This window comes from Narcine bancroftii, chromosome 2 (genome assembly GCF_036971445.1).
Source record: "Narcine bancroftii isolate sNarBan1 chromosome 2, sNarBan1.hap1, whole genome shotgun sequence".
In the NCBI taxonomy this organism is placed as follows: Eukaryota; Metazoa; Chordata; class Chondrichthyes; order Torpediniformes; family Narcinidae; genus Narcine; species Narcine bancroftii.
The window spans coordinates 106,888,727-106,960,815 of NC_091470.1; the positions used below are offsets into that span (position 1 = coordinate 106,888,727).

At 42.5% G+C, this 72,089-nt stretch overlaps 1 protein-coding gene and 1 long non-coding RNA gene across 2 annotated transcripts; one reads left to right on the forward strand and one right to left on the reverse strand.

Annotated features, from left to right (window-relative positions):
* Positions 1 to 8,821: 8,821 nt before the first annotated feature.
* Positions 8,822 to 11,365, reverse strand: LOC138754097 (beta-1 adrenergic receptor-like). The gene has a single exon (XM_069917918.1). It carries the CDS (start codon positions 11,003 to 11,005, stop codon positions 9,806 to 9,808), a length of 1,200 nt encoding a protein of 399 aa, XP_069774019.1. The 5' UTR covers positions 11,006 to 11,365; the 3' UTR covers positions 8,822 to 9,805.
* Positions 11,366 to 14,591: 3,226 nt separating this feature from the next.
* LOC138754098 (uncharacterized) lies at positions 14,592 to 22,164 on the forward strand. Its single transcript, XR_011351564.1, has 2 exons — positions 14,592 to 15,132; positions 21,996 to 22,164. It is a non-coding gene; the product is annotated as an uncharacterized lncRNA (long non-coding RNA).
* The last annotated feature ends 49,925 nt before the right edge of the window (positions 22,165 to 72,089 follow it).

Genomic DNA, 72,089 nt, shown 5'->3' on the forward strand with positions numbered 1-72,089 from the left:
TTTTATTCCATTTTCAGATCAGATACTTAATATTCTAAAATAAGGAAGGGTAATGAAATGATGTAATAATTTTTGTTTTCTTTCCAAAGTTCTCTCTGCTCAAAATGTTACTTCTTTTATTTACAAGATGAAAGTTAAATAAATAGAGAAGGGAATTATTCAGATATTTGCCAGGAAATGAGCTACACGCTACATGATCTCTCCTTATTTCTCCAGAGTTCTGGTCTTTTGAAGGTTATTCAAGGGCAATGCGAAACATCCAGCAAGATAGCGCAGCATGAACCATGAGAGGCTTGGGCATTTGTTTGCACAGTCTTTGGTTTTAAATAAAGTTATATTTATATGTTTACATTATAAAATTTCATATTTAAATGCCACCTGAGTTGTCCTGTACTTCCCTGCAATTGGAGGAAGTCACTATAACAAGGAGTGGTTCAGTTAACTGAGATTCGTTTAAAGAGGGACAAGTTAAGTATTTAAGGAAGAAAGGATCAGTAGTTAATGCTAATTGGGTGAATTGAAGTGAAGTGAGATCAATATGGAAAAGGAGCACTGGCATAAATCAGATTCTTTTGTTGCAGGATATATTATATATAAATGTCTTTAAAAGACATTGTTCAGGTTCAGTGTAGATCACTTCACAAACAGATACTTATAAAACATATCTCATTTGAAATGCAAGAGCTATGCATAAGAAGAGACAGACTCCATGCCACAGTGACTTTACAGAAATTTTGAAGAATGCCTATGGAAGACTTCACAAGTAGGTTAATTGGAATGATGCTGTGGTGCAAATTGATTATTGTCTTGAAAGCACAGCTATCCAAGCTCACAAACTAATTCTGGTGCCAGGAATCTGTCTTCATGCAGTTTGCTGTTCTTGGGTCATGTGATTTTGCAAGCAGAGAGAGCTAGAAAAGAATTTCTCTTTGAGCGAGAGAGAGAGAGAGAGAGAGAGAGTTCAACAGTTCTGCAGTAGCTTTTTGGAGGTTGCAACATGGCAAGCTGTCAGACTTGTTTGAAAGCACCATTTTGAACATGGGTTGGGAGTTCTGAGTTCAGCCTGTTTAAAACTCTTGTAGTCCTCACAAGAGGAAATGGCTGGCTAGAATGTTTCTCTTGAAATAAGGGAAACAACAGTAACTCTGTGGTGACCGGGAAGAAGAGGTTATCATTTGGAAAACCCATGATGGGGCAAGTTTCTTTGGCAAGACATTGGAGTGGATGATTGGGGGAAATCAATTTGTGTATGTGTCCAATGAGCAACAAATCCTCTCTAAAACCAATGAGAACCTTCCTGAGTGGTAACCATTTACCTTACAGCACCAGAGCCAAATGAAAAATTCATAAATGTTAAATTCTGTGCACAGTATAAGAATTGCCTGATGCCAGTGAATTTGGAGAAGTGAGAAGTGAGAATGGATGGTGAATCAAATAACTTTCTTGAACATATACACATTATATACTGTTACACATCCAAAGGACCCCAAAACCCTTCAGCAATAGATATTCACCACGATAAATGGTTACTTAAACAAAAGTTGTTTTCAATTATCTTTAAACATGAAAACAGAATCAAACTTTAACTTATCACTCTTAACTTAACTACCCAACTTAACCCCCTCTAATTCTAAGCACACGTGTATGTGATTGTGTGTAAATTTAAGAAAAGTTCTTTTGTTCACAGTTCAAGCTCATTTCTCATTCTTCTAAGTTCACTGGTTGCAGGCAATTCTTATACTGTGCACAGAATTTAACTTGTATAAAGTTCACCAGGCTTTGGTGCTCAATATTTACCACTCAGGAAGGATCCCGTAGGTCTGCAGAGGAGATATATGTTGTTTCAGGATTTCCACAGCAGAGGTACCACCATTAGTCACCTCAATGTCTTGCTGATGAAACTTGCCCCATCAGGTATCTTCAGATGATAGCCTCTTTCTTTCAGGCTAACACAGAGTTCCTTTCTGTTCCGCTTATTCCAAGAGAAACATCAGACAAATAGCACTTCCAGCCATCTGCCACTCTGGAGCTTCTGTTTCAGTTCCAACAAGCTGACAGTTCCTGGCTGACACTGTTTCAGCTGTGTGTATCTCTCTCCACCTGAGATTCCAACTCCCAGCTACATGTCCTTCACTTGCAAAACCCCCTTCCTTCTCCAGCAAACAATAGGAGTTAGTCTTCTGCTCCCATCTGTTGTTTTAGGTAAACATTAACCTCTCAATAATCTTTCTGTGTATGAGAAGTCAGCCTGTCTCTTGCTGTGGCTTTTAAAAACAACACCCCATCAATTCATGATGTCATTTCAATTAGCACCTACTTGTGAAATGTGCATAGCATTCTGCAGTTTTTGTGATACTGAATATGAATTATTCAGTATTTCAAATAATATCTGTTTTGTGAAATATGGTTGAAGATGATTAAACTAGCACTAAACTCACACCATTCTGTGAAAAGGGATGAAATGCAAAGAATGTAGTTGAGAGCTTGAAAACAGACAATACCAGCTAGTAGGCCTCTTCTTATAAGGAGCCTCAAGGATGCAAGGATCTGGTTCAGACTGGTACAGTGACCTAATGTACTGTATAACTAGTACTGCACTTGCTTAACAGAGACATGAATATTGACTTAGATGCCCCTAAGGAGGAAATGAACTAATTAACATAACATGCAATGTATGAAGAGGAAGGAAATGAGTGATAACTGTATTGACGGAAGGGAAAAGGAAAATGTTGTAATGTATTGGGATTCTGATTAGAAGAAGGTAAATGAAGGTGATGTTGAGTGTGGGACTGTACGAAAGAGTGATGATTCTGAACCTCCAGTGTGTCTCCAGACCAGGGACACCTGACTTCTCTGCAGACTCGAAATAAAGCTGAATCTGTTCTCCAAGACTTTGTCTCTAGAGTAGTGATTGTGAACAGTTTATATTTCACAGTTTTAAAGTGTGGGTATATATATATGTCACCTACTCTCATTTTATCAATTCATCTCCCAAAAACATATCCAAATATTCCATTACAATACACATGTGCTTAGAATTAAAAGGGGGTTAAATTAATAGTAATAAGTTAAAGTTTGATCCTGATTTTTATGTTCAAACAAAATTAAAAGCAACTTTTGTTTAAGAAACCATTTGTCTTGGTGAATTTTTATTGCTGCTGGGTTTTGGGTCCTCTGGATGCATAACACTATGTTTTAAATTCACTGTATTTACATTCACCTACATTTCACTGGATTGCTATAACATTGCAGATTGATAAAAATAATTATATGTCCTCAATAGCAATCAGTCACGACATTAAAATATATATTTATAATGAGGTAATTAAACAAGGGTATAAAATTAAAGTGTTTATTTTTAAAAATAAACTTTCTTGACATATTCTTAGAGGTTTCTCTTTTCATTCATATCTTCCATTCAAAATATTGTTTTGTTCTTCCAATCTCCAGGGTTCATATTTTCTGGCCTTCGGACCTCCTCTGAATTGAATTAGTGACTGTCTATACAGCTGGATCTCAGAGCGTGTCGTAAATCTATGCAATTATTTACCCCCAAACATTATGGGGGTATTTAAAGGAAAAGGAGGGCAATTTTTGAAAGACTGGTGAAATTAGTACATTAGGTAGATGAAATTAGAGAGAACTGGAGAGATCTCGTTCAAATCACTCACGATCATATTAAATTACTCAAGGGTCAGGTGGCTTTATCCATCTCCTAATTTCCTGGGTTTTTTGTGTTGATACCCTAGATTCTTGAGTCCACACAACCTAACTGATCGACTTGTGAGTTTTTGTTTCAAATGGTGATTGATCATGCATGTTTACCATAATCAAAGTTGCTATAAACATGCATATTTTGAACAGCAGAGAGACTGACTTTTTTCATTATTTCTGATTTAAAACACATAATTAAAACAGTCACCAAATTAATGGATCTGGCCCTTAAAATTAGCAATGTCTCTGGTGAATCTTCAGGTATGACGTTCATGGTTCAGAACAAGTTATGGTCTCAGTCTGCAGGGAGTGGGTGGAAATACAAACTAGAATGTTCTTAAAATGGAATTATGCCAAAGGTTATCCACTGGCCAAAAATAAGGGCACGTGGTATTCAGGAAATTGTAAGCCAAGTCTCATTAGCTTGGCAGTTGGTGAAACTCTTTGGGCCAAGTTTTCTTGGATAGAGTCAGCAGTTGGCAGTGCTTAACAGGAAATTGAGTCTGCATTCTTTTAGACATGGAAAAACATGGGCACTACAGATGAAAGGGGGGAATCTTTGGGAAACTACTGATCTGAAACTCAGGATGGTCCATTTAGGGTAATCAACTTGAAAGGATGAATTGCAACTAAATTCTTTGCAGAAAATCACAGAAGGGCAGAAAAAAACAGTTGCAATCATGACTATGCAATAGCCATACCTGAATTGTCACACTCCAGTATCAAAATTGGGAGACTCTGGGTTTAAGGAGGGAGGCAGAAAAAAGGAAATTATAGGCCTATTTGTCTGACTTTGTTAAATGGAAAGATATTGGAATCAATCCTCAAGGACAAGATTATGGAATACTTCAAGGTGCATGGCATGATAGGTCTAATCCAGCATGGATTCATGAAGGGAATTTCCTGCCTGACCAACCCAATGGGATTTTTTGAGGAAATATTAAGCAGGGTGGACAAGGGAGAGGCTGTAGCTGTAGTGTATTTGGATTTTCAATATGGTGCCACATAAGAGGCTGCTTAATAAGATGAGACCACATGGAATTACCAGAAAAATAATAGATTGGGAAGAGCATTGACTGATAGGCAGGAAGCAAAGGGTAGGAATAAAGGGATCCTATTCTGGTTGGTTGCCTGTTACTACTGTTGTTCCGCAAAGGTCGGTGTTGGGGTCATTTCTTTTTACAATGTATGTTCGTGATTCAGATTGTGGATTAAATGGTTTCATTGCAAAGTTTGCAGATGACACCAAGATAGGTGGTAGAGTAAGAAGTGAAAGCTTGCAGAGAGACTGGGACCGCTTTGGAGAATGGGCAAAGTAATGTCAGAAGAGATATAATGTTAAGAAAAATATGGTTGGGCATTTTGATAGAGGAAATAAATGGTTGGATTATTATTTGGAGGGGGAGAAAGAGACTTGAGGGTCCTCGTGCAAGATAACCTGAAAGTTGACCATCGGGTTGGAATGGCAGTTAATAAGGCTAATGCTATGTGGGGATTGTGTCCAAGAGTAAAGAGGTGTTGAGGTCCTGTGTGCAGTTTTGTGCCCCATATCATAGAAAGGACACAGTAAGGTTGGAAAGGGTACAGAGGTTTACCAGAATGATTGCAGGAAAGCGAAGGCTAACATATGAGGAACGTTTAGCAGCTCTTGGATTCTATTCATTAGAATATAGAAGAATGAGAGGGGATCTCATAGAAACATTTTGAACAATGAATGAATTGGGCAGAGTAGATGTAAATAAGATGATATGGGTAATTCCAGGACAAGAGGGCACAGTCATAGAATTTAAAAGTACCAAGTTACAACTGAGATATGGAAAATCTCTTTAGTCAGAGGGTAGTGGACTTTCAGAATTGGTTGTCACATGCAGCTGTGGAAACAAGATCATTGGAGGAATTTAAAGAGGAAATTGAGAGGTATCTAATTAGTCAGGGTATAATGGAATACGGGGACAAGACCGGAACTTGGAACTAGATGCGAGAACAGTTTAGCTCAGGAAGTTTCATGGATTGGATCAATGGGCCAAATAGCCTGCTTCAGTTCCTTTTTCTTGTGATCTTGTGAAGTTATACTGTGGAGATTTAATACCTAATCTAGTGGGGTAAAGGGAGGTTGGCACACTGTTATCTAAACTAAATATTATAATTGATAAGTAATACCAAAGCAAGTTACCTGGTTAATATAATATTTTTGCATGTGTGTCCATGCCATTCACAAAATTGGCTGCCTTGTGTCCCACTCTACAAGGGTGACTGTTTATCAAAGTTATCTCATTGGACTTGAATACTTTGGGATTCAGAACTGAGGTTAATATAAGAAAAGACAAAGAATAAATTGCAGATATTGGAAATTTGAAATTAAAACAGAGAATACTTGAAACAATCAGCAGATCAGGCAACATCAGTGAAAATCAGTTATATTTAAGATCAAAGACTATTGAGTCATGCAGTGCCAATGTGCTCGATGGAAGATGTTCTTTAGGCTTCCATGTGTATCTTTATAAAGGTACAAGGGTCGATAGACAGAAATTTCATTGTGTGAGTGTGGTTGTAAATTAATGTGCCAAGCAACTGCAAGCTCAGAGCCATTCTTGCAGATTGAATGCAGGTACTCTGCCTATCAATCATTATATCTGCATTTGGTTCCACTAGTGTGGAGTTGTGTGAGATTAAAATGGGGTCCAACACAAATTTGAAGTAAAACGTCCTCTTAACTCTGAGTCATTACAGCCTTTTGGGATCAACATTCAATTCTTCACCTTTAAGTAATCTATGCATGCAATACACCAAAGTGCTGAAAAAACACATCAGGGGATGCAGAGTTTATAGAAAGGGTGGATAGCCAATGTATCGGGCCTGAGCACTTATCAAGGTTTTCCTTTGAACTCATGCCTCGACCAAGAGCTCAGGCCTGGAACTTTGGTTGCCCTTTGCTTCCTATAGATACTCTGTGACCTGTTGAGTTTCTTCAGCCCTCTTGTACATTGCACCTGCAGACTTTCCTGTTCAACATTAATATACTGGCCATATCTACTGGTCATCACCTTGGTCATGTCTTCTTTCTGTGTGTTCCCAATAAAGAGTGTTTGGCCCAAAATGTGACTTCCCCTTGCTTTCCACGGGTGCTTGACCCTTTGAGTTCCTCCAGCACTTTGTGTATTCCAACAATAGGACCTTATTGTACAAATCCAAAAACACCTGAAGGTGGCAGCACAGGTAGATAACATGGTAAATGAGGAATTATGGGTTGCTTGCCTTCATTAGCTGAAACCAACTATGAGAGCAGAAATGTCTTGCTACAACGTGATAAAACGTTGGTTAATACATTGCATGCAGTCACCACACTATCAGAGGGACATGATTGGACAGGATAAAATTCAGAGAAAATTCTCCAGGGGACAATTTTTTTTACATTCTGCAGAGAAATTGGATAGGCTGTGCTTATTTTCCTTGGAGAAGAGAAAGCCGAGAGGTAGCCAATAAAGTATTAAAAATGATGGAAAATTGGATAACGTAAGATTTGAAAAAAATCTTTTCTCCACGGCCAAAATGTCTAAGACAAGAATACACAGGATTAAAAGGAAAATAAAATTCACTCATAGAATTATTGTAATTTGGAACTTGCCTCCTGAAAAGATCAGAGAGGCAGATGCTCTCATTATATTTAAAAAGCATCTGGGCGATTAAATGTATTGCCGATGCATATTAGGCTGAAGACAAAATAAATGGTCCGGTGGACTCGAATGGAATTTGAGTCTTGATGGGCTGATGGGCCTATCTCTGACAATTCTAGAATATTTGCAATTTAAGATTAAGACGGGATAAATATAGCATAAGGAAGTAAGACATTGAAGACACAGTTTGTTTGGAGCTTAAAGATTATTTTGGAGTACAGTGCTATTTTTATGGAAATTATTTGGATGTAAACAGGAGAATGATGTTGAAAGTTACTACATTTGCAGTGGGAAGGGTGTTTAAGAAAATATATAAAAGGGCGAGAGAAGACCCCAAAAAAATGTACGGTCGTGGCTACACAGACACACACAGACACACACACACACACACACGCACACACACACATACTGCAGGAATCGAGGGAGACGAGATTCCTGATATCTCAGACAACAAAGGTTTTACAAAGGAGTGTAGGTTTCTTAACAAATGTCATGAAAAATACAAGGACATTGTCGGTGATACTTGTTTTTTACATAAAAACTCTAGATCTGGAAACAGCGAGTCCAAATCGTTTTCGTACTCCGGATCACCCCAAAAATACGGTGAATTCGAAAACCCAAATTTCCCTTCCTCCTTAGACGTTCTGCAGGCGTCAAACGAATTCAAGTAATTCAGCAGATTCTAATCATCAGATCATTGAAAAGTCAACTACAATGAATGAAGGGAATGCACTGAGGCAAACCCGGATACACAAGCGTCCTCCATCGGACCGACTTGCTCCATCCGAGGAATATCTAATTTAATTTTGACACTCAGCACAGTAACGGGCCCTTCCGGCCCAGGTTCAGTTAGGAAAATATGTTGAAACTAAAATCGGCGAGTTTTCGCTGCAGCTGTAAAGGTTAAGCGCTTTTTAGATGAATAAAGATGGAAAAAAATGAAAGATTATTTTTGTTTGTCAGACTAATAAAAAAATAGTTTCAATTATTTCTTGAAAATGAACGTTAGAATGTTTATAGTTTAATCGTGCTACCGCTGAAACCTGGATTAATTGTTTTCACGCAATTATTGGGAATGAGACGATTAATAATTATGTATAATAATTTAGAAATTAAATATAAAATATTTTAAAAATTAAAGGGTGTCAGGTGTCCATTCGGCCACGTCGACCTGGGCTAATAGACTACTGCTCGATCTGTGAACCATGACTTCGCAATGATTTGCTCTGCCACGCTGGTTTGGAGCTCGAGTTATTAAGCATTCGAAAACCCTCTAACGTAGTTGCAGTATAACTTCCTCCTCGATCAAGCCTGGGTTTCCGCCGAAATGAACAATTCAAATGTTCAGAAACTCTATTTTCCTACTCTCCTACAAAAGAATATACTCTAAAAGCGTTTTCAAGATCCGCGGAAGATATACAAGCGGAGCCATATTATAAAAATAAGTTTAATAGCACGTGAATTGTAAGTGTCCCATTCCTGTAAAAAAATTAAATGAATATAATTTCATTTTCCACAATTTATTTTTCAGTTGAAATGTTCCTGTATCCTGTAGAATATTGCAATGACTGTATTTCTTTCCATGACTTAACATTTACATTCAAACTTTGTCACAATATAAAATTGGGACGACAAAAAGCGGACGAGCCTCCGGCTATAAGCCATCGTTAATTTGTTTTAATTGAATCCATCTCAGATTTTCTTCACCACCGCTGCATCCCAAGCACCCACTTCCAACTTAATTGTGGGAAAAGTCCCCTCTAACGGCTCCCCCAAAGGGCATTCTACTTTTTTTTAAAATCTATCCGATAGCTCTCTGATTTCAGCCGAGCTCTTGGAGAGCTCTGGGACAGCAGAATTTCCACGCGGAGAACTGAACAAAAAGTTGATATGTGTGCTTATCTTAACTGCGTACAACTGTGCAAAAATAACGCTCCTGCGTTCCATTTCGTGAGTGCAATCGAGTTGAAAGTTTAGGCTAAATAATGAGGGAACCTCAAAAAACCTCAGTATTGCCACCTTAATCGTTTCAGTTACAGAACTTCGTACAGTACACGCGATAAATGGTCTTCCAATGGCAATCGAGAGCCTACGATTGAACACCCATCCGAGGCTATAATTTGTCTGAAACATCTGCAGTATTTAAAGGAGGAACTCTTCCTTCTTTTCGTGCGCTGTCGTGGGCAATTCAGAAATTGTATAATTCCAAATTATGTAATCACCATCCGATAACTCGCCAAAACGATTGATATGTCTTCCTTCATGGCACTGGGTACATTATGGCTCGGAAATTGAGCAGAAAATAATCTGACCTTGATTATTGTGCTTTGGAAAATAAGATAACACCACGATTTACTGTGCGACATTGAAGACATGGAGGAGTCACTAGTTCCCTTTGATCTCTGGCTCCCATCTGGTCATAGCGCCGATTCTAACGTCCAGCGGGCATCCCCGTTGGCCTGGTAGGGAACGCTGGTCTTGTCACTCCTGGTGCTGGAACGCCTGCTGTTGGAGTTCTCGGGGTGTTCCTGGGCTCCGGGAGGCTGTGGTATGGGGTTCGTACACCTGAAAGCGCAAGGGCACCAAGTGTCAAAACCTTGGAACCTGGGTTCCTCGGCTGACCCGCCGAGGCACAAGATCTCCTTGAAGGCTTTTCTAAAGTCAGAACTCCGGCAGTATATGAAAGGGTTAAAGCCAGAGTTCACATATCCCAGCCAGTTGCAAAAGAGAAACAGTGTCCTCGGAATCCGGTTCCTGAATACCACTTGCACAATATTGGCCAGAAAGAACGGTAACCAACAGAGAGTGAAAGTCCCCATGATGATCCCCAGTGTTTTCAGGGCTTTGTGATCTTTCAACGCCAACAGCTTCGAAGGTCTCCTTTTATTGCTTTTGCTTTGTTGCTGGCCGTCGCCGATCCTTGGCTTGTTCCTCTCCATTTTCTTCATCTGCTTCTTTGCCTCGTTGAAGACCTTGGAGTACAGGAGGATCATGATCAAGAGCGGGATGTAGAAGGAGATGGTGGAGGACAGGATGGCATAAGGCCAGTTCGTCACAAAGTCGCAGCAGGTGGGCTCCCTGTAACACTGCTGGGCCGAGGGATCCGAGTCCTCCCACCAGTGGTTCATAATAGGCAAGAAGGAGATGAGAGCGGAGATGGCCCAAACCAGACATACAATGGCCCTGGCCCGAGTTTTAGTCAACAAACTCATGTACCTCAAGGGCGACGTGATGGCGATGTACCTGTCAATGGCAATTACGCAGAGGGTCTCGATACTGGCCGTTACACACAGCACATCCACAGAGGTCCAAAACTCACAGAAAGGCGAGTCCAAGAGCCATTTATTAGTCACGACGATACTGGCCCCCAGTGGAACCACGAAGACGCCCATGATCAGATCGGCACAGGACAGTGACGTAATAAAGACATTGGTGATGGTTTGGAGCCGCGGGTTCTTGGCGATGGCGAGGATCACCAGCAAGTTGCCGATCAGAATGATAAGGATGATCACGGTGAAGACCGCGGCCAGAGCCCATTGCTTGGACCATGACAACTCTTCATTGGAGCTCTGAGAGTTGACCAGCGCTGTGCCATTCGCGACTCGCAACTCTTCCATGCTGATAAATGCCACCGAGGCCCTTCACATGCAGGTGGCCGCGGCAAGGCTGAGATCATCTTCTCCCGTCGCTGTCTGTGTGTGTATGGCCCCCTCTCTCACACACACAAACATACCCTGGCGGTTTAAACACAGATCATGAATATTCCCACGTCACCACGCGAACAACAAATCATATTCGCCTCCGATGAGAAGCCGGGTGGTGGCCTCCACAATTCTTTTAACGCTTTCGGGTTCTCCCAGCCGAGCCGGTGATATTTCGGATGGGCAGCAGTATTATTTTCATGAGTTGCAACTAACAGGTCATCAGGGAGCACTGCGTGTGGATTGGAAGGGTATGTGTGCGGCCGCTGAGTGACTGACGAGGAAGCGAGTTAGCACCATAAACGCTGCCTGTAAGACATTTAATCGTCACACGACAGCGACTTTTGCCACCTTTAACGGTCTGTGAATGTTAACTTCCCGAAGTGATGTTCTGTGCAGGTCAAAATAATACTGGGGGGGGGGGGGGGGGGGGTTGGGGTGGGGACTGCACTTTCAACATTGCAACGCTCCATCTGTACTGCGCTGATTGAACCCAAGGTCCCGGGCAGAAGCCGGGGCTCGAGTTATACAACTGCTCAGATTGAGATGATTTACCTGGGATGTGTGTGTGTGTGTGTCTTGTCTCTGTGCGTGTGGTAAGATACGTTTTGTGCCTGCGTGTGTAGAGAGAGATATTTGTATGTGTGTGTGTGTGTGTGTGTGTGTGTGTGTATATATATAGAGAGAGAGAGAGAGAGAGAGAAAGAGAGAGAGAGAGAGAGAGAGAGAGAGATGTTTGTGCGTGTGAGTTTGTAGAATTATTTGTCTGGGTGTGTGTTTGTGTGATGCCCGTCTGATTTTTCTGTGCAATGGTAGAGTGAGTGTGTGTGTGTGTGTGTGTGTGTGTGTGTGTCTGTGTGTGTGTGTGTGTGTGCGTGCGTGCGTGCGTGCGTGTGGTAACATATGTTTTGAGTCTGTGTGTAAAGAGAGAGATGTTTGTGTGTGTGTGTTTTCAAACGTGGTTTTCTGTCTGATCGTGTTCATATATTGATCTTCTGAGATTTAAAAAATCGCCTTTCCACCAAACTTTCTCCAGATAAAAGTTCCAACGTTAAACGCCTTTGAATAAGGAAGTATATAAATTCATAATATCCTAATTTCGATAGACCTCGTCAATGCAATTGGCACATTGTAAGAAAGGCTCCAGGAATTATAAATTGCAACATTTATTAAGAAACCCAAACAAAGCAACGGAACTATTTTTAAAGCCATCGTCACCAAACAAGTTTGTAATATTGTTGACCCAGATCTAAAATTAACCACTGCTTGGACAAGGTTGTCGTTGGTAATGTTCATGGGGTGCGCAATAAATGATCCGACAGTGACTATAAAATTATAGGTTGACTCATGAAGAAAGACTCGTTTGTCTTATTGCGAAGACGAGGGGGAGGGATAGGATCTGAGGTGGGTCGATTGAAATAGAGCTGTTGAGAATTTGTTTTGATCCAAAGGGCGCTGGGGTCTGGGATTTTCTATCAAGTGCTAAAATCTCTCCCCTGCTGAGCACCTGCCGTACGACAAAATAACATATTTATATTAGATTCAAGGAACATTAAAAGGGGCACACAAAGTGTTGACAATCGGATTTCACCCATGGAAGATGGTTCAGGTCAGTGTTTCTCAATCTTTTTCTTTCCACTCACATACAACTTTAAGTAGTCCCTGTGCCATCAGTGCTCTGTGATTCGTAAGGCATTGCTTAAGGTGGTTTGTGAGAAGGGAAGGTTGAGAATCACTGTTCTAGACCCAATTGTTACTGAAATAATTTGCTTGAGAAAAAATGTCATTGGGCCATTTCCTTTGGAGTTATGAAACTGTGCACATGACGAGTCAATTAGGGACGATTAAAACAGTGGTTTTCAAACTTTTTCTTTCCACTCACGTACCACTTTAAGCAATCCCTTACTAATCACAGAGTGCCTATGGCATGGGGATTGCTTAAAGTGGTATGTGAGTGGAAAGAAAAAAAGATGAGAACCACTGATTATAGCGAAAAAATATCTGCTTATGGAACTCAAGGGACATCAGTGGGAGGAAAAGAAAGGCAACTGTCTTTCCACTGATGCTGCCCGTCGCGCCGAGTTCCATCGCATATTGGTCTTTGCTTCAGACTCCATCTGCAGCCTTTCGTGTGTCTCTGATTTAGCATATAGAGTTAGGACAAGGATTAAGGGATTTAAAGAATATCGGAAGGTTTTTTTTCATCCAAAAAGGGAGTTAAAATAAGGAACGCACTCCCCGAGGGAGTAGTGGAGGAAATTCCTCTCACAACACAACACAAACGATCGTCAAAACATCGCAGGCTATGAACTATGTGCGGGTTAAATGAAACTGGTGTTGACGGCTGGCTTGCACAAGGTGGACCAAATGGCCAGATTCCACGCTGTATGACTCTTTTAGTAGTAGTTGTTAAAAGGCGCTTTCTTCCGCGGTATGCCAGACCGAATGACCCCCTCCCTTCTCTGATTGCAAACGCTGTCATAAAAGTGGCCAGATGTTTTATCCGTCGTTGAGAATAGAAGTGATTTATCTTCTATGACCAGCATTTAGAACGTCACACTTAGCGTTTGATGTATGGAGTGTAGAATTTTCCACCATAGAACCATGCCCTTCGGCTCAATATACAATGCCAGCTAAATTGTCTAACAATACGAATGAGCTTGCCTCCGTTCAGCCGATTTCGCTCTCAGCGATTCTTATCGATGCAACCCGTCCAAATGTCTTAAACCGTTCAGTTGTTTCCGCCTTTATCACTTCCTCTGGCAATTCTTACCATATACCCACCATCTAATGTGAGAAAGAAGGTTACCCTCAGATCCCATTATATCGTTTCCATTTCATCTTAAACCTATGCCCTCTAGTTTTAGGTCCCCTTACCCTGGCCTGCCGCTCGTGATTTGATAAACCTCTCCAAGCCCGCCGCTCCCTTCGCTCCAGGGAGAAAACGCCCAATCTCTAGAGCCTTCTCCTCATCCTTCAAGGTGAATAAAACTAGACAACAGCAACAACAAAAATTGCTTCCTGAATACTTTTGGGTGTATTTTATGGATTTTGGGCTGCCCATCTCGAAAATCACATGTCGCATACCATTTATTAGATATATGCTGTTTTTTTTTGTGTGATTTCCTCTCGCATCTTCAAGGATACAAAACCATGAAGTGGAACATGTCATTGAAAATTCATTTTCTGCGTTCGCACTTGGACCTCTTCCCTGCTGATCTTGGTCAGTGACCAACACGGTGAAAGGTTTCACCTGGACATTGCAACGATGGAAAAGGGATATCAGGGCAACACTGCTGGCCGACTATTGTTGAAGCCTGACATGAGAGGCATCGGATGGTGAGTACAAATGAAAATCAGCGGCAAAACATTTTGGGTCAGTTGAACTAATGCAACGTGCCAGCATCGTTTTGTGACGCTAAATTCAATAAAAAGTTAATTTAATGTTTTTCCAACTTCCTACATGACAGAGAAAATCTGAAATTATCTTTATGTTCATTTTGATATTCTCTATCATATGCCATATTTTTTGTCAGGAAGCAAACATTTTCCAAAAGATTTGTTGTCCAGTGTAATCTGTTCGTGAATCTTTTCTGCACCCTTTCAAAGTTAATATTGTTCTGTAGCTGGGTAACCAGTTTTTAATAACGTGTCACAACGGGCGATGCTATTAACCTCCTCGTACTTTCGGCTGGCTTGTGGTTAGCTCAATGACTGCACCGGTGTGATACATTGTTCTGTGCGTGAAAGCAGCGCGATAAGTACCCGACCTGGCTGCTTCTCCCGAACCGACACCATGTCGATGAGGGCATGGTGACATAATGGACACGCAATGGAATGGATGTACGAAAAAAGACCCCCACCCTCCTCCCGCACCACCAGAAGACGTGAAATCATTTGTCATTTCATGACGGAATAGACAGACCGTTCAGAATTGTGGAACAGCAGGATGAGGAGAGACTCTTCGCCGAAGAACGGTTAAGGCAACGGTCTTGCAGCGCCAGCGACCCGGGTTCATATCCAGCGCTGTCTATAAGGAGTCTGTACGTACTTGGGTTTCTTCCGGGTGCCCCGGTTTCCTCCCACAAGGAGGGTTTTACGTTAATTAGGGTATTTGGGCGGCACGGGGCTCGTAGGCTAGAAGAGCCAGTTACCATGCGGTATATCTAAATATGACCATTTACAAATGAGTGTTAAAACAGTAGATGTTGAAACCTTGAGTGAACAAAGAATTTCGTTAAGACACAAAAGTGTTGGAGAAACTCAGCATCGCTGAGTGCCCTGTCGAATCTTTCCAGCACTTTTGCAGATGTTCTTATTTCAGTGAAACGTTCTGGAGCCGAATCCTTTCATGGAAAAATGGCTCCCAGCTCGCAATTTGCGATTTCTCTCCGTGGATGCTGCCCGACCCGCAGAGTCGTTCCAGCTTGTCATTGTCCTCCAGAGATCTTACGAATCGGAATAGTTTACTGGCTTACTGTGGGGCGAGGGGGTGGGGGAGGGCCTGAGGATCCTTTGGAATAAAAAACGGTGCATTCAGTTAAAACTACAGTTGGGCTTCGAGTTCTCCCTCACGAGTTAAAAGAAGCAGCGGCTGTTGGCAGGCGAGCGGGCTCCAATGTTTACCTCTCGGTGCAATTGTCCGGTTTGACCCTCTGGCACGTTTCCGCTTCCAGCTGCAGTGTAGAGCGTGCACTTAACACAAGGAACAGCATCGCTTTCCTTTTCAAACCAAATCTGTCGATCAAGAGTAAAACATGAAAGTCTGCAGTGGTTGAAGTAAAAACACAATCCTGGAGAAACCTCACTGCTCAAACCCCAAATGTTGGTTATGAGTCTTTATCTCTGCGACATTTGGCCAGCTGAGTTTCTCCAGCATTGCGCTTTTACAAGTCTGCCGATCAGCTGTGCTTAATAATGCGTGGAAGCAAGATCCCAGGCAGCGAGGAATGACTTAATCAACACGATTTTTATTGGTGTTTTCAAAACAATATGTGCGTAAATGAAACATTGACCCTGTTTTGATTTTTCAGACGACACCAACTTCTTTTAGCTTTAACCATTAATTTTAACCACTCCGCATGTCTATATTTAGAAAATGTTACTTGGAAAACGTATCAGTTTAGTCCAGAGATTTGCAAAATAATGCTTATTTTAATAGTTAAACGTCCAAAGATCAGCAATTGCACAGATTGGCCTTTCTGCAATCTCCCTTCGCTTTTGATGAAATGTCTGTCACTGAAAGAACCGCGGGATTAGCTACCCGTGAACCTTCCTCCTCCTTCCATAGGTCGCCTCCTGAAGCGAGAGTCCCTCCATCAGTTTTACTGAAACATTTGACACTCTCGTATTCTGGCCAAGCAATTTAGCTTCAACGCTTTGGACGCTACAGAGACCTGACTGGTTCTTGAGCATTTGTTTTGATTTGGACTTTTTCGTCAGCCTGTGGTCAGAATCAAAATCAGAATTTATTGCCATGAACTGTTTGCATATATATATATACATATATATATAATAGTCCATGACAAGTAAAGCAGAGTCTTTAGTTCATTGATTATTCAGGAATCTGATGGCAGCGGGGAAGAAGCTGTCCTTGTGGCGCTGAGTGCTCCTTTTGGCTCCTGTACCTTTTTCCCAATGGTAGTAGAATAGTGAAGAGGGCCTGGCCTGGGTGGTGGTGGGGCTTTGAGGATAGGGGCTGCTTTTTTAAGATACTGCATCATGTAGATGATCTTGATGGAGTGAAGTCTGGTGCTTGTGGCAGGCCAAGTTAACAACCCTTTCTTCTCCTGAGATTTGGCTCCTCCATTCCAGGCAGTGATGCAACCAACCAGAATGTTCTCCAAGGTACACCTGTAGAAGTTTTCCAGAGTCTTCCATGACATACCAAATCTCCTGAGATGCCTTACAAAGAAGGCTTGTGAGCCTTTTTCATGATTGTATTGACATGGAGGCTCCAGCACAGATCCTTGGAGATGTTGACACCCAGGAATTTGAAGATCTTGCCCCCCTCCATACTGAGCCCTCGATGAGGACCAAGTTCTGCTCCCCTGACTTCCTCCTGAAGTCTGCAATTATCTCCTTTGTTTTGCTAATGTTGAGGGTAAGGTTGTTCTTGTGGTGACATCACTGAAAGAGCTGATTTATCTCTTGTGTGTGGACTTATGTTCACCCCACCAGCCCATCTCACCAGTGTTTTTATTCAGTGATATCCTGTGATATTTCAAATACCAAAACCAGATATATCTTCTCCACCTCCTTCCAACACTCAGTGGGACCACTCAATGATAATCTGATCCCATTTTCACCATTGACCATTTCCATGCTTTATTCCCTTTAGAGAATAGATTAATAAGTGGAGACCAAAGCAAGGCCACACTTATGCTGCTCTTGTCACCACTCTATAGGAGAAATGCAATTGAACAGGAAAAAGGCTAGAAAAGCTTCACCACGATTGCTCTCTGGATTTGTAAATATAGGGTAAGATTGCAAAGGCAGTGTAAGTTTTCCCTGAAGCAAAGGAGACTGAGGAGTGACAAAATAGAAGTACATAAGGCCATTTCTTTTTGGAAACTCCCTCAAGATTAATAGTAATACTCACAGCTAAACACTCACAAAAACATGCATGAACACACACATATACAGTATATGGACAGAGATATACATGCAATAACAGAGAGAATGTTAATAAATGGTGCTCACATGTACATAAAAAGACACTCATGCATTTGTAGAGGCAGGCAGAGGGATGTACAAGCGCACACACACACACACACACACACACACACACACACACACACACACACACACACACACACACACACACACACACACACACACACACACACACACACACACACACACACACACACACACACACCAGCAACAAATACAAGATTGCACCATGACCTACACCTGAGTATATCATTGAATGTAACAGCATATTTCACTCAAATTATGCATCTATAGATACTTAAAGCAAGTGATGGTCTTGGTATAAATTACCACTTTGTAACTGATGAAAATTCTTGAAGCAATTTTCAAGGCAAAAAAAATTAATTCTCCAATGCAATGATCCATTCTAGAGACAAGTTCTCCATCAATACCCTTCTCTCATTTCTCACTAGATCCTGAATGTTTTACTCTCTTGACTCTGGGTTATAAGAACCTTCTCACTTAGAGTTAAACAAAAGCGATTTGAGTTTGAACAACCTCTCAATTTGCATCATTTTCCCACTGAGCTTTGTGGAACGGGATGGAGCCTTCTCCACTATTGACTTTTCAACAAGGGTTGGGTTACATGGAGTTGGCAGAATAAATATACACGCCTTACAAAGCACAGAGTCAGTTATTCATTTAGCATTTCTTCGCAGAATTGAGAGAATTTTGGAAAGTTATTATGTTTATCATTGGGAGCAGATTAATTGATTTTACGAAATGCTTTCTAAAGATTATTCTCAAATGTCATATCACTACCTGGCAAGATCCAAAGCACACTCAGATAGGAATCAAGACTGGCTTGGAATGTAGGAGCAGTACCCGCAACCTGTTCTTTACCAGAAATTGCAACAAAAAAGTTGTTTCAATAATTATATAAAATATTTTCACAAATCCAAATGGAGAGTAGCATTAAAATATTGGTCTGGATTGGAATGTTTTGCTTTAAAAAATCTCCATGTATTTAAATAAACCCCAGTACCCAATCAAAGCTACTTTAAGCAAAAATTCACACCCCACATCTCCATCTCCCCAGCAAAAATAAAATCTGCATTGAGGAGATAAATTAAAAGAAGGATGGCAGAGAAAGAGGGAAAGGAAAACTTGCTCTGCCATTGAATAAAGTCACCAGTGATCCTGAACCACACATCCCCCTTCTCTTGCTCGCTGCATTCCTTTGAGTTATTAAATCAAGAGGAATTGAGGATTAAGTGGAAAGATGAAGCCAGGATCAGTGTAAATAGGCCTGGCACTAAAGGGCCTTTTCTGCATGATTCTAATCTATAGCTCTTTTTTCACTGGCATCCCAGTTAACTGGCCGTTCAGTGCCTGGGTTAAAGAAGTCATTTTCGTTGTTCACACTGGGCCACTTTTAACCGGGATACTACCTGGTTTCAAACTAAGCACAAGTCATCCCCAGGGATAGGAGAGTCTACCTTTAACAATAATCCAGGGATGCAACTTGTTCTTTTCTCACTGGGTTAATCGGCATGCTGGCATCATCTGATGTGAGTAGGGGTTAAGGCCATGAATCCCCAGTGTGATTTTGCATGATTTGACACGGGCATGCCAATTAATTCGCTTTTCTACTGGGACCTTAACTAGTAAAATGGCCATCAATTCCTGGGGCAGGTAGCAATGAAAAAGGGGTTTATGACTCAATCTCAGTTTGAATGCCTTAAGAGCCTTTTTTGGACAGAGAATGCCAACAATTCACTACAATACACTGCAATGTACTGGAGAAAGAGGTAATGTTCTTGGGTCAGCCTAGAGGAGCCATTCTCAACCCATTTTTTGGCCATGACCTCCTTAGAACTCTGGTCAAATTTTATAGGCCCTTTCCCTGTAAAACAGTCAAGTTTAGTTGGTTCCTTCGGTACCTCTCTCCCACTGACTACATAAAAAACATAAAAATATTTTATGATTTCAGCCCAGTTAAATGTGCTGTTGTCCCCAGTGGGGGGCAGTGGGGGGTGGGGGGTGGTGGTGGTGTGTGCATATGACTCCTTTGGGAGCATGGATAAATGCGCTATTCCAGTGCTCTGGATCTGCAACATGTTGAGTTGAAGACAATAGTAAACAAAGCAAACATAAAATAGATTAAATTATCAATAATGGACCGATTCACTTGCTGGAGCTTGAACTCACTAAATCTGGAATCAAGAGTTCTATTCTTACCAGTGTAACTGGATAGTTTAACATTGCTGATTAAGTAAACTTGAATTAAATTAAAATTGTTATGAACAATGATGAACATTGCATTACTGTACCTACCATTATTCTGTATGGTTTTTAAGTTGGACAGGGTTGTCTTAGCTTTTATAAGATGGGATGTTATGTTGAAGTTGTTTAAGTTATTGGTGAGGCCACACTTAGAATATTGTGTGCAGTTCTGATTGCCCAACTGCAGGAAAGATATCAGTAAGATTGAAAGAGTGCAGAGATTTACTAAGATGTTGACGGATCTTCAGGAGCTGAGTTACTGGGAAAGATTAAACAGGTTAGGACTATACTCCTTGGAAAGAAGAAAAATGAGATCAAATAAGATTATGAGGGGTATAGAGAGAGTAGATGTGAGTAGAATGTTTCCACTTAGATTGGGGGAGATAAATACAAGAGGTCATAGCCTTTGGCTGAAAGGGGAGAGGTATAAAGGGGACACTAGAAGAAAGATTTTTGCTCAGAGAGTGGTAGGATTATGGAATGAGCTGCCATCTGATGTAGTGAATGAAGATTCATTCTTGAGGCTTAAAAATAAATTGGGATCTGTATTGGGCCCATTGTTGTTCGTTATATACATTAATGACCTAGATGATGGGGTGGTAAATTGGATTAGTAAATATGCAGACGATACTAAGATAGGTGGAATAGTGGATAATGAAGAAGGTTTTCAAGGATTGCAGAGGGATTTGGGCTGCTTAGAAAAGTGGGCTGAAAAGTGGCAGATGGAATTTAATGCTGATAAGTGTGAGGTGCTTCATTTTGGTAAGAAGAATCAGAATAGGACATACGTGGTAAATGGGAGAGCATTGAGGAATACAGAAGAGCAGAAAGATTTAGGAGTAACGGTACATCGTTCCCTGAAGGTAGAAGCTCACGTGAATAGGGTGGTGAAGAAGGCTTTTAGTATGCTGGCCTTTATCAATCATTGCATGGAATATAGGAGTTGGGAGGTGATGTTGAGACTGTATAAGATGTTGGTGCGGCCTAATTTGGAGTTCTGTGTGCAGTTCTGGTCGCCTAATTATAGGAAGGATATAAACAGAGTGGAGAGAGTGCAGAGAAGGTTTACCAGAATGATACCTGGGTTTAAGCATCTAGAGTATAGGGAGAGATTGGACAGATTAGGTCTTTATTCTTTGGAGCGTAGAAGGTTGAGAGGGGATTTGATAGAAGTATTTAAGATTATGAAAGGGATAGACAGAGTGGATGTGGATAGACTATTTCCGTTAAGAGGAGGAAAGATTAAAACAAGAGGACATGAGTTAAGAATTAAGGGGCAGAGGTTTAGAGGTAACATGAGGGGGAACTTCTTTACTCAGAGAGTGGTAGCCGTGTGGAATGATCTTCTGGGAGAAATAGTGGCGGCGGAGTCAATTGTATTATTTAAGAAAAGGTTGGACAGGTATATGGATGAGAAGAAGATGGAGGGTTATGGGCATTGTGCAGGGAGGTGGGACTAGAAAGGGGTGTTTGGTTCGGTGTGGACTAGAAGGGCCTAATGGCCTGTTTCCGTGCTGTAATTGTTATGTTATGTTATGACTCATACCACCAGGATAAATACGTAGATAGGAGGGTTATGGAATGAGAGCAGGTCAGTGGAATTAGACCGGAAGGGATGAAAGGCCTGTATTTCTGTGCTGTAGTGTTCTATGGTTCTATAGTTGACCCTGAAAGGCTGCCCTCAGCTCAAGACCCATAACAAATGGCAATAAATGCTGTATATATCTGTGACATATGTGTTAAATGGTGGGAGGATTGATAAAACAATATCACTTCAAGTCAAGTTATACCTTACAGAGCCATAAGAGACACATCCTTGGAAGCATTCCAGAGGAGAAGAAAGTAAGGCTCTCCTCATCGCAGATTAAAGGCTATAAATGTTTTCAGTGTTGAAATAAGCTACTGATAATAAAAATAATAGAGATCTATAAAATTCAAGTTGAAGTTTCCCATTACAATTTTTCAGATTAGAGCATGGCTGCAGGACAGCAGGAGCAGGTCAAGAAAATCCAAAACTTCACACAGAACAACCCCAGATACATGAGAGAACTATATACAGTAAAACCCTTGTTCACCAGAATTCAAGCAACCTGCAACCAGCAAAATATTCACAGAAAATAAACTGATAAAAAATATGGAGGTTTTAAATTGTTGAGCCTTGCCATAAGTTCACCAATCACACAATCTCGAGCAACCAGAAAATTCATTTATCCAGCATCTCCCAATCCCCACAGGTGCCAGATATCAGGGGTTTTACTGTACACTGAGATCTGAAGGCAGACGAAGGGTTCCATCAATCTTTTTCCCCCACTAATGATACAACCCACTGAATTCTTCCAGCAGATTGTTTATTTTTTGCTCTAGAATCACCCCATGTTAGGTAGGGTTATGAAGGTAAGAACTGAAATTATTGAAGAGATGGGGAGATGATGCTGTGAGAGAACAATAGGTTTTTACAGGAAGGAAGATGCCTCTCACTCCTTGACAATAACCTCTTGGTCTCAGTAACTGATGAGTACATTGTGTCTTTGGCACGTTCGAATGAATGTTAAAGATTTAGATGGCGTAAATTAATATGACCAATAACAGCTTTAGAGATCTCAAGAAGAAACTTTTCTCCACCAGAGAAACTTTGAAATGTGGGCTGTGCTGCCAAAGAAGGTGGTGGAGTCAGAGAGTCTCACAATATTCAAGAAGCATAATGATAAGCACTTGAATACTACTGATCAAGTGTTGGACAAAGAGATTAGTATGCATATACAGTATATGATGGTTGTTGTGGTGTTTCTGTGGTCCATTAATATATTATTCTAAGAATCTATCCAGAGGTGTATGATCCAGTGATCATTGAGGGATGAGAGTTGGAGAGGGTGAGAAAATGTAAGTTCTTGGGAATCATTATGTCGGAGAATCTTTCGTGGATCCAACACACTAATGCCGTCATGAAGAAAGCATGTCAGCGTCTCCACTTCCTCAGGAATTTGCTGAGGTTTGATGTGACATTGGAAACCCAAGTAAATTTCTACTGATGTGTGGTGGAAGGTTTACTGACCGGTTGCATCATGGTCTGTTATGGGGACACCAATACCCCTGAGCAAAAGGTAGTGGACAAAGCCAAGGACATCACAGGCAAAACCCTCCCCATTATCAAGAACATCTACAAGGACCACTGCCGTTGAAGAGCAGCAGCAATCATCAAGGATCCACACCACCCAGCATACAATCTGTTCTCGATGCTTCCATCAGGAAAGAAGTACAGGTGCCACAAGACTCACACCAACAGGTTCAGGGACAGCTGCTACCATTGGACTCCTCAACAACTAACTCAATGACAGACTAATTTAAGGATCTTATTTTTGCACTTTATTAAAAGAATTCTCTCTGTATTGCACATCAGTTTGTTTACATGGGTACATTGTGTACATTTTGTTTTTGCATGACCAATAAGTGGTAATTTTGCTTCACCTGCAGGAAAAAGAATCTCAGGGTTGTATATGATGTCATAAATTTACTCTGACAATAAATCTGAAGTCTATCTCGTTAGAATTTAAAGACTTCTGATATCCCAAATAATCCCAAGGTAAAGAGCCAACTCAAGTATGATGAATTCATTATTTATGGATGATGGCATCCTGTTTTCAGGTTAGCAATTACATTTAGCAACAGCTGCAACTCAAATCGAATTTATGAATTGAAATTGCCTTGGCTCTAAGATGTTGGCATTTGCCCATGACTACTTTCACTGATAATGCACAATTCACTTCAGCCTGCAAACAGATGAAAGAAAATAACCTTTAATCCCAATGATTCATTTGCAATCCAATAGGAGACCCAGAAGTAAACAACAGTGAGCTGGACAATTTAATCCAAAGGGCATTGACATATCTAATACTCACAGAGGCTCTAACACAAAGATATGGGCAAAGTCCAATCCTGGGTGTAATTATGATCTTTCCAATGCTAATAATAAAGCACTGCTTTGACTAAATTGCCATCAGGAATTTTGCAGTTGTGGAAATTATTTCTACTTGGGGTGGCACGGTTGGCATAGCGGTTAGTGCAACACCTTTAGAGCACCAGCAATCAGGACTGGACTGGGGTTTGAATCCCACACTGTCTGTTAGGAGTTTGTAATTTCTCCCCGTGTCTGCATGAGTTTTCTCCAGTTTCCTCCCACCATTCAAAACGTAATGGTGGTGTAGGATTATGGGGTGTAAATTGGGCGGCATGGACTCATGGGCCAAAATGGCCTGTTACCATGCTGTATGTCTGAATTTTAGAACCATCTGACTTCTGAGGTACAATGCTCTATATAGTTTTATATCCCATGGGCGCTGTGAGACCAGTTGAGTTCTTCCAGCTTTCTGTGTTTTTTCCACAATCACAGGATCTGCAGACTTTCGTGTTTCACAATGTGGCAAGTTATCCTTGACTGCTTCTGCACTGATAACATTCCACTTTTAAAGTCTTTGCTTGCATGTTGCCCCACCTTCCTTCCACCCAACCTCCAGATAACCTATAGCCTTTTCCTGTTGGATTTTTGTTTTCCCTCTTACTTGGCAAACCTCTCCCGATAGGACCACAAGAGTAATTTCAGGTGTTCCTATTCTTGAAAAACATCCAGACCATTGCATTTGTTTTTCTTGAATCTGCTGTAGAGGCCTTATTCCTTGTACAAATTACTTTCTTATGTTCCAACTAATTGAGAACACACTCTCACAGTATGTCTTTCAAGTGGTACTCTGCTGCGGGTATGAATTTTACTCTTCCACTTCACCCATGCTGCCATAGCCAGATAAATATTGTATTTTAAAGAATGCCATCATTTGATACATAACTTCATTTTTACCTCTGAACAACAAAGAATTTGCTTCCTGAACACTTTTGAGTGCATTTTATGGATTTTGAGCTGATTTATAAGAAAATCACCATAACATTTTCCCATCATGTACTGTTTTGTAGATATAACCTATTTTAGGATTTCCTGCCATATTTAAGTCTAGTTCAAGCATACACCAACCATGAAAGAAGTGCAAAATGTCATTGAAAATTAATTTTCTGCATTCACACTTGGACGTCTTCCCCGCTGTTCTTGGTTCAGTCAGTGATGAACACTGAAAGGTTTCACCAGGACACTGTGACCATGGAAAAGCATATCAGGGCAACTCGGATTCATCAATGCTGACCGATATTGCTGGACACTGACACAAGAAGGATCAGATGCTGAGTACAAATGAAAATCAATGGCAAAACATTTTAGGTCAGTTGAACTCACGTGTCACCATCAATATGTGATTAAACAGGCTAAATCCAATAAAAGTTAATTTAATATTTCTCCAACTTCCTACGTGAAAAATGAAATTATATTTGTGTTCAGTTTGAAGTTGTCTATCATAATACTCACTTTTTTAAGGAAGCAAAGCTTTGAAAAAAATGTGATGTAATCTATCTCATTTATAAAGTAAGTAATGATGTACGAATATGAAGCAGTTCAGCGGAAAACTGTTTCAGTGCTGTGAGTAATTTGTCATAAACTCCTTTCTCAATGAGGATTGAGACCATTATCCTGTTTTTTTTACTCTTCTTCTCAAACTTGTCAGTTATTTCCAACAAAAATCTTTTAGAGGTTTCTGTAATGTCAATGTCACAGCAAATTTCAAATTTTCCTGCAAGCCATCAGGCTCCTGAATTCCGAGAACATATGTAGATCGTGTACCCTGGACTTCTTCCATATACATCTTAATATTTTAATGTGTTTAACTTCTATTCTAACTTACATTTATGTAAGTATGCTCTGTGGTCCTGAAAATACGTTATTTCATCTTTACTGTATGAGTATGGTATGATCGATAAATAAAGGTGACTTGACGACTTGAAAAATAGTAGAATTCTATTATTTTTCACATTGGGATCTAATACTTACGATTTCTAATAAATGCAGAACTGTTTTGCAAGCACAATGAATCCCCAAATCTCATCTTAAAATAGCAATTTTCCAAATGTTATCATGCTTTATTTTGGCATAGTTTTAGAAAATCAATGGAATGTTCAATAGTGATTACAGTACAGTGATTTCCTTGCAGTACACAAATGTGCTTGAGAAACATTTTGGGCCTGGGCTCTTCGTCAAGGTATGAGCAAATAAAAGCAGATGGAGTTTGAGTAAAAAGGTGAGGGGTAGGGGATTGGGGGAGGTGGGGGAGCAGAGAGGGCGGAGAAGGAAAGGAAGGAGCAAAGGGAGCAGCACAGGATACCAGGCAAGAGGTCATATGTAGGTGGATATAGATGAGAGGGTAGAAGCGCAAAAAACTGAGGTGACAGGGGAAAGAGTAGCTCTCATAATAGAGAGAAAAGTGGGGGTGAAATCTTCCAACCACCTCCGTCAGGAAATGGGAGCCGGAGAAAAGGAGATAGAGGGATAAGGAAAGAGAGAGATTTGGGGGAGGGCTTTGATGAAAACTGAAGAAGTCAATGTTAATGGCAGCTGGTTGGAGAGTGCTCCAATGCAATGTTAGATGCTGTTCCTCCAATTTGTGGGTAGTTTTGGTTTGGCAGTGCACGAGGCCATGGAGAGAGACATGTCAGTGTCTGAATGATGTGTGGAATTAAAATGGTAAGCCACTGGGAGGTCCCTGTTGTTGCAGCAGACAGAGTGAAGGTGCTGAACTAAATAATCCTAGTGTCCATTCTCTCCAATGTAGAAGAGGCCACAATGGATGCAGTAGATGACCGCTATAGTAAATTGTTGTTTCATTTGGAAGGACCCTTTGGGGCCCGAATAGTGGTGAGTGAGAAAATGTGGCCACGCGTAGTCCAAAATGGTGGTAGATAAATCTGTTTTTATAGATTCCTGATAAAGGGCACAGTCCCAAGCGTTGGTCATCTTTTACTTCCAATGGATATTGCTAAGTTTCTCCAGTACTTTTGAGTATGAACTTGACCCCTGCATCTTCACATTTTCTTGTTTAACAGTGACTTCCCTGCAGGGGGTTCAGATTATTATTGCAAAGAATTCTGGATATATGTTGTAAATTAGAGACTGGAATCTAATCTGAACTGGACCAAAGCACAAAGAGATATATAGTTAGAACTTTATTGTCCATCATTAATGGTCTTGTGAAGCCACAGCGTGGAGCAAGAAAGCAATTTTCACCTGAACTTGGAATACGAGAAGAAGCTCATAAATCATTGCCACATTTCTCATGTTCCTTATATGCTTATTATCATAAGGGCTTTCTTCCAACATTGGCTGAACTTCAGTGAATTGCCAGTCATCTTTCAGCAGACTGAGTCCTTTGTGAACAATGCTTTAATGATTAACCCAGTTTAACTGTTAGCTCCTCCTGGAAGTAAAATCTTGGCCAAGGATTACATGAGGTGCACAACCAAAATACAGAAGGAAGAAAATGAAAGAAGTATTTTGCACAAATCGCCATTTGCGTGTGGGCAAGACTTGGAACAATCTGTTTGCCTCATGAAGGTCTGAGGAGCCCTCGCCTACTGTACGTTCTGAGAGTTTGACTCTGATTGAATTCTATGGTGCATTCAGAATATTTTAATTTTTAAAAATTTAGATGTACAGCACCGTAACAGGCCCTTCCAGCCCACAAGCCCGTTCCATCTAAATTCCCCGATTAACCTACAACTCCCGAAAGGTATGAAGGATCAGAGGAAAATGGAGCAGCCGGAGGAAACCCATGCATACAAGGAGAGAATGTACACACTCCTTACAGGCAGTGCTGGAATCATCCAGTTGTTTATCTGGAATCAGCTGCAACCAGTCAGTTCATTGAGATTCTCATAGTATTATACCAGATGGCCAAACTACAGATTATTAATTAGGTTTTGAAAGTAAACTGGATAGATACATGGATGGGGGCGGGAGGTCTGGAGGGTTTTGGAATGGGTGAAGGTCATTTGGGTGAAAGTGGGACTAATGGTATGATGTTTTGACACAGACTAGAAGGGCCGAATGCCCTGATTTCTGCGCTGCAGTGCTCTATGTTCGATCGCAGATTAGGTGACCTTGGTTCTGAAGTGAAGTGCCTATCCAACCTACAGTGACTGGAGGTAGGACAAGTGATATTCTGGAGATGTCACTATCCCATTAGCCTCAAGCAATACTTCAGGGATGGCCAACTTTTAATTTTTAATTTAGGCATGCAGCACGGTAACAGGCCATTTCAGCCCACGAGTCCATTCAATTAACCTACTCCAATGCTGGATGGCCTGTTACTGTGCTGTATGTCTAAATTAAAAATTAAAAGGTTGGCCATTCCTGACTTAAATGATGGCAGTGTTCAGCAATGGAGAAACTCAGCACAAAACACAGCATCTACAGGAAGCAAAGGATAACAACATTTTAGGCCAAAGACCTTTCCTGAAGGTATGAGCGAGAGAAAAAAAAGCAAGCAAATCTCCCCTCATTCTTCTGCACTCCAGAGAATAAAGTCCTAACCTGTTCAAACTTTCCCCATAACTGAATTCCTGAAGCCCGGGCAACATCCTAGTAAATCTTCTCTCACTCTTTCAATCTTATTGATATCTTTCCTGTAGTTAGGTGACCAAAACGGGACACAACATTCCTGTTAGGAGAGGGAAGGTAAGACGGTGGAGAGCTGGAGAAAAAACATAGAAGGACAGAGTAATAAAGAAAGAGAGAGTTGGAGGGTGTTTAATGGTAATTGGAGAAGTAGTTGTTAGAGTGCCCAGATGGAATATTAGGCGTTTATGATTTACAGATTATGTAAATTGTACAAAAACAAACTCTGATTGTTCCAAGCAATGAAGATCTCAAGGGCATAAAAAAGAAGTCCAAGTTTCACATCTGCTCCAGTCCTTTGGAGTTTGAGGAGTAGAGCAGTAACATTATTTTTATTTTGAATTCCAAGGCAACCTTTCAAATTTTAATTGCTGAACACTGCCATCATGTAAGTCAGGGATGGCCAACCTTTTAATTTTTAATTTAGACATACAGCACAGTAACAGGCCATTCAGCATTGGAGTAGGTTAATTGAATGGACTCGTGGGTTGAAATGGCCTGTTACCGTGCTGCATGCCTAAATTAAAAATTAAAAGTTGGCCATCCCTGAAGTATTGCTTGAGGCTAATGGGATAGTGACATCTCCAGAATATCACTTGTCCTACCTCCAGTCGCTGTAGGTTGGATAGGCACTTCACTTCAGAACCAAGGTCACCTAAGCCGCGATCAAACATAGAGCACTGCAGTGCAGAAAACAGGGCATTCGGCCCTTCTTGTTTGTGTCAAAACATCATACCATTAGTCCCACTGACCTTCACCCATTCCATAACCCTCCAGACCTCTCCCATCCATGTATCTATCCCATTTACTTTCAAAACCTAAGAGTGAGCCCACATTTACCATGGCATGTCAGCTCGTTCCACACTCCTACCATTCTCTGAGGGAAGAGGTTCCCCCTAAACCTTTCCCCTTTCACCCTAAAGCCAGGTCCTCTTGCATTTATCCCACCTAATCTATGCAGATGACCATGGCATTTGCACATTCTTGGAGACCAGGTCCCGGATAGTCCAGGCTGAAGGCCTGTTTCAGTGCTGTATGACTCTAAAATATTGACAATTTCTTCAGAAAACATTCAGAAGGATGGTCATGACAGTGAACAGCTGCAAGTTCCTTTCTTGAAATGCTTCCACTGCAACACACAACAGATCACCAAGAATCTGGAAAATGCGAATCACTTCCCAAATGTCAAGAACCACCTCTCATCAAATTCAAGCATTGATGACTAAATTCACCAACTCTGTTGGACCAGCACAGACTTGTGAAGCAGAGCATTTGGACATTTCAAATCATGCTCTGGAATAATAGTGAACCCTGCTCTCCTCTTTGTCTCTGAAACTTGGACCACCTTCAGCAGGTCCATCAAAGCATAAAACAGATATCAACAATGGTTATTTCCTTCAAGTGCAGTCTTAGAATGAGGACTAGACTAGGGGACAAAAGCCTCAAGGTCCAGGGAGGTAGATTTAGGATGGAGCTGTGGAGGAACTACTTTTCTGAGAGGGTGGTGAATCTATGGGGTATTAACTGCCCATTGAAGCACTGGAGGTGACCTCAGTGAATATATTTAAGACAATGTTGGATATATTTTTTACATAGTAGGGGAATTAAGGGATATGGGGAAAAGGCAGGTAGGTGGAGATGAGCTTATCACCAGATCAGCCACAATCTCATGAATGGCGGATAGCTATAGTAAATGTAGGGCCAAAGGAAATATTGATGAACAAAAGCTGATGACAGCAGCATGGTTAGTGTAGCGGTTAGCACAGTGCTGTTACAAGACCAGCGATCGGGACCAGGGTTTGAATCCAGTGCTGTCTGCAAGGAGTTTCTATGTTCTCCCTGTTTCTGCATGGGTTTCCTCCTGGGGATCCGATTTTATCCCACTGCTCGAAATGTACTAGGGGTTGTAGGTTGATTGGACGGCATGGGCTCGTGGGCTGAAAGGACTGTATGTCCAAAAGAAAAGTAGGAGAAATACCTTTTTCTGTTAGCACATAATTTAGATCTCTAAATTTCAATCAAACCATCACTTCATTGTCTTAATTCTAGACAATTCTTTCACATGTTAATGTTGTTAAAGTCATAGTCAGAGAAGCAGCTCAAATATTTGCTACCAAAAGTCAGAATATTATAAATTTATATTTTATTTAGAGCATGGTAGAAGCTGATTTAAATCCGCACCACTCAATTACACACAAATTTTGAAGGGTGGGAGGAAACTGGAGAACCTGGGGAAAACCCATACAGTCACGGGGAGGATGTACAAACTCCTTACAGACAGTGCCAGATTTGAACCTACTGTAATAGAGTCCCGCTAACTGTCTGCTAACCATGCCACCCAGATAGGCAAAACAATTAGCATCTATCACAGTAAGTGCACATTCTGTCTGGCCTTCAGGAATAAAAATCTCAAGAGTCGTATGTGTTGCAATGTCCGCTCTCTGACAATAAATCTGAACTTGAACTTGAGAAATTGTTGCCACACATCACTCAATATACACAAGGTCATGTAGCATTTATATCTGGGAAGTAAAAGGCTGTCAATATTATGGGCTTGAGACCTTTCTTAGAGATGAGGAAAAACAGGTATGTATGAAGCTTTTCTGTGTGTGAAGCTTTTCCCACACAGAGTGAGCTAATCGAGACCAGGAAATCTCAAGGGCCTATCTCATTGGCGGAGATGTCACCGCGACTGATCAGTCGCGGCAACTCGGGCCACTCGGGAGACCAAAAAATGGCTTGTGCTCTCACCAAGACGACGCCAGGCCAATGTCTCCGTGACGTCTCCAGACAAGGTGACAACCAATTCGCCCGGACGTCACGGGGACGTCACCACGAAGTCTCCGGCAGTTGCTGCGACGTCTCCACAACGTCACCGATAAGTCATCGTGGGTCTCCGCAAGGTTGCGGAGACGTCGCTGTGACTTCTCCCTATCTATATATACCTAGATCTACAACTAGATCTATCATTCGCTTTTCAGACGTCAGACAGTCAAGAACTCTCACCATGGACATCTGCAATGAGGAGATGTTAGATCAGGATCCCTACCTGGAGGATGAGCAGAAGGAGGCCTCGGCCCTCGTGCTGGTAGCTCTGGCCATGAACAAGGCAAAGGCCAGGGTTAGGGATAGGGCCAGAAAGGGTGTCAGGAAGGTAAAGACAGTGTGGGTACGTGAGTGGCTCCTACAATGGCAACACCATGGCTGGTACGAGAAGCTGATGAAACTCCTGGAAGAATGGGATGTGAGGTCCTTCAAGAATTTCCTGAAGGTGGATCCAGAGATGTTCAGGAAGCTGGTGGCTCACCTTACTCCCAGGATCCAGAAGCAAAACACTAACTTCAGGAAGGCCCTGCCCCCTGGTTTGAAGTTTGCCATCACTCTGAGGTTCCTTGCTACAAGAGCCTGTCCTATGTCTTTCGTGTGGGTCCAAACACCATTGTCAGTATTGTCACAGAGGTGTGCCAAGCCATCTATGATGAGTATCATAAGAAGGCCATCAAGTGTCCATCTACACCAGAGGAGTGGAAGGAAGTGACCAAGGGTTTTTCTGAGAAGCAGAACTTCCATCACGTCTGTGGTGCACTGGATGGGAAGCATGTCAGAATTCTTGAACCTCCAGGGCCAGGTAGTATCTACCCCAACTACAAAGGCTACTTTTCCATCATCATGCTGGCGTTGGTAGATGGTGACTGTAAGTTCATGGACCTCAATGTGGGGACTCCTGTGGCTGACTCAGATGCTGGCATCTTCAGAGACTGAAGTTTGTTCAAGGCACTGGATGAAGGTCAAGCCAGCCTGCCACTTCCTGAACCCTTTCTTGATAGAGATCAAGATGTCCCCTACTTCTTGGTTGGTGATGATGCATTTGCCCTGATGACATGGATGATGAAGCCCTACTCCAAGCGCCAGATGACCCATGAGGAGAGAATCTTCAACTACAGGCTGTCCAGGTCCAGGCTTATTGTGCAGATGCTTTGGCATCTTGGCAAACAGGTGTGCAGCACTTTTTTATTTATTTTTTTCCTGCCACACAGACAGTCATATTTGCCAGATTGTAAATACAGCAAATACAATGTCTTTAATTTTACTTCTATTTTTTTCTTTCCGGATTCAGATGCTTCCACACCATGATGATGAAGCACCCACAGACGATTGAAAAGGTGGTCCTTGCTGCCTGAACACTCCACAACATGATGACAGACATCAGACTCTCAGCTGACAGAGAGGACCCACACACTCATGAAGTTGCCCCTGGAGAGTGGAGACAGCATACCAACCAGTTGGAGGGGATGCAGAGAAGAGGAAGTAACATGCTATCTGTTGCCAAGAACCAGAGAGAGGACCTGACCCAGTACTACTCTGGGGATGGAGCTGTTTGCTAGCAAGACAAGATAGTGGGGCCACTTCCAAGGCAGTACAAAAAACAGCAGCAGCAGGAACAAGTACCAGATGACAAAGAGCTTGACCAGGATGTACCTGTGACTTGGACCAGGAGTGAAGGCGTCTCGATGATGCCAGCACGCACTCAGTCACGTGGTCACTAAGTCAAGCAGTGTTGCGGAGATGTCGCCGCAACATCTCATCAGTCTCCTTGGTCTCCAGCAGGTCTCGGAAATGTCGCAGACAAAATTAGTCTCCACGATGTCTCCGCAGCTGATGGAGACCTGCTGGAGACTGGAAAAAGTCTTCCAAAAAATTGAACATGTTTGAATTTCTCACGACTCCCCAGAGACTCGGCTAGTCTCCAGGAGACATAGCGGAAACTCAAGTCGCCACCAGGTTGCCACCTAGTCTCTAGGCCAAGGAGATAGACCCTTGAAGTAACGTTAGTCTCCTTTGGAGTGTTCAAGACCACTAATTCTATGGCTACCAAGTAAATAGTGACTTAGTGGCAATGATCTCTTTCATTCCTTGGATGAACAATAGCGAGAGCAGGCCAATATCACAGCACAAAAACTGTTTTGCATTTTTCTATGACGTTCCTAATAATTTTCCATGCAACGTTTTTTAGTAGTGTGCCCAGGCTTCTCAACAATGCCTCCTCATCAAATGATTAAACCTCTGATCACCCTAGTCCCTGTCAAATGCAATCACGAAAACGGTAACCCTACCATTTCTCTTCAGCCTTCCAAAATATTTTCCTTAATATTTGTTCACCACATGTTTTCTTCCTTGTTAGTTGACTGGCTCTGAGATTCAGTTTACATAATAATTTTTTTTGGAGTGTTACCACATGTGAAAATCTGGCACTCAAAATACGGCAAATAATCATAAGTTTTTGTAAAGAGCTCTGTGTGATTTTAATCATCAGAGCCAAGCTAAGATTAATGCTCTTACTGGATGCTTGGAGCCACTACAATGTCTGTCGGTGGCTTTTTTCTATTTCATGAAATGCAGTGTGGAATCCTAATGAGCTGCAATGCTTTGAACCCTGGCTCAGGTAGCACTCCGTCATGAGGTTCTGTATGCCTCTCCATTGAATTAAGTACAACAATCTAGCAGGTAGCACTGCAATGTTCGAGCTACTGCCTTGCTGGGCAAACTATCATTGAGGTCCTGTCTGATTCTTGACTGAGGTGTTTGGAAACACTTTTGCTGAAGAACAGAAGAATCCATGGTACCGCCAAATTGAAGCCACCCTCATATTCGAAGAACAATACCTTATATTCTGTCTCAATTATCTCCAACCAGATATCAATATCGACTTCTCCAATCTCCGATAACCCTCTCTCCAGGTCTCCCTCTTTCCGTATCCCGCTCTATCCTTTCCTCCATCTCCCCACCCCTTCTATCAGTGAGATACCCTTCTTAGCCCTCTCCCCTCTCTCCATCACTCATTAATCAACCTCTTACCTTTTATCTGTTAGCCTTTGGTTCTCGCCCTCCTCTCCTTTGCTCCTTCACCCTCCCCCAACCTTTTCATTTGGACACCTACCTGTTTTTCCACATCCCTAATGAAAGACTCAGCCCCAAATGGTTGATGGTCTTTACTACCTATGTTTGCTGTGTGACCTACTGTATTTCTCCAGCACTTTGCATGCACTGATGTAGTGGCAACCATATACCAACTTCAAGTTCAGATTTATTGTCAGAGTACATTCATAACAACATATACAACCCATGAGACCATTTTTTTCCTCCAATCGAGGCAGAATTGCCATTTATTGGTTATGCTAAAAACTGTACTCAAATGTACACATGTAAACAAATAAAGAAATGTAAACAAGCTGATTTTGTAATAAAGAGAGAAAAATATCAATGAAATTCAAACTCCTTAAGTGAGTCTCTGATTGAGTTTGTTGCTGAGGAGTCTGATGGTGGAGGGGGAGCAGCAGCTCTTGAACCTGGTGGTGTGAATCTTGTGACACTTTTACCTCTTTCCCGAAGGTAACAGCGAGATCAGAGGGTGTGTGGATCCTTGCCGATTGCCGCTGCTCTCTGACGGCAGCGCACCCTGTAGATGTTCTTGATGGTGGGGTGGGTTTTGCCTGTGAGACTCTGGGCTGCGTCCACTACCTTCTGCAGGGCTTTCCACTCGGGTATTGGTGTCCCATGACCAGACATGATGCAGCCGGTCAGCACACTTTCTGCCACACATCTGTTGACATTTGCCAGGGTTACCAAACCTCGGCAAACACTTGAGGAGTTTGTTATCTCACCATGACTGCTTCTGGAAGCTTTGTGTGCAGAATATAATCATTGTATTTCCCATGTTACTGCAGTTATCACTCTGGAATTGTAACAATGAAAAATAACTGTGAAAAATACTGTGATGTCTTGAGGCTCTGTAGAAATGCAAATCCTTCATGGCCCTCACACAGTTGCTATTTAAATTGCTTGGCACTTCACTAATGAATGACATGGTTGAATTATTTTTAAGAGGTTAACCACTTTCACTTTGTTGCTCATTTCTCATGTTCAAATATTGGCTGCACCTCAATTATTAGCACCGATGCCTCAGAATCAGAAGTTTTAAGTCGGCCTTCAGACTTCAACAAATAACTTCAACTGATTCAATACCACTGAGGTAAAACATGCGAGTCTGTAGACACCGTGAATGAAGTAGAAATGCAAAGCAACTGAAAATGAATACATCAAACAGTGTACCGTATATACCAAAGGTAAAGATACCTAACCAACATTTTGGGCTTTAGCTGTTCATCAAGATTTGAAAAAATGTCAGCAGGTGCCTGAACAAATTGGTAGAGGGTGGAGGGGCAGAGGGAGGAGCACAGGGGCCACAGGCAGGAGGTAATAGATGGAAAAGGGAGGGACACCCGTAAGCAGGGAGAGGAAGGATTGCTCTGGGAATGAAGAGGAAAGAGGGTGGAGAGCTGGAGGAAAGAAGACAAAGGGATAGGGAAGGGAGGGAGAACAGAGAGTAGGCTAGCAAAAACCAGAGAAGTTGATGTTCATGCCATCCAGTGAGAGAATGTCCAGATGGAAAATTAAGTGTTGTCCTTCTAATTTACTGGTGGTCATGGTGGGACAGTACATGAAACCATGGACAGACATATCAGCACGGGGGTGTGGCACAGAAATGAAGTGGTTTGCCACTGGGAGATCCATGTCACTGATGCGAACAGAGCAAAAGTGCTCAGCAAAGGGATCTCCCAGTTGGCGTCCAGTTTCTCTGATGTAGAGAAGGCCACAACAGGAGCACCAGATGCAATAGATAACTCTGGCAGACACACGTGACAAGTTGCTTCACTTGAAAGTACAGTACGGGGCCAAAAATGGGAGTGAGGGAGGAGGTGTGGGTGCAACTGAGGCACTTCCTGCACCTGCAGGGGAAGGTGCCAAGGGGGCAATTGGTGGGAAGGGATGAGTGGTTGAGGGAGTCACAGAGGGAGTGGTCCCTAAGAAAGGCAGGGAGGGGAGGAGAGGGGAAGTCTCAACAGCACTGAGGTTGGGGTTGAACTGTCAGAAGTGTCACTAGCTCCTGGTATATACAGGACAAGAAAAGGCTTCAGGGTGTTGTTAGCTCAGCCAGCGCCATCATGGGCATCAGTCTTCACTTCATTGCGGACATCCCCAAGAGGCGGTGTCTCAAAAGAGCAGCCTCTAACCTCAAGGACGCTCACTGCAAAGGCCATGCCCTCCTCACGCTGCTACCATCAGGAAGGAGGAACAGGATCCTGAAGACGAACACCCAACTTTACAAAAAAAAACACCTTTTCCCCCTCTGCCATCAGATTTTGGAATGGACAATGAACCACAGACGCTACCACATTCTTATTCCTTCTTTCACACTATTTCTTTTTAATAGTGATTTAACGAAAAAATAATTTATTGCAAATTTTGTGCCTGCACTGCACGGTGATGCTATCATAAAACAATGGATTTCGTGACACACATTTGTGACAATAAATTCTGATTCTAAGGCTCATCTTCCAACAGAGATGCAAGTAAAAATCCTGGAATGCTACTGGCTGAAAAACAAAGTTATTCCCCAGTGTTCTGGCTATTTTGAATTCTCAGAAACAGCTCTGCCTCTTCCATAATCTGTAATGAAGTGCTGTACAATAAATGGCAGATCTCTGCTTGTTAAATAAATTACTAGCAGAACAGAAAGGCTTGTTTAATTGGAAGACAGAAAGGAAATACTTCCCTTGCTTATTTTGGGCTGTTGGAGGAGGGGTTATTTAAGCCTGCTCGTTTTGCAGGATTCGGATTTCACAGCATTACAGCTCGTACTTGGATTTGATTTACTTCAACTACTGAAAAGTTCCATTATTTCAAGGAGGTCTTTATAGTGGTAGATGTTGTATGGTGTGGCAGGTGGTGGGCAATTTTTAAAAATGTGTCAATTTATATCAGTAGCATTTTATAACCATATTAATAGAAATTGAAATTGGGCATTTGAGTATGGAGCAATCAGAGGGGCATAGAGAATAATGAAGGAAAAATCCAGTGTTCCACAACTTGAACCATAGTTACACCGCAGCACAGAAAACAGGCCCTTCAGCCCTTCTAGTCTGTGCTATTCCCAATAACCTGCTCCCATTCCATAACCCTCCAGACGTCTCCCATCCATGTATCAATCCAATTTATTCTTAAAACTCAAGATTGAGTCTGCACCCTTTGCATGGGAGGACACACCAGCAAGCAGGAAGAGGAGGGATTTATCTGTGAATGGAGAGGGGAAGGGGTGGAGCTCTGGAGGAAAGAAGACAAAGGGAAGGGAGGGAGAACAGAGGGTAGACTAGCAAAAACTGGAGAAGTTTGATGCCATCCGGTGGGAGAGTGTCCAGACTGAAAATTCAGTGTTATTCTAATTTATGGGTACTCTTGGTGTGACAGTACATGAAGCCATGGGCAGACATATCAACATGGGAGTGTGGCACGGAATTGAAGTGGTTGGTCACTGGGAGATCCCTGTCACTGATGCGAACAGAGCAAAGGTGCTCAGCAAATGGATCTCCCAGTCTGCGTCCAGTCTCCCTGATGTAGAGAAGGCCACAACAGGAGCACAGGATGCAGTTGATAGCTCCTGCGGGCACACGTGATGTGTTGCTTCACTTGATGGAAGCTCATTCCATACCCCCATCAGTCTCTCAGTGAAGTGCCCCCTAATGTTCCCCTTAAACCTTTCCCCTTTCACCCTAAAGCCATGTTCTCTCATATTTATCTCTCCAAATCTCAGTGGAAAGAGCCTACTCGCATTCCCTCTGTCTATACCCCTTGTAAACCTCAATCAAATCTCCCCTCATTCTTCTTCGTTCCAAGGAATAAAGTCCTAACCTTCTGAAGACCTGGCAACATCCTAGTAAATCTTCTCTGCACAGTGTCCAAAAGCTTGGTCAAAGGGGTAGGTTTTAAAAAGCATCTTGAGGAGAGAATGAAGATTAATATGGTGCTGTTGTTTGATTTTTTTGACATGACAATTGCATTTAATGAAATGTGTAGTCTATCAGAGAGATTCAGGCATGTCGGCCCAATTTGCCCAAATGTCCCACTTACACTATATCCAGCTGCATGAGTTTGGCCCATATCCCTCTAAACCCATCCTGTCCTTGAATCAGTCTATTTTTTTTCTTAAACATTGCAGTACCTGCCTCAACCACTTCCCCTGGCAGCCCAAACGTGTATACGTTTTTCCCCTCAGGTTTCTGTTAGATCCCTCCACACCCCCCCTCACTTTAAACTTATGTTTGTGCAGCTCACACAGGATATTTGATGGAGAGTATAATGAAATAAACAGAAAAGTGATGCCGACATAAAAACACAATGGTGGAAAAACTCAGCAGGTCACATGGTTTCTAATATATAGCAAAAGTAAAATTACCTAACCAATGTTTCGAGCTTGAGCTCTTCATCATGGTATAGAAACATGTTGTCAGATGTCTGAATAAAAAAGGGCATGGGAGGAGCATGGTCGCAAAGGTAGGAGAAGGTGGAGAAGGGAGGGAGGACACAGCAGCCAGCAAGGGGAGGAGGGATAGCTGGGTGATTAGAGAGGGAATGGCATACAGAGCTGAGGAAAAGCAGAGGGAAGCAAGTGGGGTGGGAGGGGGAGGGAGAGCAGGTTAGCTGAAGTGTTAATACCATCCAGGCTGGAGAATGCCCAGACAGAAAATCAGGTGTTGCTCCTCCAATTTTACAGATGGTCTTGGTGGGATAGCACATGAGGCCATGGATAGACATGCGAGTATGGACGTGGATATGCTGAGTCTGGAATTGCATTCAGAAGACAGGATTGATGCTCATTCAGATCGCTGAGAGTGAAAGCCGATATTGCTATCTCCATGATAGGTGCTATTAGAATAGGAACCCTCCTGTTACAGCAAAATGCCTTCTCTCTTCCTGGCCTCTGATTCTGAATTGAATTTCTCTCCCAACCCGGTTAAAAACTCTTCTTGAGTTTTTCATTGCTGGAAACCTCAAACATACAGTATTTCCATTCCAATGCAGGAACCAAATGTAAAGTTAAACATGCATGTGTGAACATACAAATAGAAGACGAAGAAATGTGTTTGTGAAAAGTTAAAAATTGGTCATATTCATGGCCAAACACAAGCAGTCAAACACAGAACAAAAAAGTTTGCATTAACATTGCACATCAAGGTACTGAATATGGAAATAACAGGACTGCAGATTCAGGACTCTGAAATTAAACACTATCTGCTGAAGGACCTCAGTGGTTTACATAGCATTGTTGCTGACCACCCTTTATCTTCCACTAATGCTGCGTAAACCTCTGAGTTCCTTCAGCAGGTTGTGTTTATATCAATGTATCGGACGGTGTGCTGCAACCAAATTAGTACATCGGGGCAGCGTGGTTGGCGTAGCAGTTAGCACAATGCCATTACCGCTCCAGCGATCGGGACCAGTCCAAGGTTCGAATCCCATGCTGTCTACAAGGAGTTTGTTCGCTCTCCCCATGTCTGCGTGGGTTTCCTCCCACTTTTCAAAAGTACCAGGGGGGTAATTAAAAATTAAAATTTGCATTGGGATGCACCTACAAGGTTGTAATGAGCAAATAATGTTTCATAGATTAAGCAAAAATTATTGGGTAGGATAATGAAGAAAACATCCAAAAGTGACTCATACAGGATGTCAGTTATAGATGTAATCTCACAGACATATCCTATGACAGTGTAGGAGTAATGCAATACTGAACCAGCATAGCAGCCTGCTTTCTTATTCAGTTCTGGAGCCTAAACATGCCCTAAAACATATGCAATATAATGTACATGCACACGCAAACATGTGTTCACTCACACACACACACACACACACACACACACACACACACACACACACACACACACACACACACACACACACACACATATAGATATGCACACAGTGTGTCTAAAATAAATATTTGTTATATAAAATTTAAACAGATTTTCAAAAACAACAAATGCCAGTACACTGTACCCGATGAGCTGACCACCTTCTATGCCCGTTTTGAGAAGGATAACCAAACAGTGCCTACTAGAATCTGAGAAAATGCTGAAGGTGCTGTGATATCTGTCTTTGAGCACGATGTTAGAACATCATTCAAGAGGGTGAACCCTCACAAGGTGTCAGGCCCTGCCGGCATACCTGGCAGGGTATTGAAAATCTGTGCCAACGAATTAGCCGGAGTGTTCACGGACATTTTCAACTTCTCATTGTGGCAATAAGAGGTTCCCACCTACTGTACTTCAAAAGGGAATCTATCATCCTGGTGCCCAAGACAGTAGTTTGAGCTGCCTCAATGTCTATCACCCAGTAGTATTAATTTTGTGAAAGAGTATATAGATATGTTTTTGGGAGATAAATTGGGGTAGGGTGTGTAAGAGTAGGTTACATACAAACACTTTAAAAAGAGCTTATTTAGAATACTGGAGCTCTGCTAATGATAGACATATTGGGGCCTTACAGCTTTTGCAAGAGCTTTGGAGAGTTCCCAAGAGACTTCACTAATGGATTGTTGTTCATAAAAGGCAACAGATGAAAGAGCTTGTCGGAGCTGCCTTCTGTCTGGAAGGGTACTTGCTGTTCTAAGAGGGTCATGTGGTTTTGCAAACAGTCAAACAGAGTTTCTCTCAGAGAGAGGGAGAGATACAGAGATCACGTACAGTGTTACAGCCAGCAGACAGGAGCTGGGACTGGAACAGGACAAGCTGGCAAGCTTGTGGAAAGCCCCATTTTGGAAGACGGCCTGGTCAAAGCCCTTGGTCCATGCAAGAGGAGAGGACTGGCTGTCTAAGTTTCACTTGGAATAAGGGAAACAAAAAGGAACTCTGTGGTGACCTGAAAGAAAAATGGTTATCATCTGGAGAACGCTGAAGGGAGAAATTTCTTTGGCAAGACACTGAAGTGGCTGATGGAAGTAAATGTACAACAAATCTCTCTCTGAACACCGACAAAAACCTTCCTGAGCAGTAACCATTTACCTTTCAAGCACCAAAGCCTGGTGAACTTTATGAATGTTAAATTCTGTGCAGAGTATAAGAATTGCCTGCAACCAGTGAACTTGGTGGAATGAGAAATGAGATTGGACTGTGAACCAAAGAACTTTTCTGAACTTACACACACATTACATATACATCTTAGAATTAGAAGGGGGTTAAGTTAGGTTAGTTAAGTTAATAGTGATAAGTTAAAATTTGATTGTATTTTCATGTTTAAAGATAATTAAAAGCAACTTTTGTTGAAGTAACCATTTGTTTTGGTGAATATCTAAGGCTGCTGAGCTTTGAGGACCGCTGGGCTCGTAACAATGCCAATTAACAACCTTCCCAAAAGGCCTCAACAAAACTATTGTATTTGGACATGTTTAGGACTGCTTCTGAAAATATTCAATCATCCCATTTCCAATCTGCATGTGAAAATCAGGTGACAAAATTTAAATCCAAAGTTCTAAATTGCAAAAGTGATCTCTTCTTTCCTACTGATAAAGGGTCTTTCCTACATTTTGAAGGTTTAAGTTGTCTAGTTATTTCCTGATGCAAAATAGAGGTTTCTAAATAGAGCAACAGCAGGGAATAATAGCAGTTTTGAATACTTCGGGGGAAATGATTGGATATAAAAATGAAGCAAACTCAAACCAATCAATTCCTGTAAATCTCATCATTTCTGTTTGCTTGGTAACATGTGAGCTCTGGTTCACCAGGAAGCACTTGGTGAGACCTGAGTAGGAGACCCAGATTTGAGTTCCACTCCAGAGAATTGAGTATAAAAAAAGTTCTCAAATGGAATTTGAGAAGAACCATTCTGTGCATGACACAAATGTGCTGGAGAAATACAGCAGTATCCACAGGAGGTAAAAAGGCAATCAATGTCTTAGGCCCAAGGCAATGTACAGATTTTTGTGTTTAACAACCTGTGCAAGAAACATTAAACCAAAGCTCCATCTGTTCATTTAGGTTGATGCTAAAGATATCAAGAATGAAAAACAAAGCTGGGAATTATGTTTTCCACTCTTTATTTTATGAAAGGCTACCTGGTAATTAACATATTGTTCCTTCTGGGACTTTACGCCATCTATCCCTATGTCTCCTTTCCTCTTATCTGTCTGTCCGACTCTCTCTCTCTCTCTCTCTCTCTCTCTCTCTCACTTTCTCTCTCTTTCTCTGTCTCTTCCCTTTCCCCAGCCCTGCATTCACAGAGCGATCAAACCCCCCCCACGCCCCAAATAAGTCTCACCTTTCCTCTCTCCTGCCCTCCTATCCATGTCACCTTTTGTCTGTTGCTCCCCTGTCTGTTCTTTAATTCAAGCGCCTACCTGCTTTTTACTCATACCTCGAAGAAGGGCTCAGGCCTGAAACATCTATATTATTACCTCCTGTGGATGCTGTGAGTTCCTCCAGTGCTTCTGTGCATTTTAACGACAGTCCCAGCATCTGCAGGCTTTCACGGTTCACTCCCTTCATAATGTGACGATTCGCTGTAATAGTTTCATCTTTGCAACAGTGACTACAAGCAAAAATGCTTGAGGACAGTGATGCGAAAAAAGCCCTTAAAATGCAAAGTCTTTCATGCTTGGTTTCCTGCTGATAAATTAAGAGAAATAACATTGTAACATATGTTAAATACAAACATCAGTTGGCCTGTAACATACTGTAAATTAATCAAATGCTTGGCTTTGGTGGAATGGTTTGATAGAACATCATGAGTGATTCTTTCAAGATGAAGAAGGAGGTAATACCTGAATATTTAATTTGCCAGTTGTTCAGGTTTTTTTATTTAATCTTCTTTGGGTCTTCTTGGCTTGCGTGTGTCATCAGTAAGACTGGCATTTATTACCCAAATCCATCCTCTCTTGGAAAGCTGGTAATTAATCTTCTTGTTATGATGCATGTGATGATGTACTGAGGGTTCCAGAATTTCCTCATATTTCATATTTTCTTACTTCAAAAGAGGAGGACATTTGACCTATCAAATCAGTGCCAGGTTTCAGACAAATCCCATCAATCCCATCAATTGTGGGTGGCACGAATAGTGTAGCACTGTTACAGCACCAGTGATATGGCCTGGGGTTCGAATCCTGTACTGTCTGTACGTTCTCCCCATGTCATTTCTTCCGGATGCTCCGGATTCCTCCCACCGTTCAAAACGTACCAATGTTTGTAGGGCAATTGGGTGGTATTTGGGCAACACAGGCTCATGGGCCAAAAGAGTCTGTTACCATGCAGTATGTCTAAATTTAAAATCCCTTTCTCCCTCCCTTAAATACTTCTCATTAATAAAATGCTGCTTCCCTAGAACTGTTTTAGTAAAATATTTCTCTGTAACACAATACTCTGAACTTTTGCTTTATTGTCTACTACCTGTTGTAGTGAAAATAAGTTGATTTACCTGAATAGAAAACCAAACAAAAAAGTTTTTCACTAAGTCTTGGGGTAGGGTTTAGAATAGCCAGAATTCTGATTAGCTACACATGACATGAAACAATTCAATTCAATAAATCTCTTACATACACACTATAGCAGTCTTGCACAGGTTGTTAAACACAAAAATCCATGCAGGCAAAGGCGGAACTTGCAAACTCCATACAGGCAGCACAAGAGGTCACGATGGTCGACGGTCCACATATCATCTGTACCCCTCTAGTGATGGCAGAGTTTCGGGTATGAAATTGAAGAAGCTCTTGTTTGTTGGTTCTATGTATATCACAAGGGTGGCTAAACTTGCTTAACATAGGAGCCACAGGTAATAAACTTCAAATATTTGAGAGCCACAAGACATGAAAAAATATTATGTACACGTTTTTATTCTTGTTTGCACATTTTGTTACAAATATATTATGTAAGTATTAATAAATACATGTACATAATAATATTTATTAACGGATGTAGTTTTTAAACTGCTCATTTGTATTAGTTTTGATAAACATAAAGAACTTGTATGCACATTGTGATAGTACAGACCTATCACCAATGTATATAGTTACAGTATCTAGAGCACACATGTCAAACTCTGGCCCGTGGGCCAAATTTGGCCCGCGATATAATTATATTTGGCCCACAAGATCATATCAAAAATGTATTAGAGGTGGCCCGCTGGCCGCCGCGCCAGTATAGCGCAGCAGGTCAAGGGGGAGGGGTCCGGGAGAAACTCAGTAACCGCTGTGTCCCAGGGTGAGAGAGAGAGAGAAAAATCCTGGTCCTTGAAAAGTAGTGGTGGGTGGTTTTATAAACACGCTGTCGTGTCCCCCTGCCCACCCCCCCACCGCAGCACGGCCTGGCCAGTGTCAGGGGAAGCCAAGGCCGCTTCCCAGCGCCCGGAACCCCAGTGGCACAGCGTTTCTTGGAGCTGCAGATGGAGTCGGGACGCCGGAGGGAAGATTGGGGCTTCCCGCTGGGCGATGGGGGCACCGGCCACCGGCCGCCCTGCGTCTTCCCACCGGACCAGCGGCGGGTGCCCGGAGTACACGTGGAGAGTGAGGCTGGTCGGGCAGGTAGAGTGGAACCCCCCACCAATCTCGGGAGTGGCGTGGGCTGGATCAGGATTAGCCGCACTCACCTGCTCCTCCATCGCTGACCGGGATCCCAGCGTGGTCCTGAGCGCGGAGACTGCCCTGGAAAGGTGTTGGGACACCAGCATGGAAAGAAAAGGGGGTCCGGGAGAAACTCAGAAGGTCAAGGGGAGGGGGTCCGGAAGAAACTCAGCAGGTCAAGGGGGGTCCGGGAGAAACTCAGCAGGTCAAGGGAGGTCCGGGAGAAACTCAGCAGGTCAAGGAGGGTCCGGGAGAAACTCAGCAGGTCAAGGGAGGTCCGGGAGAAACTCAGCAGGTCAAGGGGGGTCCGAGAGAAATTCAGCAGGTCAAGGGGGGTCCGGGAGAAACTCAGCAGGTCAAAGGGGGATCCGGGAGAAACTCAGCAGGTCAAGGGAGGTTCGGGAGAAACTTAACAGGTCAAGGGGGGTCCGGGAGAAATTCAGCAGTTCAAGGGGGGTCCGGAAGAAACTCAGCAGGTCAAGGGGGGTCCGGGAGAAACTCAGGAGGTCAAGGGGGGGTCCAGCATAAACTCAGGGGGTGGCCTGACCTCGCCAGGTCCGTTGCCCACTCCCCCTCCCTGCCGCAGGCCGACCCGTGACTCACAATGACGGGGCCGCTGATCCGCCGAGATGCTGCCCTGCAGCGAGAGCCGATGCTCCCGCACTGTCGTTATCCAACCCGATCGCCCGCAAACCCCGCCCTCCCGCACACAGGCCTGAGTAAGGATTATGAATTTTAATCTCAGGATAAAATGATCTTCCAATAGTTTCATGTCACAGTGATAAATATATTCCTGGTTAAAAATGGTCCTGCACCTGGATACAAGCTCATTAGGCATAAAACTTGAAAAGTGTGTAAATCAAAGGATATCTGTACCAATGGAAAAAGGGCATGGCAAATAACCATGCTAGAGTTCATGCCCACATTCAGTCACCCATTTGATTGTTTCAGAAATGATGTTATTCTTCCACATTCTCAATAGCCCTCAGATTTTACTATTCGACAGCACACTAGCAACATTTGACAAATCCTCTATAGAGAAATATTATTTATTGAATATTTTATTTCTCATTTGTTAATGCTTCTGGAAAGAGTTTATCCAAAACTATTATTAAACATTTATTTTAATAAGAAAAAGTTTAACATTACATATGTTGAAAGAAGAGAAAACATGCAGATGTTGTTGAAAATTTTCAGTAAATATTTAGTTCGGCCCTCGACTTAGTCCAAGTTTTTAATTTTGGCCCTCCGTGAATTTGAGATTGACACCCCTGATCTAGAGTACGTAATGACTGTGCTTTCAGCGATTGGCAGAGAGCTTAGCCTCGCCTACTGTCTGGGCCTTAAAGGGTTGTGTCCCTAGCCAGGTCGGATCATTCCGGACTGGTCAGCCACCTGTGAAGAGGTCCTGTCTTTTGCTAATAAAAGCATTGGTTTGGATCAACAAGTCTTTGGTTCTTTCGACGAGCTCTACAATTTTATTGGCAAAAATAATTTTTTTAAAAAGGGATGGAGCGTTTGACTTGGCCAGAAAAACTTGACATCAACCCACAGTCAGTTACAGCCTTCAAAGCCTTTAAGTTTTGGCTGTTGAACTTTGAAAACTTCCTAAGGCTCATTGAGGTGGAGGAGGATAACCAGCGTCGAACAGCATTGCTGTCTATGGTGTCCTTGAGAGTCTACAAGAACATCCAGGATGAGACCACTTACACTGCAGCCATAAAGGTACTGAAAGAACTGTATGATCAACCAATGAACAGAGTTCATGCCTGGCTCGTGCTTGCGTCGAGGGAGCAACAGCCCGGCGAGTCCAGCAGGGCATATTTACAAGTAGTAAAGGCGTTGGACAAGGACTGTAACTGTGTGGACAAAACTGCTGCCGAGATCACAAACGATCAAGTCCGGGATGACAATGTGGCCGGGCTCTGATCGAACAAAGTGAGGCTGCGCTTGCTCGAACAAGAAGTAGAAAAACTAAAGGACGTGGCCCGGATTGCAATCACAATGGAGGATGCACCCTTAAAGTCAAACGAGTTCTCTAGGGACTGGACCCCACATTCTAATGTGAGTAGAGTGCCCTTCTACCCTACCACCCCCTGAGATACTGATGGCCTGTTGGCTGCTGCTACACTGCCCCCTGCGAACCCAAAATGTTATTTCTGCGGGAGGGACAAGCACAGCAGGTCCCAGTGCCCAGCAAGAAATTCCAGGTGCCAGAAGTGCCTTAAAAACGGCCACTTTGCTGCAGTCTGTAGGTCTATGGCCGCCGGCAAACACAGTGCCTCGTTTGAAGCCCAACCGCCACTATCCCATTCAAACTCTTCTTCCCCAGAGCTCTCGTCCAATGAGAGCGAGGGCTCCCCTGCACGGCAACACCTGATGTCACGGAGATGCTGAACCCGGAAGGGGCAGCCCACCCTCGCAACCATGATGTTGGCCCGCCTCTCGCCCCCGTGCGGAACACTCGACCCGGCCTCGGTCCCAACTGTAGCGCCCGCTATTGCCACGGCCATGACCACCTCCAGGGCCGACGCTACCGCTGCTGCTACCGCTGCCACCGCCGCAGCCACCCCCGGAGACGACCCGCCTGACGCGCTCTCCAGTGGGATGTGCGCCAACGTACAGACGGACAGACTACAAAAACTCCATGAGGCGCTCTGTCATCCAGGGGTCATTAGGTTTGCCCACTTTGTGAAGGTGCACAACCTACCCTACACAGTCGAGGAGATTCGCTCCATGACCCGAGCCTGTTTGGTGTGTGCTGAATGCAAGCCCCACTTCTTCCGTCCAGGGAACTCCCACGTTATCTAAGCCACCCACCCCTTTGAGCGTCTTAGTGTAGACTTTAAGGGGCCCCTACTGTCGACCAACCATAATAACTACATCCTTACGGCCATCAACGAGTACTCCCACTTCACGTTCGCTGTGCCCTGCCCAGACACCACCGCCACCTCAGTGATACAGGCCCTTCACAGTATCTTTGCCATTTTCGGGTACCCCAATTTTATCCACAGTGATAGGGGGGTCCTCATTCATGAGCACAGAGCTGCAACAGTACCTTCTGAAGTGTGGTATCACTTCAAGCAGGACCACCAGCTATAACCCACACGGTAATGGCCAGGTCGAGAGGGAGAATGCCACCATCTGGAGAGCGGTTACATTGGCTCTCCGGTCTAAAGATCTCCCCACCTCTCAATGGCAGGAGGTTCTCACTAGTGCCTTACACTCCATCCGCTCCCTCCTATGTACCGCAACAAATGCCACCCCCCACGAAAGGATGTTCGTTTTTCCGAGGAAATCCGAATCAGGAACCACTGTACCAGCATGGCTCACCGTCCCTGGCCCCATCCTTTTGCGACGCCACGTCCGGCACTCAAAGAACAACCCCTTGGTCAACCGAGTTACTCTACTCCACGCGAACCCGCATTACATCTACGTTGAGTTCCCAGACGGGTGGGAGGACACTGTTTCGGTGCGGGACCTAGCTCAGGACGCGGTAGGCCCAACAACCCCGCCCCCCAAACCCAACCTTCCCCAACTCTTTATTCCCCAAGTCCCATTCCGGAACAGAAGGACCAACAGCACCCCAACGACCAGGGCCACCCTGCTGATAACATGGCTGGGGGGTTGAGCGAAGGAGCGGTCGCACCCAACGAGCCCGCTAGTGACACCACTCCAGCGACCCCAATCCCGGCACCACGGTGGTCACGCCGGATGGTCAGACCCCCTGACCGCTACAGTCCTTAACCTACCCCATTCCCTTCTCCCTCTTCAGCCTTTCCACCCCAGGGTCATTTCTCCAAGAAGGGGTGAATGTGATAGTACAGACCTATCACCATTGTATATAGTTACAGTATCTAGAGTATGTAATGACTGTGCTTATAGCGATTGGCTGAGAGCTTAGCCACGCCTACTGTCTGGGCCTTAAAGGGTTGTGTCCCTAGCCAGGTTGAATCATTCTGGACTGGTCGGCCACCTGTGAAGAGCTCCTGTCTTTTGCTAATAAAAGCCTTGGTTTGGATCAACAAGTCTTTGGTTTTTTCGACAAGCTCTACACACATACATACCAAATATTTTCAAAGTCCTGGCTGGCGGAGTTTGGGTGGGTGGGTGACCAGGGCCTAGGTGAGAGATGGAGCGTAGGGAACTCAGATGGGAGGGTAGTCGGGCATCAGGAACTCAGAAGGGTAGGAGGCCTGGATCACACTTACACTCCATTAATTTCACTGCCCGCATCACAGCCACACGTGCTAGGATCATGTGACTGCAAGCCACGCCCACAAACATAACACAGCCAACATACTTCCACCAGCCGCACATTCATGTCAAAGAGCCACGTGTGGTTCGCGAGTTGTGGTTTGGCCACCCTTGGAATATGAGGTGGCCATAGTGTCCTGAGGGAGTGCAGTTACTCATTCAGGCAGTCCTCAGGTTACAAACAAGATTGGTTCCTAAGTCTGTCTTGAAGTTGAATTTGTAGGTAAGCTGGAACAGGTGCATCACCAACACTTGCATCGGATTTGCGCTTTGGATGCATGATTACAAGGGAAAATAAGAGAAAAATTTGAGCCAAATATGAAGTTACACACTCAACACAGTATTAATGCCAATGTGATTCAGCTTAAAATGGTGGATGGCGTCCTCCTTCGCCGAGCCGAAGAACCACTGAAGCTGCTGCTTAGTCTGTTCGTAAGTCGGACATTCTAAACCCAGGACGTAGCAGGTGCCATACCCACTGAATGGACTGCTTTATCCTGGACTGTGTTAACCTTTGGGAGAATTTTTAAGGATGATCAAAAATTAATTAAAACATTGTGCTTGAAGAATGAGCTTATTAGAAGAGTTCAGTGGAAGATTATCTGTATATCGGCACGAAATGGCCTGTTACCGTGCTGTATATCCAAATTTAAATATTTTAATCTTTTTAAAAATGGAACTAATGGAGTGTTATGTTTGTGGGCTGTTATCTTACAGAAATGGATACAAAACAGTGGAAGTTATACTTAATTTATCAAGCTCTGGGTAGCCACGTCTTGTGCTAAAATCCAGGCACCTTTCCTCAGGAAGGCTCTTCTGGCCCAAAATTGAATGCAAATTAGGGTTTGTATTGAGGCTGATGAAGTAAAAGTATGATGGTTAGACCAGGTTTGTACATTCAAACTATAAAAAAAGGTTGATCAGATTGATCTGCTGAAGATGATTGATAAATCATAAATGAAGGAGAGAATCTTTTCCTTTGGCGCAAACGAGCTGAAGAAGTCAGCTGGAAGTCAGAGAAAAGTCTCGGTGAAATAACTTCTTCACATCTGAGGTAATCTATCCAAGTCCTGCCTATTGAATCAGAGAAAACACACTTTAAACAGTGGCACATAGGTTTCATTGGTTTTAGTTCCAAGAATGTTTTCTCAAGGCAGTGGCCTAATTGATACTGAGAGACTTCCCGAACAAATTTGTGGAACCTGATCCGGATTTCTGTTTAAGGGCTGCCAGATGTCTTGATCAGAATGAAGACAGGGTAATGCACTGCCATCAACCATGCTATACGTGACAGGAATTGATATATGAACATAATCAGTGTTAGGTAACTATCCTGTATTATTCTGCAGAAGCTTTCAGGCTTTCATAGAATTACTTTTTTGTGACTCAATCATGATTTCTAAGCTCTGTACAGTTACAGTTGACTCCAGATGTTGTGCTTACCAATTCAACTATGCGGAAGTTTAGCCTGTTTTCTATAACTTAATAGATGGTTTTAAACATAAAAAGATAAAAGATCAATTTTACGCAGCTTTTTTATGACTCCCAGAATGTCCATCTTTTTGGCCACTCAACTTCCTTTGAAGTTCAAAGAGGCTATTTGTAGACTGCAGGATCCTGAAAACAGGATGTATAAGATAAATGGGCAGTGTTTTATACTTTGGTTCAGAGATTAATATCAGCTAACTCTCCAGGGAAAAGACCCTTGCTCTTTCATAATCTGTCACATCGACAAGATAGAGCAGCCAGTCGGTCTTACATCTCCTTGCATCAATGCAGTCACTCCCTTGATTTTGCAGAGGGGTGGACATCCTATGATATGGAGGTTGGTGGTGGAGGGGGGGCGGGGTTGGGGTAGAACCTGCCTTATGGATCTGATGAGATAGAGAGCATTCTCATTGAAATCCAGAGGAATGCATGAGCAATTTTGGCCTTGCACTCATCATTTGGTACATTACAGGGTGAAGTAAGATTGGCTACAAGGTACCCTTTTTTTGTTTGCTGTAGAATCAGTACAATGGATGAGATATTGAACTAAAATAAAAAGTATTTGGATGGACATGCACACATAGAGTCACACAACACACACGCGCGCGCCCACACACACACACACACACACACACACACACACACACACACACACGCACACACACACGCGCGCACACACACACGCGCGCACACACACACACGCGCGCACACACACACACGCGCGCACACACGCACGCGCACACACATGCACACACGCACACGCAGCACACACACACACATACACACACACACACACACACACACACGCACGCACACACGCACACACACACACACACACACACACACACACACACACACACACACACACACACACACACACACACACACACACACACACACACACACACACACAGGAATGAAAACTTTCTGCACAGACCAGTATTTATTACAATGAACACCCTGGTTAAGCAATATAACCCTGAAGCTCAGCATCCTGCTGTTCATTATTTTCATTAGTGAACACAAAAAGTATCTTCTCAGTACTTCGATGGATTTCTCCTGTTCTTTTCATCGTGCTCTTGTGCAGACAGATGTTTAGAAATGTGTGTGAAACACGTATTTGAGGGTTTATTAGAGGATGATGTGTACCCAGCTGTATATGTGCAAAAAACTTTAACGATATGCAGACAAGACTAAATTCTTTAGTGCATCAAGCCTATCGGAGGAGTTGCTCATTCAGAAAATTAAAAAGGAAAAAAAGCAGACAGTGGAAACTGAATGGATCATTCTGAACCTCCCCACATTGCCACGTATTCAATGTCTACAATCTTTCAGTGCAGTGTACCACACTGAAAATCTCACTGTGCTCTTTGATTAAGGAACATGGTACTGAAGGAGACGGAAGGAGATAACACACTCACCTTAAAGAGAGAGAGGGGTTATAAATCTTTTGCTGACGATATTGCCAGCAATGCAGGCTGACATTTCTTGGTGGCTTTCCAGTTTTTGTCTTGCTTTCCGAGTATTGGAAGTTGTGTTTCTCAAATTTCAGATTTCAAATTTGTTGTCAGCATACATAGGTAATATCACATACAACCCTGAGATTCCTTTTCTTGTGGGTGAGGCAGAATCACCACTTGTTGGTAGTGCAAAAACTGTGCACATGGTATACATATAAACAAATGAAGAAATATAAATAACCTGACTGTGCAATACAGAGAGAACAAAACAATAAAGTGGAAAAGCAAGTTCTTAAATGAGTCTTTGAGTTTATTGTTGAGGATTCTGATGGTGAAGAGGTAGCAGCTGTTCCTGAACTTGGTGGTGGGAGTCCTCTTTCCTGATGGTAGCAACAAGAACAGAGCGAGTGCTGGGTGGTGTGGATCCGTGATGCCCTCCGATGACAGTGTTTCCTGTAGATTTTCCTGTGATGTCCTAGGCAGTGTCCACTACCTTTTGCTGGGCTTTACTATTACAAGCTCCTATTTAATTTAGTGACTGTCACTTTAAGGGCTATTCATAACTGAGTTGCAACAATCATTTACAGACTGTGCCCAAAGTTTATCCTCTGGATGAAGTGAGAGAACATTTGTGGCTTTATCCAGGGATATGTGGGGAGCGAGATGTGAGAGAAAAATTTAAGGTAACAGCACACTTTGGGATCAGCATGAACACAGTACTGGAGTGACTCTGTGTGAAATAGACAGGGGAATTATTGAAACACTGTGACCAAAAGAAAGGTCACTTTGACTGAGCATTACCGGGGTATTTGGAAGCATCGTGGAAGTCACACATTTCATTTCCCCTTTGCAAGGAAAAGGAGAGTTGTGACAAATATTCGTCCAAAAGAATATTTCTCAGCAAGCAACTCAACAAGGATTTGTGAGTTTTCAGTCACTCAGTCTCTCTCACCTCTTTCATGATTACTCCTGTGCATCAATTTGAGTCTGTGTTTCAACACAGGATTTCTAAGACTGAACATTGAACATTGAACTGACTTTCCAGAATTGTGCTCGAGCTGTAATGGTTTAGGTATCCCACACACACACATAAGTATATTCATGCATAGTTGGGGTTAAATTAATTAAGGTGTTATATTATTAGTGGTTATTAATAAAAACAAAAACAGTCTCTTGGTGAATTTCTATTGCTGCTGGTCTGCAACATAATATTATGCTCAGGTGTTTTTGGTGGCCACCATACCAGACCGAGATGCAGCTGGTCAGCACATTTTCCACCTGTAGAAATTTGCCTGGGTTTCCGATGTCATATCATTCCTCCTCAATCTCCTGAGGAAGCAGAGGTGCTGATGTGCCTTCTTCATGATATCATTCGTATCTTGGGTCAGGTAGGATCCTCCAAGATACTGACTCCCAAGAATTATAATTTGCTCCCCCTCTGATCCCCCAATGATCACTGCAATGTACACATCTGGTTTTCTCCTCCCTTGTGCTGGTGGTAAATGCAAAGACTGCAGAACAGAAAACAACTACATTTCTTCTCACCGTGGCTGACCTCATTCCGGCTTCTGGAATGATAGAAATTAACATGAAGAAGAGGACATTCTTCCCATCACCCCTGAACTCACCTTTTGGTCCCCTTCCTTGATATTGTCATCTTTGATTCAGTATCTAATCCCTTTTCCCATTATATTTTTTACCCTGCAGAACAGACTGTCCACCCTATCAATGTCACTCATATCTTGTAAACTGCTATAGGTCTCCACTCATCTCCATCATTCCCAAGAGTACAACCCAAGTTTGCCCAACCTCCCCTTGTAGCTCATACCCTCAAATCCAGACAGCATCCTAGTAAATCTCTATTGTACTCTTTCCAAAGCATCCACATCTTTCCAGTAATGAGACTATCAAATCTGCTTACAATGCAGCCTTGCCAAAGTTTTATATGGCATCTAAAGTGCATTGATTTTTATATAATATGCTTTACTATTAAAGTAGATTACTTCAAACTTGAATTAACAGATGGGCCGATGATATTGCTGTCATCACTGAAGCATTTTCAGGTGAGAAAAAAGTATAAGGGCAAAGAGCTCAGGCCCCAACATTAGTTATATATTCAGTATATACTTGTGTAAAAGTCGATATCTCGTAAAAGTCGACACCTTATTTTTGGCCATAAAAAATCTGTAAAATTCCACATATCTCATGTAAAAGCTCTTGACAGCTCAACAGTTGCAAACACCTGTACATAAATGTTACTATAAGGAATTTTTTCCCATTATTATGTGTTTTGATGTACAATTCATACAGATGTTAGGCTAGAGATTCCTTAAGTTCATTATCAACCAAGCACTATAATTACCAGTAGTGTGATTATCACAAAGTATATCACACCACCATTTCTTATATGAGCCAGGCCATATGAATTTACTTCACTATCGTTACTGTATGGATACTTAATATCGTAACCACATTAACATTACGAAAGCCTTAACACAATACTTGACACAGCTAGGCTGAAATTCATTAATATTATGTTGCCCTGTTACTGAGTCGGTACCTGTGTATATCATGCCATCGTACCTTACATACGGTAAACTAAGCCGAAATGCATTAACTTCACTCTAAGTACCATATCTCTGAATATTTTATCATTAACTTAAAATAAGAGTAATTAGAAATTAAAATGCAGCACTGATATATCAAGAACTATTCCATAACACCCTTATGATGGAATGTGAGTTTAACTACAAAGATGAAATTGAGTTAAAATTATTGTGATGCGAGCAGGTAGGGTACAGTTGCGACCAGGTGCACAGTATTTCGGTCAGTACCATTAATGGTAATATACTATTGACCACCGCCAGTGGGCTGATATCGCCTCAAACCGTGCATCTTGGCACCTCACAGTTTGGCGGGCAGCAACCTCCTTTGAAGAAGACCGCAGAGCCCACCTCACTGACAAAAGGCAAAGGAGGAAAAACCCAACACCCAACCCCAACCAACCAATTTTCCCCTGCAGCCGCTGCAACCGTGTCTGCCTGTCCCGCATCGGACTTGTCAGCCACAAACGAGCCTGCAGCGGACGTGGACTTTTACCTCCTCCATAAATCTTCGTCCGCGAAGCCAAGCCAAAAGAAAAGAAAAGAAAAAAAAGACTATAAATATGAGTTTTGAACAGATTTTGCTAAGTTAATCTGTTGGGTCTGATGGATACAAATTAAAGTGCAAATATAGGAAAATATTTCTAAGAGCTACAATGCCTTATTTATGGTTTTATGTTACTTGGTAGGACATGTGTTTTGATGGGTGCAGACTCTGCATTCCTATTTTAATTCATTATGTTTCTGTTCTTTATTTGTTTAGAGATCATTTGGGCTTATGCTACTGATATGTTATTTTGGATTCTAGCTTCCATGCGACCCCATAAGTTTTACATTAAAAAATGGTCTATAATATTACTTGCTAATCTTGAACCTAATCCTTTCATGGCTGTGTTTGGAGTGTTAGATGACATTAATGAGTGATTTTCTTCATCTGATCATCAAGTCAAGCTATGTATAACTCTTGTGGCATGAAGAGCGACCCTACTGAGATGGAAAGATCCTGCCTGCCCAGTAGTACTCATCAAGTCTTGTCTTAATTTAGACAAGATCAGGTCTTCCGCGTTGGATACAAACACTAATTTTCATAAAATTTGGAGTCCTTTTATAGACTATTTTCGTGCTCATTAAGTCTGTTTGTCTTGGTCATTGAATATATTTACTTATGTACATGGTTTTTCCTTCAGTCAGTAATGTTTTATAGATTCAGCAGAACTCTACGACCTTTAATTTTATGTCAAAACATCCCAGGTTTTACTGTTAGGGGAGTTGGAGGTCTTCGATTTTTTTTTTTGTCATTCTGTCAACATTGTAAGGGGAAGGGTATTGTTTTGTTTTTGGAAATGTACTTATATTCTTCATATTTTGTAGCCTTGTGTTCTCTATACAATGTGTGCTCGATCTGTAAGACTGAAAGAGAGAAAAAATGGTCAGAAAATTTGATGTATTGAGTCCTGTGGAGTTTCTCCAGCAGTTTTGTGTATTAACTGGAATTCCTGTTTGGTGCACTTACACAGGTACCTATATCATCTTGAAACAAATCAATGTATGCACTGGGATGGGACGGAATAGCCACTTATTCTCTCTATCTGGAATAGATGTATCAAATATATTCTAGTTTCATATTGGTGCTGTCTGAATTGCTGAGTATCTCGATCACTTTCTAATTTTATTCTGGATTTTCACCAACTAACATTTATTTTTGCTTTTCAACCCCTCTAAGTGCCTTCCTTGGGTTAATATTTACTGCATGGCCTCCCAGTGATTTTGAAACAAAACCAGAGACGAGGTGAACATATCGTATTTGACCCCCAAGGCGAGGTACAGTCACATTCCAAAGTCAAATCTCAGGCCATCTATTTTCACCCCTGTAACATTCCTAGACTAAACTGTGTCAGCTCATTGTTCCTGACATTTTGACTCTGCTGTTCCAACATCTTCCTGGTCGGCACATCTTGTCCTCCACTCAAAGTTGAGCACACTGCAGGCCATGCCCTAAGACACACCACCCTATTAACCCAGAACCCCTGTGCTTACTGATTCAATATTTGTTCTGAGTTAAGCCACAACTCCATTTTAAAATTTCTCTCCTTATTTTAAAATCACTATGTCCTCCTCCAATCCTAAAGCCCTCTCTGATCTCAGCAATACAATCATTTTGGCTTAATTATGTTCCCTGAATTGAATCACTTTACTGATGGAGTCTGGACATTTAGCAACTGAAGTCACCTCCTAAATAAGGGGCAGCACAGTTAGTGTAGTGACCAGTACAATGCTGTTACAGCGCCAGCAACTAGGGTTCGAATCCCACGCTGTGTTTAAGGAGTTTGTACCTTCTCCCTCATCTGCATGAGTTTCCTCCAGGAGCTCTGGTTTCCTCCCACTGTTCACTGGGGTTATAGATCAATTGGGTGTAATTATGTGGCAGGGGCTCGTGGGCCGAAAGGGGCTGTAACCGTTGAATGCCTAAATTTAAATTTAAAATTTAAACTTGTTAACATAATCTTCTAGTCATCTCTCTTGACATCATTTATGGATGCACACATTTTTGTTTCCTTACACTTCTGCCTCATGCCTTGTGATGTATTTTTCTGCGATTCAGGTAAATCATTGACGTTAACAAGCTTCTCAAATTCCCACCCTCTATAACACGTGATCTCTCTTCCAGTTCTCCCTGTTTTTGCACCTTTCCATCTCAAAGTTCCATTTGGATTAAAATCTGACAGGATGGAAAAATATCCAAGAAGGAAGAATGAATGAATGAAAATAACAAACCAAAATAAGAATCCATCAGGCAGTAAAGCATGAAAGTATTCTCTCGTGAACTAAGCCCTGTTCCAGTTCTTGCATACCCCTGATCTTTTGATTACTGTAAAATTAGGCCCTGGTGCCTCAGAATGAGACTCTCTGGTATGAAGCTAATTGCAAAGCTTTCATCACTGACTGTTGATGCATTTTTGCCTTCATGTGTGCACTCACTTCTGATGCAGACTTGTAGAAAAGTTGAAGCCCAGCTGAAGTGAGGTAATATTCTTGGATCTCCTCTGTTTGAAATTCTTCACATAATTCAGACAGGAATGTTGCTCTTCAACCTAATTGCTGAAATCAACTTGTACTGACTCCTCCTGAATGATAGGCACGGGGGAAAGTTGAGACCCTCCACATTATCATGCATTTAAGGTTCTCAGTCATGTACCCAGGATACCCAATGAACCAAATGCCATTGGTTTGAACATTTACCCTATTCTCTCGCTATCACTCTGCGGACCAGTCTTCTCTCTCATGGAAGATGGTAGATCTTCAGCAATCTGTAGTGATGGAATGTTCAATATGGCTGTCACCTCAAGGAATTGTCAAGACGGTGCAGACCCTCCAGGTATGGTTGGATCCTTTTACAAGCACTGAAGCAGCCATCAAGCCTCCACTTCAACCCCGCTACAATGAATTGTGATCCTTGTAAACATTTTAAAGTTTTGCAGAAATGACATCGCTGAGCATACTCTGCACACTGTAACATGACAGAAACATTTTCAGCCTTAAGTGTCTTAATCCAAGCGAATAGCTCCCAAAGCCCAAGGATGGAGAACCCCTGACCTATACAATATCCTCTGCACTCTGGGAGTAAAGAAGATTACTACTGAATTCTCTCATAGATTTAATGATAACTTATAAGACATAGTAATCTTATGGTAATGCAACTGGACAAATATCCAAGATAGCGAGTGATGAGTTGAAGATAGGACTTCGGACCCCACCATTGCAACCAGAGAATATCTATTTAGTTTGATAAACTGGAATTAAAAGCATGAACCTGTAATGATGACAGAGAAAATGAATAGATTATTTGTAAAAACCCATCCAGTTCATTTCACTGGACAATTTTTTTTTCAAAAGATTTGCCTCCTGAAAAATATTGGGGATTGTGACAGACAACTTCAGGCTGAACACAGATAATTTTAGATTTGTTGTATCATTAAAACATGAAGAAATATGAAATTAACTTTTAGAGAATTTAACATGTTTCAATGTTTAACGATGCTGACACGTTGCATTAGTTCAACTGACTTAAAAATATGTTGCCACTGATTTGCGTTTGTACTCAGCATCTGATGCCTCTCGTGTCAATGTCCAACAATAGTCAGCCCAATACTGCTTTACCATGGTCGCAACATCCTGGTGAAATCTTTCACCATGCTTGTCACTGTTTGCCACCAAGATCAGTAGGGAAGAAGTCCAAGTGCAAATGAAGACAATGAATTTTCAATAGCATGTGGCAGTCCAAGGTTTTGTTCACTTGAAGTTGACTTAAAATATGACAAGAAATCACAAAAATGTTATATGTTATATCTAGAAAATGGTACGTGATATGAAAATTTTAAAGTGATTTTCATGATCAACAGCCCAAAATCCATAAAATACAAGCAAAAGTGTTCAGGAAACAAAATTTTAATTGTCCAGTGTTTTCATGAAAGATAGTCAGCTCCTCACACCTGTTCAGATAATATGTGACCTTGAGCCTCATGCAATGTGCTTGGCTATTAACAGCCTTCTGAATAGGTGTAGACAACTACCGGCTCAAATCTACCCAAATCCTGTAAATGAGGGAAAATAAAGGAGTCAAGATCTATGTTCATTTATCAATCTGGGGATAATCTAATATGTGGAAAGGCTGTACTCATTTACTCAATATATCCTTGTCTATCACAAAGTGCAAACACTCGTTTCTTAATCACTGCATCTTCCAGCTCCGTGCTCCAGGTTTCGAAGTCCTGCGTTGAGATGCATGTTTATGGTGCAAGCAAGATATCCTGATGTTGAAAGGCAGCAGAATAACAAGAATGTAATCAGATGATAAAAATGGCGGGACTTAGATGAATGCACTGAGCTTAACCTTACAAGGAAAAAGATTGCAATAGTATTGGATCAGCTGAAATGCTGGTGGCATTATTCATTGTTAAAACTCTGCTTTCTTGTTTGCGCAACCTTCGACATCCACCTATGGCCTGCACTTATCATCTTTTACTTTCCAGGGTGTTACATCAACCATCACATCATCAATCTTGGTCAATTTACTCAGCGATTATTATTTGGTTTGAAAATAATGTCATGTGGTACCTGGACTTTGATTTGTGCTGAGCATGCATCATTGAAACCACTCTTAAAATAGTCCTCTAAACTCAGTGAAGAAACTCAACTGCTGATGGGGAGAAACCACTTTTGAAGAATAATTTCATGCCGCCAACTTGTTTGGATCAGCTGAGGTCACCCCTAAAGAGAGGACGTTACAACAAAGTATTCTTCAAAGCTTGAAGTCTTTCTGAAGATCGATCAAGGTGCCTCCTTGTGCTGAGGGCAAGAAGCACTCCTGAGGGTCCTCGGGGGCTGAAGGCTTCCTGTTGGTACCTGCTCAGGTAGCTAATGGATTGAACAGGAGACTGGGCAGCTTCAGAGGCTGGAGGCGAATCCATGCACACTCAGCGTCTCTGTAGGAGCTCTCTTTGCTTCTCTTTCTCTTATTGTTAGGGCCACTGGACAATACTCATGGTGACTCTTTTCTTGCCTTAAGGCAGACAAAAGTTGAAGCATATCCAAAATTACATTTTTTATGTATTATTAAGTTATAGCAAAAGGAACTTTAAAACTTGTCATTAATGAAGGAGGGAGTGATGATAACATCTCCATGTTCTTCGCCATTCCTATGAGTGATTTTGCAGTAGCCCTGGTATATGGACTAGCAGGCCAAAACTTGTCCATTGATAAGCTTTCCTTCCTTGAAGTAATTTGTGGAGACACGCAGGGGTTGGGACTTTTAGGCGTCTCAGCCAGCATTGAGTTTATTTCTGTATCCCTGGTCAAGCTAAAACATGTTGGGAATCCAAAATAAAGCAATCATCTTATCAGCAGTATGCTTCAGTTTTACTGCAGCAGATTGGAATCGGAATTGTGGAGAGATTCTTCTTTTCATTCTTTGCTTGTTTAGGATGTGGGTTTTGCTGGTTAGACTAATATTTTTGTCTGTCATTAGGTCCTGTCAAACTGCCATGTAAAATGGGGTTAACCAGACAATTTGCCTGGTTCGCTCCCCAGTTACATGGCAGTTAGAAAGGGTCCAACCAAGTCATCCTCTTCAGAATCCAATCAGGTCCCTGACCTACCTCAGATGCAGTCAGGGGACTCAGTTAAACTTACCTAGGTCTCTCCAGTGACGTCAGCATGCATCACCGGGCAGCCAGCTTCTGAACATCCGACAGTAATTCCAGTGAGTGCATGACGAGTCATCGCGGGGGCGGGATCCCCCTGTGTTTTGAAAGGGGCTTCCAGCACCTTTGCCCCATTAATTGCACCCCCTGGGACCCAGGAGGGTGACCCGGCTGCTGCAATTTCAAAGGAGCTATCAAATTTTGTAGCCTATTGGGTCATTTAATAGTGCATTTAAGAGTTCATGCTACTGCTGAGAATCTGGAGTCAGATATAGGCTTAGACTAAGAGAAAGATAACAAAATGTCTTTGACAAAGGAAAGAATTGAGTAAGTAATTTCAAGTTCAAATATATTGTTACATGCACCGAGGTCTGTTTTAATGGCAATCTGGTCATTTTGTGAGTACTATTATGGCTACCAGTTATTTTTTTCATTGCATTTAAATTCCACACCTGGAAATTGAAGACAGTTAGTCCAAACTTTTGGTTCCTGTACCGTATCTACTGCGTTATCGTCTATCTGGGAAAATGGTTGAGTGGTGAGCTGATGGAAGTCTTGACTGGAATGAGGTTGGTGTGGGCCAAAATGTTTCCAGTTGGATGAGAAACCACATCAATATGTTAAAAAAAAAACTATTTGGTGAATTCCAATGCACCCTCTTGCCCCAAAGAGTACTGAGAATAGGGATCTTGCTCCTAAATGGAGTCAGTGAGGCTAATTGCAGAGAAGCATTTAAAATGATTAAAAGACATGAAGGAACAGACAATGAAGTGATGTGGGACACAGATCCATTGGGCTAAATGGTCTTTATCTGCATGGTTGAGGCAACGATTCAAAGTAATCAAATAATTAAGGTGAGATCATGTTATCTTAAACTGCCAAATATGTGTTTAATGTGAAGCATATCCCATTGCACCGGAACACCAAGGGTCAGTTGTAGAGCTCGTCGAAAGAACCAAAGACTTGTTGATCCAAACCAAGGCTTTTATTAGCAAAAGACAGGAGCTCTTCATAGGTGGCCGACCAGTCCGGAATGATCCGACCTAGCTAGGGACACAACCCTTTAAGGCCCAGACAGTAGGCGTGGCTTAGCTCTCTGCCAATCGCTGTAAGCACAGTCCAGATACAGTAATTATATACACTATATACATTGGTGATAGATCTGTACTATCACATCAGTAAAAGATTGTCTGCTCTGGGGTCATCCATCACAAGATCTTTTGACTCCTATTGTTTTCAAGATTGCAAATTCACTCAGCATGACAAACATATTCCTCAGATCCCCTCTAACTCTATTACTTTTCACGTTAAATCTCTGTTGACTGTTTTTAGACCCCTCCATTATTTGAAACGGTATCTTACTATCCATAATTTTGTACGCTTCTCTCTGGTCCCCTCTCAGCTTCCTTCCCTCCAAAGACACAAATGCAGCCAATCAGACCTCCATGTGTGAGATGATTAATGAGCGGGGAACTCACAGTGGCCAACCATTTCAATCCCACACCCCATTCCCACACCGACATGTTTGTCCATGGCCTCATACATTGCCAAACCGAGGCTAGCAGCAAATTAGAGAAATAACGCCCAATATTCTGTCTGGGCATCAACTTCTCCAGTTTAATTCCCTCCCCTTTCTCTTTCCTCTCTCTCCCTCTCTCACGCACACACACACACACACACACACACACACGCACACACGCACACACACATACTCACACACACACACACACACACACACACACACACACACACACACACACACACACACACACACACACACACACACGCACAACTGGGAAGGTCACTTTTTAAATCTAAAATACAACTTTGCTCTCTAAGATAAGCTGGATAGCTGTGTAAAACACAAAAGTGCTGGAGAATCTAAGCATGTCACACAGCATCCATAGGAAGCATAGGAAAAGAACTAACTTTTTTGGGGCTGATCCCTTTGTCAAAGTATCAGCATAAAGTATGCTGAATAAAAAGGTGGGGGAGGGGTGGTGGGTGTGCAGAGTAGGAAAGGAGGGAAGGGGAAATGGGAGGTGAGCAGGTCATAGGTGAATAAAGGTGGGAGAGCAAAGAAAAATTATGGGGGAGGGGTTCGTTCTCCAAATGGAGAGCAAAGTGAGTGGGGAGCTAAAGGAAAGAAGACAGAGGAATAGGGATATGGATAAGGGACTAATTCTGGCAGGACCAGTTATAGTGCCTCTCTGGCTTCCTCTTCCTGCCTTTGACAGCATAGACTAGATGGACCGAGAGGCCAGTTTCTCTAATTGTCCCATTAGAGCCATTCCGTTTGAAATTAAACCTGAATAATAATTTTTAAAGATCCAGCCCAGGCGCAGGGAAAGCAGAGGTGGGCCGAAGGGCCCATTTCTTTGCTGTACAACGATTTGATTCTATGACTCCAGCTCATTGGAATGAATGGCTTCGTCATGGGTGGTAGAATTCCAAGAGTCCGGTAAAAGTTTGATGCAGCCTCAAATAAATTCCTCCGCATTCCTCATTGGAAAACTCATCAGATATACCGTAAATGGAACAGATTCTATCAACACACTGTGGGAAAGAAAATAGGAGACTGGAAAGAGAGAAGACATGAAAGGATAAATGCACAAAATGCTTGAAACAAAGCAGGTCAAACAACTAATGTGAAAAGAAAATCCAAATTAATTTTTCAACTCAGTGGCCTTTCAAGAGGCGTGAAGAGAGCCAGACGTGGAGGCTTCGAAAGGAGCTCAAAGCTCAGTTAAGGAGGTGTCAAAACCTTATCAAGATGGGGAAAATATTCCACAGGCTACTGCGGCAGAGATATGGTCTACACCAGACACCATATGCCACCCCCCACTCCCCCATTTCAGGGGGTGGGGGTGGGGGTGGAGGCACGGACTGAAATTCTAAATTTTTTTATGTAGTCAGCAAGAGAGAAGTAAGGAAGAAACCAATTAAACTTGACTGCTTCACAGGAAAGGGAGCCGATAAACTTTAAGCAGAGTCCTAAGGGGCCCACAGCCAAAAATCGATTGAGAATGCCTGGTCTACACATTCTGACCATTCTTTAGAACCGTAAGCCACATTTGTGCTTCCAAGTGAAAACCAAAGCAGAAATCAAAAATGAAGTTCTTCTGAAAAAGCGTTACTCTTATTGGATGTTTGGGGATTTGATTCATATTCTGGGCCTGGAGAAGTTGCAAAGAAGTTCTTGTTGTAGGTGTTCCTGCTGCCTTTGACTTTGCCAATGCCTGTGTCATTTGCAAGGGACTCCTAGCAGTACGGCTACCTCAGATTTTGATGCCTAGAGCACTCTGGTGGGATCCACAACCCCGTCATGCGCATGATCCCAGGTCACCAGGGGGGCTTGGACCTGATCCCCATCTGAGAGGGAGAAGCAGAGAAGATGGCCTGTTGGGGTGGTGACCACGGCAGCATACCAGTGAGGGGGCTCTGTGGCTGAGGGGACCAGTGCATGCAGTGGACTGCTGACGACTCGAGGTGAGGAACCCATAGAAACTGTGGGCTGAGTGAGACGGCTGTCAGGAGATGCGTGCTGGGCTGCGGACTTCTAAAGACTGGCTCAAACTGGATGGAGGGGTACGAGGTATTGGAACCAGGATGTGAGGAGGCACCAAAAGCTTTGAAGGGGTTCTTACTATGTCAGAGGCTCAGATCTGGAGCTCAGGTTGCTAATGTATTGGACTGGACTCGCTGTGGCTGCAGGGGCGCAGAAGCACTGAAGGCAAATCTACTGACACTCGGTGACTCTGGGAGGGACTATCTTTTTCTTCTCTCTCTCTCTGCCTGCGTCTGTAAGAGGCGCTTGGGCAGTTCTTGCCGATGGCAAATCTGTCTCCCTTGCAGCAGGCAAAAATACATTTCATGTAATATGACACTGTTTTTTTACTATGATAATAAATTGAATCTTGAATCCTGAAATCTGAAGTAGAACACGAAAGTCTGTGGACGTTGTGATTGAAGCAAAAACAGAACGCTGGAGAAACTCAGCGTGTCCTTTATACAGGAAAGTTAAAGACAAATAACCAACATTTTGGGCTTCAGTCCTTCATCAAGGCATGTGCAAAAGGAAGGCTGGGGACTGCTGCCAGGAGACACATGCTGAGCTGCGGACTGCTAGAGACTGGCTCAAACTGGCTGGAGGGGTACCTGGTACCGGAACAGGATGCGGGGAGGTGCTGAAGGTGCTGAAGGGTTTCTAACCATGTCAGAAAGCCACGGAAGAGGAGCAACACTTCATATTCTGTCTGGGCACGCCCATTTTCTCTCTTTATCTTTCTTTTCCACCTCTCCATTCACAGAGCCATCCCCTTGCCTATTTTCCCTCCATCCCTTATCCACCTATTACCTCCTGCCTGTGGGCCTGTCCTCCTCCCTCTGCCCCTCCCCCCACCATTTTATTCGGATGCCTGCCTGAAGGGCTCACATGCAAGTGCGCTCTCTCTCTCTCTCTCCTGGTGCAGATCCAATGATGTAGCTTTGATTCTGACTTGGGTCACTGTCTATGTGAAGTTTCATGTAATATGACACAGCAGTTCCCTCTGTGATACACAAGGATTTCCCCCACAGCCAAAAGATGCACTGTATGAAGAGCAAAAGATGAAGCAAAGACACTGCCTTACTTTGACTTTTATTTATTGTTGTAAAGTGGTTTATATGAAATGAATTTTGTGACTTGCTCATGACAATAAATTCTGATTCTGGTGCTTTGTCGGGTTGTACTTGTGTAATCAGATGACAATGACTTGACTGCTCTGAAACCTGTGTATATTAATGGGATGAACTGTATCCTGTGCTGTATGGAGAGCAAAATATGAAAACAAAAGGTTTCGAGCATCGTGCTCAACAGGGAAAATGGATACTGAGGAAAATTTGAGACGAGCTCGAAAACTTTAGCTGACCCAGAATGCGTCATGCTACAGCCAAAACAACAAGTCAGCAAACTCCATCTCATGTGAGCAGAATTCTATGCATAATTCTCCTTTGGGGTTGCAAAAGCAGAGAAATCCTTGAGACCATGATTTTGCTCTTCAGCGTGGAAGCTACCGATTTATGTAACTATGGCTGTGCATTTAAAATTTTACAACCAAGAGATAGCAATCACGTAATCACTGGCAATATAAGAATGTTAGTCACCAGTTGTACTCAGCTGTGCACATTCAGTTCCACTGAAGTCCGTGTTTTCAGTATTTTCCAAAATAAAATGATTATCTCCCATTTAAATGTAAGATAGCATAATTAGCGATATAACGTTGAGTTTAACAAAGATATAAGAACAATTTATGAAGTATTTTTAAAAAACACAAATGCAATCATTTATTTCTTAGGCAAGAACAAAAAATTCAGTGCAGATCACCATATCTCCTGCTCCCTAATGGTTCAGGATTCTCAACGTGTAGTGGTTAGTAGACAGTATATCAGACACCCTTCACCATTTTGTGAATCTTCCTTCCTGTGAAGCAAAGGCAGGAAGACGCAAAAACTCACTTCATCGAGGACATCTACAAGAAGTGGTGTTTTAAGAAAGCGGTCTCTATCCTCAAGGGCCCCCACTACCCAGGCCATGGCCTCTTCACTCTGCTACCATTGGAAGGGAGGTACAGGAGCCTGCATGCAGATGAACACCCAGTGGTACAAAAGCAGCTTCTTCCCCTCCGCCGCCAGATTTCTGCAAGGCCAATGAAGCATAGGTGCTACCTCACTTACTCGTCTTTTGCACTCATTTATTTATTTTTAATTTATTTGCACAGAGATGCTGCTGCAAAGCAAAAAATTCTATGACATGTTCATGACAATAAATTCTGATTCTGAGGATGTCCCTGAAACCAAAGATTTTGAGTTAAATGAGGAGAATTAAAATGATTGTATTCATCCCTAAACATTGGAATAAGTTTTAAACTGTACTTCATTTGAGCTGGTCTTGATGTTTGCTTTGTTCTCCAACTAAAACATCAACCTTTGAGCACTGTCTCAAAGATTCCACAAGATCCCCTTTAGAGATTGAGGAAAAAAATTTTACACCAGTGGAATGCTGAACTATAAGAAGTATTGCCTTTCAGACCAGAAATGCAATTTACTTTTGCTCTCTGGCAATTGAAAACTAATTATAACCAGGCATTACCAGGAAACTGGAGGTCACAATTGTCAGAGTCACACAGTGTGGAAATAGGCCCTTCAGCCCAACTTGCCCACGCCGACCAAAATGTTACACCCACACTACTCCCACCTGTCTGCACTCGGCCCTTATCCCTCTAAATCCATTTCTTAGGTACTGCCATGGTACCTTTCTCAACCACCTCCTCCTCCACCACCCTATGTAAAATAAAGTTACCCCTCAGGATCCTATTGCATCTCCCTCCCCACCACCCTCCCTCACCTTAAACAAATGTCCTTTGGTTATCAATTCCTCTGCTCTGGCAAAAGACTCTGTGCCTTCACCCAATCAATTGAGCTGAGAGTAATTAAAAGGGCAACAATAGAAGGTGCATAGCACAGTAAAACTCCTGGTATCTGGAATTCAAGCAACTGGCAGCCTGAAGCAAAAATAAATTGAGGAAAATAAAATACAAAATATTAAAATAAATAAGAATATAATGATAGGTAAAAAAAATTGCAAGTTTAAAATTGTAAAAGTAAATGTTCTCTGAAGTAACACATAAACCTTTGGTGAAGATGGGAGCAAATATTCAGCCAGAGGAGTGCCTTGGTCATTCTTTTCTCGTAGCAGCTATTTAAGTAAAATTGTGTGAAACAGCAATGGCATCACCCAGGATGAAGATCTGATTGATGCCGCTCACCGTTGGGGGTGACTCTCTGATAGTATTTTCTTATCCCTGCTTGGTAAGATTTGTCCTGTTCAGAGGATTTATCTGTAAACTTGAGGGGGAGAGATTAATTATATAGAATATTATTGCTCAGCTTTCAGGAGCTCCGTGGAGGGGGAGGAACCTGCATTTACAGTGACGGTTAAATGTTTTCAAAGAATGTGATGGAAAATAAGGTAAAAATGCTTTAAGGTTTATATATTCACACAATTGAAGTTTGTTCAGTGTAAGTACAGTATAGTAATTTTCTCTAAAAATCTGTTTTTGTCATATTTGTTTATTCTTAATACAGGTATATTAGTTAAGCCTTATGAAAGTATGCCTCAAGCAACTTAAAAATACTCTTATCCAACATATACCAATCCCCATTAAAGGTAAAGATTCCATTATTGTTGTGTAATCCTACATTTAGAATGTAACATATATGAAATTCTTTAACTTTGTTAACCATAAGGAAGACAGAGAGTCGCCAATTTGTCAAACACCCCTCACAGAAATGAGGCCCCAGCAAGGGACGAACTTGTGACCACTGGTTTAAAGACCAGTGCTTTAACCGCTGAGCTATTGTAGCCTCTTAGTGCCCAATATCAGAGGTTTTACTGTATTAGGATAATATTTCTAGGAACAAGCCCATAAGCTGAGATGCAGGCATCAAGTGCTCGGTTTGACAATCAGCAGAAACCTCAGGGAATTGAAGCTTTTTCCTGATTTGGTTGCAGAAAATATGCCTTAAAATAAAGAGGCATCCAGAAAGGACTGTGAGAGGTGCATCTAGAAAGGCCTGTGACAGCCAGCGCAGCCGATTGGATGAGCTGAGTGGCCCTGCCCTGAGCTCTGTTTTCATCACGTGTTCAGCCACTGAGGACATTACTAACTACTCTCACAGCATCACACGTGGAAGCATGCTGGCAATCCCAGCAACCGCACTGTGTCAATATATAATCAGGACCATGTTGGAAAACAGGAACAATTTGCAGCCTGTGCTGTGCTTGGATTTTCTGCAATCCTTAATAGAAAACCACCAAAAAGAGGGCAAAGTCTAGAAAAAGAGTATTTGTGATCTTGCAGTTCTCAAAAGCTGTGTTCATTATGGATGCCATAGTCCAGAATTCTGCCTCTCATTTAATTTTATGCAGAGCTAATTAAGGTCTGTGGAATGGGCCCATGACTGAGGTCATCCTGACTGTTTTCAGCTTCCCATCTTACATTATTAATGACGTGCAAAAATGAAAGAAAAAACGGTCTGTTCCTCTCCTCTGCTGGCCAAGGCTCTGTGGAAAATGCCACCCATTTTCCCTCGCATAGTGAGCCTCTGTTGAAGAAGCTGTCTGAAAGCAAAGTGATTGATGGGATGATCCGATTATTGTGTATGCTAATCCACTGAGGTAAGACCCAAGACCACCTCATGTGTACACTCATGAAGTGTGGGCTTACCAAGAACCTCGAGAATTCCTGGCAATTAAAGATTAATTTTCAGACACAGCTGAAAACAACCTAGCTGATCAACCCAGACTTTAGAAGTTATCAAGATATAATGTATTGATGCTTGTAAGTGTTAAAGCATAGAAAGAGTTAGAAGGATCCTCCAACAGAGTGAGATTCAGAGGCTAAGTCCTGGAAGTGAATGGAGAGGGAATATAAACCAGATGAGCCCAGTTGCCTGCATTCTCTACGATCCAATGTAAGATGATAGCAAAGCCAACTCAACCAGTAAGTCAGTACTGGTTTGCTTTTCATTTAGTGCTTGAATAAATGAAGGGATTGGGAAGGATGGTGATTGTAAGAAGGTGGCCACGTCACAAGCACTGCAGGAATGCAATGAAGTAGAGTAAGATGCCCACCCACAATAAGAGTAAATGGTATAAAATTCAGATATGAACTAATCTCCCTTCAAAAATAAAGGAAATATGCCCTATCTTTTCCATCACTCTCTCCCTCCCCACTCCTCCTCAGTCTCCCTCTCTCTTGACCTCTACACTCCACTTCAGATTTTCTCTTCTGAATGCCACTATCTATCATTGAACTTAGTTATGGACATACAGCTCATAACAAGCCTCTCAGCCCACCAAGACCGTGCAGACATTCTACTGTTATTCATTTATCAGCTCTTGGTCAGTGGTGTTGCCAATTCAATTTACTCCTCTGGAATCTCCACAGATGTTGTGAGAATCTCTGCTTTCACCATCCTCTCAGACAGTCCAATCCAAATTCCAAACATACTCTGGGTGAAATCATTTTTCCTAAAAATCACTCTCAATTTTTTTACTCATCTCACCTAAAGCATTACCCTTAGTACTAGATAGCTCAACCTTCCCACGAAAATAGTTCAGTCTCTGTTCAGAACTAATACATTCCATCCCAAACATATCCTGCTGTATTTCCTGTGTACCCTCTCCATTGGAATTATGTCCATCCTATTGTGTGAGAAACAAAACTGCACCAAATTTGGACATTCATGGCCAAATGAATGGCAAATAAACCCATACCGTCACCTTCCTCCTCTTATATACGATGCCCTGGATAATGAACCCTTCATCACTGTCGTTTCTACCTTCATGCCACATTCTTCAAGATCCTGCCATTCTTTGTGTAGGTCCTACCTTAGTGCATCATTTTGAATCATAGAACATAACAGAGCAGCAACAGCCCCTTCATTGCTTCTAGTCTGTGCAAACTAATATTCTGACTTGTCCCACTGACCTTCACCCAGTCTACATTTCTCCATACCCCTGTCATCCATGGGTCCGTCCAAATTTTTCTTTAATGTTAAATTGAGCCCACATTCACCACTTCAGGTGGCAGCTCATTCCACACTCCCATTACTCTCTGTGTGAAGAAGTTCCCCCTAAGCTTTTCCCCTTTCTCCATTGTGATAGTACAGATTCTATCACCAATATGTATATATGTACAGATTGTAGTGCAGGATGACTGTGATTGGATGAGAGCATAGCCACGCCTACTGGCAGGTCTTAAAGGGTTGTTCCTAGCCAGACCAGGTCATTCTGGACTGGTTGACCTACATGTGATATGCTCCAGTCTTCTAGTTAATAAAAAGCCTTGGTTTGGATCAACAAGTCTTTGGTTCTTAATCCATGTCCTCTGGTTTTATCTCACCGAACTGTATTAAATTCCATCTGCCTTTCTTCTGCCGTTTTACCAGCTGATCAGTATCATCCTGTAGCATAGCACCATTGTCTTATCAGCCACCTCCTGTTTGCATCCCCTTTATCTCACTCTCTTTTTATTTCCTCTAAAAGAATATTAATCGATAAACAACAACAGGGCTAAATGAGAAGTGAGTTTGGGAGTGGATGCTTGGGTGAATCCAAGTCTCTGGGATCAATTTGGTTCCGTGTGATTGTGGAAGAGGGGGTATTAAACCCATTGGTCAAAAAATAACTACCTCACCTAATCCCACCTTCCAGCAATAGGTAAGAACTGTTAGGGGTCATGCTCTTCAAGGCCTGAGCCTGAAATGTCGGTATTATATTTTTACCTCTTATGGATGCTGAAAAACTGGCTGAGTCCCTGTGCTTTGTCGTGTATGTCCAAGATCAGTTTAAATATGATGAGGGTGTCTGTCTCCACCACTCTTACTGATAGTTCATTCCACATCCCAACTGTCTTCTGGCACACGCTGAGGACCATTGTGTGATATCCTTGTGACTCCTTCTTCACAGAGAGAATAAGAAATACTGCACTGGATGAATTGAGTTCCAGCAGTGGGCATGAAGCTGGACAGACGGCCCATACCATTGGCATGCTGAACATTCATACCTTCCGTCACTTCAGGTTGTCAGGGTTACTTGTGTATACTCGGCTCTGCTCCCCGCACCATCTTCTTGCATTCAATCTCCTGAATGAATTGCTTCTCACCATCCAATCAATGATGTGCAAGTAGAAAATGACAGTCAACTAGCGAGATACTCAAAAACAGTTGGTTGGGAAAGCTTTTGTGGGAAGATATTTGCAAACATAAAATTGGATCCTAATACAAACAGAGCCTGGGGAGATTATACAGTGGAACAAGGAATGCCAGAGATATTCAATGCTTACTTTGGATCTGTTTTCACAGCAGAGGTGTGGTAAACCACTTTTATACTGTGATTGGCTACTGCCAGCTGAACCGAGACCAATCCTACCCATTACCCTTTTGCATGCTCTCCACTCTTCCTGCCACGATGAGGTTGGTTGGTGTTCCAGCCTAAGTCAATAAAAGCCGATCATTTTCACAACATC

Excerpts from the sequence above, each read along its gene's own strand:
- LOC138754097 (XM_069917918.1), bottom strand. The coding sequence starts at position 11,005 with ATGGAAGAGTTGCGAGTCGCGAATGGCACAGCGCTGGTCAACTCTCAG.